At 40.6% G+C, this 72,089-nt stretch overlaps 1 protein-coding gene across 1 annotated transcript; it reads left to right on the top strand.

The window, feature by feature from the left end:
- The first annotated feature begins 37,348 nt into the window (after window positions 1-37,348).
- Window positions 37,349-59,126, top strand: LOC146519648 (neurexophilin-1). Its single transcript, XM_085157492.1, has 2 exons — window positions 37,349-38,157; window positions 50,712-59,126. The coding sequence occupies exons 1-2, from the start codon at window positions 38,101-38,103 to the stop codon at window positions 51,483-51,485; spliced, it is 831 nt and encodes a 276-aa protein (XP_085013618.1). The 5' UTR covers window positions 37,349-38,100; the 3' UTR covers window positions 51,486-59,126.
- Window positions 59,127-72,089: the final 12,963 nt, after the last annotated feature.

The raw sequence follows: 72,089 nt of genomic DNA, 5'->3' as shown, positions 1-72,089 counted from the left end.
GTGATGAATAGGTCCTGCGGTGCGTCGTGACTCACTCCGCCTCAGGCGGGCACTGTGCCCACCCCCTCTCCTCCACTCTTGGGTGCTTTTCCTCCCATCCCTCCTCTACTGCAGCAGATGAGTCAGAGAGGCTGTTACAGTATGAGATGGAGGCAAGGAGCAAGGAGAGGGAATTAATAAAATAAAAGAATGAGAAGCCTGCCATTAGGAGCCCTCCCCAGCACACAGTGATGGCACACTTGATTTAATTTAAGGTTTTTAATCTAAGAAAGGGAGCTGTGCTTTTATATCTCTTTCTCTTCTTGGCAGGCAGTGTTTTCAGCTTTCCAGGGAGTTCTAATTGTTTTAAGCGCTTCCTGGGCAGGTGTCAGCCGTGACGGCCCCGCGTTATAAGCAGAAGGAAGGGTAGCGGGCACTAGTTTATCTTCTGTACTTTGGAGACTCAGCTGAACGTGTCAGAAAGTGTTATAAACCTTGTGAGATGTAGAATAGAGGGGGAGTGTAATATCTAACACCTGACAAGAATTCAGACCAGTCCAGTATTATCCAAGCTGTTGTTACAGTCGTGACACTCTGCACATGGGCACATGTCCACCCACCTCACACACACATCAAAGAGAATCACCGGGTTTTGGTTTATTTCGTGACCTTCATCTTCGTTGTAACCTTCATTGCTCAAAAGGTGTTAGAGTGGAGGCTTTGCAGGCTTTTGAGGTCAAGATAAGGAATTTCTCATTTTGCTGGTGTCAACTGAATGACACATTTGTGCTCTCTGTTACACTGGGCATCTGCCCGTAAAGAAGGTAGGGTAGTTCAGCTGATTCGAATTATATCCACTGTTATTACTGGTGAGATCTGTTAGTGACAACACTGGAAGTGATTACATTCATATACCTCCCAATTACCAGGACCATTCTGAATAAACAAAGTTTGTTAAATAAAAGGACTAAAGGATAAAAGGCTCTGCAGAACCAAACACTGAAACTAGGTTGGCTATTATTAGACTGCAAGCAAATCTCTCTGTAAACTGTCTTTAAACTTCATATACACAGTGATTCATCACTTTATTAAGCACAGCTGTACAGTGTAACAAATTCCAGCACAATACTGAAAGATGTCTCTGATGTTTTACTTTTTAACTGTTATGATAAACTCATACATCAGCACGTTGTTTGTCCTGCCCCTGTTAGTTAGCATCAAACTAAGCAAGTTTGCTGTTCTGATTTTCAAGTTTGCTTCACATAGAAATTCACTGCATTTTACATGTTACGGCTATATGTTTTTATAAATAGTTTTACCTATTTAATTTCATTTTCATTCATTAAATTTTGCTCTTAATACTAATTGCAGAAGCGTTTTAAATACTGGCATGTGCTCTCACATATCTCGTGTCTTTGATTTCACCTTTAATGTTCTCCTCTGCCTCATATCATATCTCACCTAATAGATCTCTGTCTGATTTCATCTCATTTCTTATCAGTCAGATCTTGACCCTAGTTTCTCCTCATCCGGGGCATGAATATAAAGTCTGCAACTCAGGATACAAAAATAAACAATGTAACAATATATGACTTACATTAGGCTGATCTCCCCTTCAGCGTTATTTCTTTTTGAACCCTTGGACTACCTGCCGGTTTGCGTGTCTGCTCTTTCGTCACTGACTTCAAACCTCCACAGAAATCAAATATCAACTTCAAACTAGCCAAACTTTTATTTAAACAATCACCACTAGTAATAAAATCCAAAAAAATGACACCAAATCCAGCAGTTTCCAGTGGAAGAGCTCACAGCGTGCAAGCACAGAGATGGGCCATTGCGTCAACACAGTTATTGCAATGTATATAGATATTTTTGGTAAAGGATTAAGGATTATCATTCAGTTTCATCCTTTGTTTTTTTATTTGATAAAATAAAGATAGGCAAAGGCTGTGTGGCGTAGTATTTGACTGGCCCTTTCCATCACTGGAATGATCTTTTCTGGGGTTTCAATGTTTTCTTCGTCTTTCCTTTTCTTCTCACTTAATTATTATCAGCAAAGAAGCATGTAGAGAGTATACGCCTGGCTGTGGATGAAGCTGCATGTTCACATTTATGTGTGCTTGTGATAGGTTTGTTCCTGATTGTCCAAGTTGACCGTACATGGGAGGCCAAAACCATCTCCCAGTGGGCAGTCTTGCTTCCAGCCTTGGAAAGATATGACCCTGGAGGTTAGCTCAGTCAGATTTCAACCAAATATGGTTTGAGTTTCATGGAACTTTATAGCAGTACCTTTATTATTTACGGTATCTTAAAAGTCACCTTTTTTAAATTTAATTTCAATCTCTTTAAGTGTTATATTTTATCTTCATCGTTTATGTCTTCTCTCACACAACATGTCTACGAATTATAACAAAAATCAGACACCATACAGATATAAATAAAGTGAACTTTCTCCTTTTTAAAATAATCCAGTACTTACTGAAGTTGCACTCATTAGCAACCCATTACCTCTGGTCAGCTCATTAGAGCAGGTCTAAGTCTGACGAAGACCTGAGCTTTCATCTGGCTGTTTATTTAGAGTACAGTCAGTGTCAGAGGAACTGAAGTGTTACTGCACGGTGAGCAATGGTGGTAATTGAATGTGTGTTCCTGTGTGTGTCCTTGCTCACATGTGCACAACTGATGGAGTGAATTAGTCTGAGCATACAGAGAATGACAAAGTGCGACTTTCTGGGAGTGTGTGTTTATTTTCCAAGATGTTTGATCCATCATGTTCAATTGAAACCTGCAAACGAGCGACCCTGCAGCCTCCGACTAGTAGAAAAATAAACCTTGAAAAACCATGAAATCTTTCCACTTCCTCCACAGCCTTCACATTCTCCACTGACCCGTGTCAAAGCGAACTGGGCTCGATTCGAATCTTTTCCTCTCTTCGCAGCGCCCTCGGATCCACATGCCCTAAATCACAACCCCTGCCCTTGACAGCGTGCGATGGTGCTGAAAACATCTTTCCCAGCTTTTGATTGTGATGGATTAGTCAGAGCATAAATCATATAACAAAAGAAAAAAAAAGCTGTCTGGAACTATAATAGTGGCACAAAATGGCTAGTTAAAGCAGAAGGTGTGTGCTTCAACAGCTGAACCAAGATCTCTGATGAAATGCAGCAGTTTTTAAGTTTTACATACAAAAAAAAAATAAATCACCAGAACACCATAAATGATCTGCAAAGGTTAAAGCTAATCTTTAAAATGACCACCTCCCCAACGATTTTTGCAGCTGCTAATTCTGGATGCTCATAATCATAAAAATGACATATAAAATCAGGCCAAAGGTCAGCATTACATCACCACAGTAATTCACGGATTCATTGGCTATTTGGCCTTCCTTTCCCCATAAATATTGCGCTGTCGCGCAAAAAAAAAAAGAAAAAAGAAAGAAAGAAATGGAAACATTATTTCCACATAACACATTTTTTCTTTCACTCTTGCAGTTGTTGAATCGTAATAAATAACAGTAGTAGGTTGCAAATGATCCTGCATCCAAGTTCATGCATGACCTTCTGCACATCAGTGCTGGAGAGATGAGGGAATAGTGTGTTGCGGATGTGTGTTTACAAGCATTCCTGAAGATATTGCCGAAACCCTTGTAATAATATCATTGGAGAGAGTGGGAGCAGCAGGGAGGCTGATTGGCTAAAGTGTTTGAGAGAATTGAAGTGAGCTGTTTCTATAGGGATCAATTCTTTCCCTCCTAGTCCCCAACCACACATGAAACACATGGAACTGATAAAAACCTGGTAGTCATACGGTAATGCTGAACCAAATACATGCACTACAAGCAGAGAGATGAGAGCGATCATGGGAAAAGGGAAAGAGACCCACTAGACTGTGCTCAGAATAGGGGGCTTTCCTTGATATCTCACTTTTCTTCATAAAACGAAGAAATTTGTGTGGGTCAGTGACAACGTGAGCTTCCAGTAAGTCGGGCAGTAATCTGTCACCATTTACACACATGCCAGGCAATGAAATGTGAAATGTAACCTGTTAGAAGAACATTGAATTTAAGAGGGGGAAAAAAAAGTAACCGATTAGATGGTGCCATAATAAAACTAAAAGCACCATGTACTTCAAGCGTTATATAGGATTTTGCAAGCAAAACACGCAACCAATAAAAGTTCTGTAGGGGAATTTGGCATATTACTTACAAAAAAGCTGCGATGCATTTCCCCTGGTGTCTCTCGCCCTTACAACTGTGGTGGAACGTATAAATATAAAAGCCTTTCATTGGTCCATATGGCAAATAGCTCAACCAAAGTGTGCTTGCTCACTTTCGTGGAGTCTAATCAGGCTGACGTATGGTTCAGCTTACTCTGCTTAGACAAATCTTGTTTGTCAAAAAACGTGTCCAAATGCTGCGAGACAAAGAACAGACACGAAGTTTATTTTATAAGGAGTGGTTTGCACCACCCGTCTGACAAGATGGGGCATCCATCAAATCCACCTCCTACACCAATTTGCAACACTGTTCTCAGCTTTTCTAGAATCTTACAGCTGTAATACTTATCCGTGACTGATGTAAACCTCCTCCGTGGTGCAGACAGAGCTACTGGCCGGAGCTGACAGATGGTAGTTAACACAGGTATCGTCTCTCAAACACCGAGCTAAGATCAAACACAACCAAACTGAAGAGTGAGCACGTCTCTGCATGAACATTGGACTGTATGGCTGTCGGAGGCCACATTTAAACTCACTCCTGAAATCTTTAAAGAAACAAAGGCCTCAAGGTCATAGCCATCACATTTTACTCAGCTGGTAAAACGACCAAAAGTAAAAGATGTATAGGTATATCTTTCACATTAAAAAGGGTCAGTTAATGTAATCGATGCTAAAACAAGAAGAAGAAATCATATATTTAGTGGTACCTAACCATCCACATATTTGGTTTAATGCAGCGGTCCCCAACCTTTTTTGAGCCACGGACCGGTTTATGCCCGACAATATTTTCACGGACCGGCCTTTAAGGTGTCGCGGATAAATACAACAAAATAAAACTAGTACCGGTACCGAAAAAAAGAAAAATTATTCATAACACACGTGAAAAGACCAGGGAAAACCGAGTAAACGATAAAAACGATAACAAAATAACGCTGAAAACCGATAAAAACCGCGGCCCGGTACCAAACGACTCACGGACCGGTACCGGTCCGAGGCCCGGGGGTTGGGGACCGCTGGTTTAATGTTCCAAAGCTTTGAGTTGTCTGATTCATAATACAGTAGAATTTTGTATACACGTACACATGACATATATGACACTGTGCTACACAAATGAAATTCCATTCACGCCCACTTTTGTGGGCGGGTGACAGAAGACTCAGAGATGGATATCTTAAAGTGGCCAAACAAAACCAAAAACCATCTGCATGGCTAGAAACCATTACTGCTAAGTAGAAAAATATGTTTTTTATGTGGGCTCACTGTTCCTTACATAAGTTGTTTTCACATATTAACTTCAGTCAAAGTTGGGAGAATAATGTCGGGATATTGTCCACAGTATGTACTGGCAGAGATAGCAGAGATAGTTCAGTTCAGTTCAGTTCTTTTTTATTTCAAACATATACATTCACCAACGTTTCATAAAATCATTCCATGCAGTTGTTTGAAAAGGAGTAGGCAGAAGTATATACTTATTTAGCCCTACCCCCTCAGGTTTACATCCTCATCATCTAAATTTGAACAACAAAAACATATACAACGCCTTCAACTTAGAACAAAACATCACAAAAAAAATATTTTCTCATGTTCAACTAAACTATATTTAGATTTGCTGATTTGCAGAAGAAAATAAACATCAGTTTGACTGCTGTCTTGGGTTAATTGCATTTTCTTCATTCTTATACTTATTTAAAATTTCTTTTTTGAGTTTTATTTTAAACTGGTTTATATCACTACTGACCTTTATTTCTTCTTCTAACTCATTCCAGAATTTAACCCCCGCTACTGAAATAGACATCCTTTTCAATGTTGTTCTTACTCTTTGTAATTTTAAATTTCACTTCCCTCTTTTCAGACACGCTCTCATGGAAGTACTTACTACTTGTTTTTGGCAGGGATGGTGCCTGGGTAGAGAGTGTAGGAGACAGGACATAAAATACAGACTTCTGCTATTCTTGCATAGGTACAATCAAATATCACACAGACTTTGTTCTAGGGAACTGGCAGGTTTAAGACCATTTAATGTCTGGCCTGACTGAGTCAGACACATGCATTCTCACATGTCTAGGAAGGAAGTACATATGCAAAAACAGCTGTTGTATATTCTGCAATATTTTGTTATAGAGCAATTGTACTTAGTAGCATCCTAGACTGATTTTTGCAATTTCTAAAATTATGTGTGCATTCAGTACATTATTTGCATGACAGATAGAACAAAAAAAACATGACAAAGCTCATTTACAATCCTATTTGTGAGGGCAAGATTACCGTGAGGACAAAAAGGTGGTACGTGCTTTAATCTACTGCCCAGCTGCAGGTTGACTGCTATTACAGAAGCTGATCTCAATCGATGGCAGCACTCTGGATTAAATTACAAATTAAGTTTAGCAGGGCTGCTTTTTCCCCTCTTTATTTCTACAGTGTCCCCCAATGAAACTCCACTGCAGGCTATTTCCAGTGCCCTCATCCCGGTTAAGTTAATAATGTGAGCCCGGCCTGGATGCAGCTTGACACACAGACCTACCGCTGAATCACCGGGCCTGGAATTGCTCAGACACACCCAATCAATCTTGAAGTGGAAAGGGGTCATCCCCAGATCACCCCACCCATGCACCTCATGGCCTCTCACACCAGTCAATACGGGGCATTATTTTGATAATAATTGCATTAGATTTTTCACAGAGCGCAGCAAAACAGCATCCCCTTGGACCCACTTACTGGCAAGAGCTCTAATACGCTATTGTTGATTCATGTATTTGGCTAAATTGCCTTATTGACCATGCTCATTGACTTTTTATTAATGGATTCAGTCTGTTGCACTTATAGTCAAAGGCACTGACTCCTCACAGTCAAGTGATTATGAAAATGAAGGATAGTGAACTTGCACGGGCTTTGAACAAAGCTGGTTTTCAATAAAACCTACCGACTCAGCCTGCAGGTCACATGGCACAAACTGCTCGAATCTTGAGTAAACAAGCCATGCATCAGCATCGCTAGGTGAACACAAGCATGGATTTTTGTAGTGCATCTCCATTGTTTTCTGTCAGTAGCATTTGTGGAAAATAGCATGTGCATATAGAAGCACAAATTCCTATGCGGTATTTTTACTGTTGGTAAAAACGATGCAGATTTTACTGATTTGAGACTGGACGTTGTGTTAGTCACTGGTGGGAAAGACAAAGTGCTTACTATCATGCTGTCAGGAGTATTAGATGCACATGATTCACTACCTACTAAAAATCTATCATTAAAGCATGATATGTTGTTTTTGCAAAACTGCCTTCATGACTGGATTTTAGTAGGTTTGGCTGATTGCTATGTGGTGTGTATTTAGGTTATGCGTGGGTGAGGTCCAGAGTGAATACTGTGGAACTCTGGGGGCTACATACTGCAGCTGTTTATAGGCTCCACCGCAGGAGTCTAATGAGGGAGATGCAGTCAGGGTAATTACACAAAAGTTATGTTTCCCCATCATTAGAGTTAAAGGTAGCGAGAGAGAGAGAGAGGGAGCACCAGGGAGAGTGGAGGTCAGGCATGAATTGGTGGTGTTTTGAGTACACGTGTGAAAAAAGATAGCTGAAGCAGCCAATTTAACAGCCTTTCTTCACAATGCCTAAACCACAGCTGACACACAGGTTGCATGCCTTAGCCTAGTTGGACCCTTTCCTCTGCCAACGCCCACATTGCCTCCAGACAGGCCAGGAAATCACATGACAAGAGAAGGCCTTCAGCTTCTGGGACTCTCAGGGGGCTGAAACCACATCGGCCTGCCACAGAGTGGTGGTGATCGCAAACACAAAGTGATGAAAAGGCGCCACGACAGCGTGAGAGAGAGGAGGAACAGCACGAAGAGATCGGTTTGTCTAAGAAAAACTGGACTGCGGCTCTTCTGTGCGGAAAACCGAAATGCAAAATTGTGCAGAGTGGCCTCTCTGAGTGTTGTGGTAATCCTTTATAGATAACAGAGATGTCACTGAGTTACTTTGTTGAAGACATAGAAATGTTTACAGACCTTTTTTCTCTTTTTTAACCACAGATGTAAAGAAGTGGCACTTTCAGACCGCATGTCTCAACTCATCAAATATATATAAACATAAATAGCATAGAGTACATTTCTATAATTATCTATCACATTCAAAGCACAGCCCAGTCTCATAACAAACTGTGAAAGAGTCACGAAGAAGCAATCTTTTTTATGTTCGTGGAAAAAAGGTTGCTTTTTTAGTGTCTGTGAGGACAAATTTGCAAGAAATGTATTTTAATAATATGTATATTTGATGTCCGAAGCAAGATTTTTGTTTAGAGAAAGTAAAGAGGTGCCTTCACTGGCAACCAAGAAAACAAAGATTTATGCAAAAGACATGGCAGTCATTGTATTTTAACTCAAAACATGACAGGATGTGATTCACTCCAACGTGGCGACCAGAGACCAAACAAACTCAGTGATATTCAATGACTTCAAGTGACTACTGAAGAAAAAATGCTGGCTACACGAAGCTGGCGTGTCTGTTACATGCTTTGATGTCTAGCTGATAAACTTTTCTCGGCTGTCATTGAAGAGACTGCCAGTGAGAACGCAGGACGCCGCTGATTGACATGCGACCTAGTATTCAATAGATTAGAGGATTACCTAGGCAACCGGGGCCTGGAACGTCTACTATCAGTGACGTCAGGCGTTGTTAATGCCTAAGCATAACCAAGCGATGGATTTTCGATTGAAAATGATTAAAAAAAGATAAAAATTGAGCGAGAAAATATGTGACATATTTAAGATGAGTAGAAGTTCTCTTAATGTGGACTTTTGATTTTATATACACAGACACATCATCAAAGAACTACTAAATAAAGATTAGGTACACGGACACAAAAATAATGTTTTTCATGTTGAAAAAATAATAATTTAAAATCTGTATCAAGAATGACAAATCACTGGATTAAAGGTCATGACTGACACACAAACAAACTACCATGAGTAGCACATGTCTGTGAAGGTTCTCAGTCATCCAGGTCATCGTAGTCAAAGGAGCTTGAAAAGAAAAGCGTCTGGACTTCTTTAAGTTACTTGAAGACGTTTCACCTCTCATCCGAGAAGCTTCTTCAGTTCTAAGGTCAAATGGTGGAGAGTCCCAGATATAAACCTAGTGGGAGTGTCCCCCCACAGAGGGACAAAAGGACCCCCTGATGATCCTCTAATCGCCTGAGCCAAGGTGTGGAACTGGGTGTGGGTCCCAATCAGCCAGAGTTTCGGGTGAGTTCATTGTGAAACCTGGCCCCACCTTATCATGCGAAAATTATCGCAAAGTCAGGCTTTGTCTGAAGGAGAAGAAGAAGAAGAAGAAGCTGTAATTTCCTGTCACACTGTGAGACAAGGTGGCGGCAGTTCTGGTGTTACTGGTTTGGTTGCAAGTAGGGATGCACCGATATCGGGGCCGATACTGTAAAATGTGTGTGTACTCATACTCGTAAAAGTTAACCGATACCATGAATCGATACCAACTTATTTCATTAATCAGAGGGTGGCTTGTCATTTCTGTTGTCGTTTTTTAGATTGGCCACTAGGGGGACATCCCGTGCTAAACAGGCACAGGGTTAGGCGAGTGAGACTGGCAGCTCCAGATAAAAAAAGAGAAACTGGAGGCTGCTGTAGCTAGGCTAAACAAAATGTCAGCAGTGTGGACCGGAACAGCCAACTTTAACTCAGGTTTTGGAAAAGCGATGAAAAATGTCAAGAGAAAATCCACGGGCAGTTTAAATAACAGAGGCTCTGACTCGTTTTATCGCTCTGGATGACCAGCCAATGCCGGTCGTGGAAAACATGGAATTGCACCGTCTTCTCAGCATACTCGAGCCGCGATATAAAATTGGACACTCTGCAATAATTTAAAAGTTTATTTTATTCTCAAACCTAATTTGTATTTATCTTATTCCAAACAGAAGTGTTTATTTATTATTCTGAAAGCTCGAGACAGTGCCAATAGTTCAGTGATATTTTGTTAAATTACAATGTGGAGACTGCAATAATTTAACAGAAGTGCTTATTTTTCACTTGAAATTTTTTTTGTGGTAATTTTTATTAAGATATTATTTATTATCGGCAGAGAATAAATAAAACCTGTCTTCCAATTCATTGAATTTGTGTGTGTGTGTGTGTGGTAGAAGTATCGGTTTTTGTATCCGTATCGGCAAGTACTCAGATCCAAGTATCGGTATCGTATCGGTTTGAAAAAATTGGTATCGTTGCATCCCTAGTTGCAAGTTATATGTAACATCTGACAGACTAGGCCAAGAGACCCTCACAGCGCCCTTGCTTAAGCGCTGTTAGGGTCTCTTCGAACTGTATGCAGAAGCAGAGCTGACAAATATCAACCACTAAACTTTCCCAGTATTTTAAATGTGTAAACATTGGTGAACAAAACAAAAATTCCAATGCTGGAACTTAAAGTATTTTCTGAACCTTTACAAATCTTACAAACCTTTAAAATGAGTGCGCAGAGCTTCTGAAATCATTCACGATTCAATCAAAATTGAAGGATTTTTAAATGAATTTTGTCAGCAGCAAAGCTGTTTGGAAATGTCGACAGCTTTGCAGTCCGCAGCTAGTCCTGTTTCGGTGTGTGCAACTTGTCAAACCCACAGCATCACCAGCTGGCTGAAAGACAAATGATGAATCATGGAGAATCTATTCTAGCCCTAACCATAGCATAGTCAGACTTGACTGATACGGTGTAATCAAACCTATTTGAACAAACGAACAGAATAAAATGAGGGTAAATAGTGAAATTGATCAGTTTCATTGTAAACGTTCATCTCAATTTACAGAGCAACTTCTTGATTTGACCCACTGTGGTTTCTGTAGTTTAAGTAAGTTTTCCTGTGCACTGACTGTGTTTATCAGCCAAATTTTAAGAGAGCTCACTTTCAAGCTGTATAAAGTGATCTAGATAAACTGTTTACAGCCACCCTGACATCTGACTACTCCTGTTTCTAGATCTGTCAAGATTTAAGCAATGCTGGCAAATATCTGCAGTTACTTTGATAAGTGTGCTGTAAGAAGTGACAGAACTTATAGGTAAATATTTAAAACCAGACCCCAGATGAAATAAATATGTTTTAATTGTGGAAAAAACATTATTTTTATGTTCTATCTAAATAAATAAAATTGTACACACATACAGTTAGTGATTAAAGCAAAATTGTTATGGACTCAGACCTGCGTTTGATTGGGCAATATATTCTGAATCAGCGAAATAAAGTATGAGTTGTGCTGTGATCATCTAACTATAAATCTTTCAACCTCCACTGTGAATTTTCAAACATTTCCTACAATCTACTCCTCGTGTGAAAAGAAATATGTATGTCATCACCACAAATGCGAACTGGAACTGCTTAAAAACCTGGACGTATTTCACGTCTGTGAGATTCGAGGCCGTGTGAGACCCGAGTGAAGTGAGGGGGTGGAAGGATGACAGGATCATCTGTGAGCAGTGGGGGAAGACCCAACGGAAATCTGCCGTGTTGTCAAAGAACATAAAGTCAAGTCAAAGGTCAAATGTGGACACATTATGAGAGCAACCCTGAAATCTCCTGAATCAATAAGCCACTCTCCTATCACATACTTTGATGTTTATCTTAGAGACTCACCATGGAAACCAATAACACACTGCTCTGCCTAATTGCATGAGAAAAACTCAGAGAAACTCTGCTGATGGCAGATTATTGAGAATAGGGGGAGTGTAGGTGATAGGGGAGGTGGAGGCAGACAAATTGAGCAGCAATTACAGTAATCATCATTAGAGATTTCTGTGTTTCATTTGACTATAAATGACAAGTCTGTGCTATTACACAGACTGGGACCAGGTGAAATGGACATGTTTGTCAGCCCCCGGGAAAAAAGATATATAAGAAATGATTGCATCATCACATTTTTTGTTTTCATTTTAATCTATCATAGAGCAACAGAAAAGCACAATCGAGACATGATCACAGCTGATTCACGGCTACGGTCGTCTCTGTGTGCGCTTCGTGAGTGGCGATCGTGGTCGAGGCAGGGATGACTCACAGCTTGCAGTCTCTTGCAGAATGAAAGTAACTGAAGAAAAAGCTGCAGAAGGGAGCTGGGCTTTTCATCTTTTATATTTTCACGTAAATTAAGGTGCACTGAATTTGCTGAGTAGAACCAGACAACTAAAAATAACCTTGTACGCACGGGAAAAAAAGTAGATGACGCAGAAGCCTTTTTTTTTACTTTTGAAAAAAATGTGTTAATAATGTATAATGAAGGTTTGGGAAAAGAATCGGCTTTGTCGATTGAAATCAGTTGAAAAATTGCCTGGCTTTGAACCAATAACAATTTTCATGCAATCTGTAAACTATCAGTATACAGTGACCTGCAGAAATTGAGTATGTGGTATTGCTGTAGTTAAAGTTATTCAGCCCATCAGAAGTACAAAACTTGCCTCACAGTATTGGATCATAACTGTAATTGCAGTACTAGAAAGTGGGGAAAGCATCAGTCATAGCCCGACAGCAACATCTAAATGTTGCACTCAATTGAGTGAGTTTAGGTTTTAAAACACACATAATGTTTCACACGTATAATCTAGCTGCGGTTATAGTCAATGATTTAAAGGACAAGATAACAAATTTACCCAATACAGATGTGTCTTTTTGAGCCCTAACACTATTTTTATTCATCGTCTTATTCATACATCTAAAAGACAGGACATTTTTTCAATGATGACGGGTACAAATAGTCCTTGTACAACGTGAAAATACATTCTAGCTTTCACAAACTCTGGGAACTGAGCAGAGTTCCTTTTTACCAGAGTTACCATCTTTATCAGAAAGAAATTCCCTGTTTATTAAAATGCAAAGGTGCAGTCAAACAGGAAGAGACTGGCAGCGGCTTTGCGATTAGAAACCATTCAGTGTTAATGAAACTGTAGCAATGACTGGCAAAATAACAGGTAACGTCACAAAGATTATAGGTTCTGAGTTAAACATACCTCGGCTTTGAAGCAAGCAACTTGACTGACTACTACAGAGTTTGATATACACAGTTAGGTAGGTAAATGAGGCAACTGAGTTGCTTTACGTTTAGAAAGGGCTTAAGCGTAGGGCCTTTTTACACAGTCATGTCAAAAAGAACATTTTCACATGACTCTGTGAAAACTAAGTACACCCCATGCTTCAAAGACCAATTTCTAAGGTTGTTGTGAATGCCTTTTGGCCCACGCTTCCTCATAGTCTTGTTTCATTGAGGTTGCTGGGCATTTATTTAAGCAGAGTTTATGCAGACCTCACATTTGACTCTAGAATACTTTGGTATATAAAATGGTCAACTCAATGACGGCAGAGTGCTTGGGTCTTCTGTCTGTAAAACAAGTCCAAGTCATCATACCTCCACCTCTCTACTAGTTATGATGTAACATCACCTCTTCTGCCTCATCTCATCTCTTCTGCTCATTATTCCAGAAGACTTGCTGCTCGGATGAAACTTTTCAGTTTCATGTAATTCATCTTATTCCATGCAATATTAGGAGATACAGCTGAGCTGGCTGTCCGGTAACTCAAGTCACTGATGCTGACTAAGCTTCTCAACTGTGTTTGCAGTGCTGCTGCCTTTTGGAACATTTGCAATTATCTAACAAAAGGGGGGGGGGGGGGGGGGGGGATTTAACTGGATTACTGGAGAACCATCCACGAAGTCTATGCTCCAGTTTTAGGATGCTGTAGTATTCTGCTATATTAGTATATTGCTTTACATGTATCTATGTCCGTGCAATGCACCAGTCCATGGCTGTGGCCTGCTACCCAAGCTGTTAGCCTGTTAGGCTTAGACCAACTAATGTGTGACGTTAAAGAGGAACTTCTTTCAGATACAGTCTTTTTTTTTTTTTTTTCTGATGTTCTGGTGTTTAGAGATAATACAATTAACTTTTTTTTTTTTACTTTAAAGCTCTGGTTTTGAAGGATATTCACTTGATTTGGCTGATTCATACAACTAACTCATCATACCAGATTTACATGAACTTTTAAATGGACTATTGCTCTGAATGATGGATATGGATTTTCACTCAACAAGTCACTTAAGAAAGCAGCCAGTACAAACTCAGGGAATGTTTATGCCGAGTAAAAGCAGGTTCAATGTTCATTTAGGTACCTGACTTTTGTTTTAAGATAGACTCCAAAAATGTTGAACTGCAATTTAAACGGACTGAGAGCACTGATGGAAGTCTACACAGGCATTAAAGTTAAGGCTGCCCTCAGTGTACTCAGTGGTTCCTCACATATTAGTGACTATGAGGTTGTAATTGGACCTCAGATGTTACAGTAAACACGCACTGAGCACACACCTTAATAAGGTCTTATGCACTTACTCACACTGACACACACACACACACACACACACACAAATGTAAGTGTACATTTTCACTGCAATACAGACGCACACACCTAAGAGCTAATTCTGCTGGGAATTAATACTGTATAATATTACAGTAATGCATTACATTGATATGTTAATATGATATATGATGGATGATGTTTACATTTTTTACATGATATGATCCAGGAGACTAGTGCTACACTGTCTAAATGGCTTTGGATTTCTGAATCGAGTCTCTTGAAATCAACATTTTTGGAGAAATTATTAACTGTGTAACAAATTCAAGTAAAAGAATCACTATCTTCAAGTGCTAAATTCTGCTGAATCTACCTGCATACACACAGCATAGAAACTAAAGTAATAGCGTAGTATGATCACGAAATTAATGCCACCCAACACCAGAAACTGCAGAAGTGTGTACACCTAATGTGATTTTAAAAGTACAGTGGCGCCCAGCAGTCAGTGAGCTAAGCATTCGATGTATGAACATGTGTACGTGTATCTCCACCGGGTTGCCCAGATGGATTTTTCTAGTCGCCATAGATTAACACACAGAGTTGAAATATCAGCCGAGCCTCAGGAGAACACCTCCCAGCACTGCCAACTGTGCAGAGCTGCTAGCTGCGGAGCTCCAGCCGAGGAGATCTGCAGGCTGCGATATAACATTTCACTCTCATGCAGCAGTGGTCTGGATTGCGGTCATACCCCTTAAACCCACCGGTGACAACCGTTTACATACCAGCCGAATCGACTGCATTATCAATCACACATGTTCAAACTGGATCGCCCGCTGTTGTGACAAGCAGCAGATGTATTGTATCTGCAAAATGGCTGCGGGTAACAATGCAAAACTCTGGAAGTTGAAATAGAATCCAGAGTTTAACTTTAGTGAACTGCCTTTGCATTTTTGACCTGATTTTTTTTTTTTTTTTTACATATGCAGACAAGGTCGAGCCATCCTACTGGTTGTTTTCCAACAACAGCTTATACTCACAAAGAGACACATTCAGAGCTGAGTGCTTCTCAGTGCAACTACGGACCTCAGTGAATCGTTTAGCTGCTCCGCTGGAGCTGTTTAGTTTGGAGGTGTTTTCACACTTGAACTGATTAGCATGTTGTGCACTTAAGATCACTTGAGAGGTGTTTTCACCCTCAGAAAATTGCTTCCATGCACAAGAAAATAACTGTAAATCACATCACGTTTGTGTGTATCTCTCCATGTCATCAAAAGCACTTTTTGTAATTTCACATCGTAATCACTGAAGAAAAAGATGATAGATGCTATTTTTTCACACGAGATTTTATTACAGTCAATTTAAAATCATGTTACAGTTATCGTATGTGCTTGGCTCTCTATGCATGAAGGTGTGCCTCCAGAGCCCAAACGTGAAGTCAACACAGACGTGCCAAACGTTAGGGTTCCCAGAATGATTAGTTGAGGCCTAAAAAGTAAGTCAGCCCTCCTGACCTCTCATGTTAAAGCTGACAGCTGAAACAAACAAGTTTATAGCTTGAAATAAAATAAGGATTTGGTTGTTGCAGCTAATTTCTTGCTTCATGACAAGAGTAGAGATGATGGGTTTTTTTATACTATTGAAATTTTTTAAGTTAGGGAAGTTGTTGCTCAGACTGACAGCTTAGCTTACATAGGCCATGTATTAGCTGACTGTCTGCAAGACTTAACATCTGCTAAATGATTGAATTGGATTTCTTATGTCTGTTTATCAACCTATCAACCTGCATTCAACTCCAGGCTGCAGCATTTCTGTGTTAACTTGGTCTCCCCATGCTTGTGTGGGTCTTCTCCAGGTACTCCAGCTTTCTCTCACAGTGAAAAACATACGGAGGTTAGGTGACTATAATCTGGCCATAAGTATGAATGTGAGAGTGAATGGTTGTCTGTCCCTCTGTATCAGCTTTGCAACCTTGCCTTTTGTCCCATGACAGCCAGAATGCGCTCCTGCAACCCTGAACTGGATAATAAGAGGAGATGTATCCAAGTTTATGTGTTAATGGCTTTCAGGGTGATTAATCGTACTAACAGCTGTCACATAAATCTGTACTCCACTTTTGGTGAATGAAATTAAAGTCTCATTTGAATGTTACTTAGAACTAATTACCTAGTATGTGTGTGTTAAGCAAGCTTGCTCATGACTTAGTCCACATAATCATCCTAATACAGTATGCCCACATCTGGTTCCAAAAGATCTAGGCTTCAAGATGGAAATCCACAATTCCACAAACAACATTGTGACTACATCCATAGTTTCAACACTGTAATCTTTTACAGTTTCATCCTCTAATGCGTACGCACACTGCAAAACTTTGCAGTACCTCAAAATATTACGCACAGCTGCTTTCATCCACGCATGTGGAAACGGCGTTAAAAAGACGCTGGCTACACCACAGCACCCTTTTATTATCAAGAGTTTTGAGACCAACACACACAGACTCATATGCAAAAAGCACCCTACAGAACTTTGCTCAAAGACACCGGAAGGACAATTCAATTAATTTCTCCCCACCTACCTTTAGTTCAGAGATTCAGACACAAAACCATCCAGTTACAAGCACTCAATTAAAATAAATCAAATTCTCTAATGCATAATGCAGCAAAGCACTCACTTGATTAGTATTACACTTCAGTAAGACCAGTGCTATGCATTAAAACTGTCCCTTTTGCATAATTAATGAGACACTTGGTTCCAAGTACCAATTACGAGGGGTACAACGGCAGAGTCCAACTGAACACTGCAGCCATCTGGTCCAGAGCTCGCCTGCCTAACCAGGAGAGAGGCATAAATAAAGCTGGAGCAGCCGGCCCACATGCAGACTCACACCAGCTGTGTCTTTGTCAATATGCAGCCATGAACATGATGTTTCCGGCTTGGATGCAGGGACAGGAGGGAAGATGAGAAAGAAGGGGAATGTTGAGACAAATAAATGGAGAGAGGATAGCAGACAAAAATTAGATAGAGTTACAGTGAGGACACAGGAAATGCAGTGGGGGGGAATTACTAAGAGAAAAGAGAAGTTTTACCCACTTTGAACAATTATCAAACAGAATGCAATAACACTGTGGTGTGCCGCCAGCATCAAACCGAGGATTTCTTTGACACTGCTGTTTAGACACAAAGAGAAAAATATGCATAAAGTGCCACACTTGTGCATTTAAAAATGATGAGTGTTCATGAAATGCAGGTCTTCTCAACATCCAATCAGAGCAGCAAACAAAAAAAATAAACAAAAGCACCGACATACAATCAGCCGAAGCATGTGGACAAACAAGCGACGGAAAAACAAATACTCCTGAGGGCCACAGAAAGGCCAGACCGTATAAAAGTACCCTTGATTACAGACACGCTGATGAAGAGCGGCTCACAAAACACAAAGGTCGACACTGGCAGAAGAAGAAAGAAGGTAAGAAAGAGGGGAAAATACAAATACGCGGCTCTGTTGGGATACATCAGTGTGTGTTTTGGGGGTGGGTGCTGGAATGTGTTTGACAGCAAATCACTTCCTGTGAAGGAAAAAATGAAAGCATTAGAGGATCGGAGGAGAGAGGAGACAGCTGGCAGGGAGTGCTGAGTAAATCAGGACCATCTTTTTTATCATGTCACTCAACAACTGTCTAAGGTACCTTGTTAAGCAAGCAGAACTGCAGTGTGTACATACACTGAAACACGGCAGTGGTGCTTTGTGTAAAGGGAGAGAATTAGATGAGTTTAAATTGAGATAATCAACTATAATCAGTGTTCAGCAGCAATCTTCTTTGTCCATCAAACAGCAACCCAAGTCATAACACTGCAAATCCAGCATGTTCCAATCAAAGAGGAGGCTTGGGAATTAAGCTACACAATAGTCATGAAACCCATTAATCTGTAATAAACTTCGACCACCTACAACTGAGATCCATGCTGAGGGCGACTGCAGTAAACAAACAATTACAACAATCACAAGCAGAGCTGTACTGTTGTGCAGCATCAGGTATTTAGATCAAAAGTAGTCTAATATATGGAGAACTAACTGGACTGGGTGATTTTTCACAAAACAAACAACTACAATAGATGTTGCTGCCAGCTAAGGGTTTTCTATCCTTTTTTTCTCCATCCTTTTTTCTTCTTGGATGGCCGCCTAGCTCGGTTTAAACAGAAACAGAAGCCTTTAATGAGAACTGACTGCCTTTTACTAAACAAAAGCATGAAATGAAAATAGTCTAATGTCCCTTTTTCACTTTGGTTTTTTATCATTTGAAATCTAACGCTGACAGAAAAATTTTACACTCAGCTGTGAAAAATCGCGCGTATGCATGTGCGCTTTCACGTGATTCTTTTCTTTTCTCCCAATTCCTGTGTGTGTTAGTTTCTATGGTGGTGTTTTGAGCATGACATTTAAATGTGTGTGGAAGATGGAGAGCACCATTAGGTGCTCTGATGCACATCCTAAACCTATTGTCTAAGCCTGATCATCGTTCACTCTGATCGCCCTCTACAGCAGAACCTTGTGAGCCTTTAAAAACAGATTAATAAAAATAATTTTCTCCTCCTTCTGACAGCAGCCTGGAAGGCATTACAGCAGGCAGACCCCGGACGATCTCCAGGAGCAGGATTAGCAGCATTAACCAGACAAATTAGGGTCTCAGTGCCTTCACAAAGACGAAAGAGAAACTCTCCCTGATGTTCATAAACAAATCTCCCCAAGTTGTTAATCTAACTGCTATTCCACTTTGAGGCCACCCGTGCTCAGCATGCCCTTGCCACCTCTGCATATTGACTAGCTGGCTGAGCGTGGCAGAGTCAAGGTTGTGTTAACCTATTGGAAGTGATGGAAAAACAAACAGGGGAGCACAAGTGTATAGAACAAAAATGGATGTGAAAATAAACAACAACAGTGCTTCAGTTTTAGCACTAATTGCACTTTCCTGGTCTTATTTGCTTTATGAGCCAACGTTTAAAAAACTCTCCAAAACACCACAGATGTGACACTGAAAGATTTTAAGCTCAGAGCCATTTACATTTGCAGTGAAAGGCCTGCACGAGTACCAAGAGGTTGTATTACGGCACGTATCAAAGAACATAGGTCATACCACATCTCCTGGTGTTGCTGCTGCAGATTATGTGGCTCCAAAAGAGCAGGAGGTTTGTTTCAGCAAGGTTGAGTTTCTGTGGATCACAGTCAGCGCACCTAAGCTCTATCCATCATGCCACAGGGCAACACTGCTGCTAGAGCAGGGCAGAGGCCTCGACCCAAATAACACCAGATAACAAAGTATAGGAAGCCTTGCTTGTGATGAATAACCCTGGTGAAAATCTTCCCCTCTACCAGTCGGTGGCTTGTAAATAAAACTTCACCCTTCGGCTTGTTTCGCTCCAACATACCTCCTTCATTCAGCTCATTTGTCACATTTTCACTCTTAGTGCTAACAGAGTAACTAAAGTTCAGTGAGTGGTTTATATAAGCGGAGAAACTTTGCTGATCCTTTAGATGCTATGAAGCATATTTTCTTTGCTTACTTTATACTTTAATGTAATCAAAATGTAAGCAAAAACAAAATGTAGATAAAAGTTGTCGTACATGTATATATACCTAAATTAAATCTTATGAAAGCAAAACTGTTGGCAGCGAAGATTTGAGTTGGTGTTTGGAAACTAAAATCTACAACAAGCAGGTACATAAACTGGAGTGACATTCACATGTTATAGGTCATGACCGCGTACTAGCAGGATTCTTACATGATGGGCTTAAAGCAACGCAAATTACAGCTCTCAATACCTGCTGTGATAAAAACATATATTTCATAAATGTTTTCCAGTTAATACTTCTCCCCATATATGCTGTTTTTCATTTCCTCCAACTCCCTCAAGCTGCTGCTTGTACACTGAAATCGGGACAATTGTCTGAAGACGAAAGTTGCGTTTTGCAAAATCTTATGACAGTTCTGACAAATTCCAATTTGAACGCTGACAAGCATGCAAGTGGGATGCAGACTTTGGGAACCAATCTTGTATCTTAATCCCCTATGGTCCAGATGAAAATATAAAATTAGCATATAATCTTGAATGTCACTTTTCTCCCATTAGAAAAGAAAAGCTCTGTCTCAGTTTGACAGACGTTAACAACTTCTCTACAGTGTGTCAGAAATAGGAAGTCGCTTCTTGTCTAACATTATGAAACTATCTCATTTGGCATTTTGGTACCAGTTTAGCCTTTTATACTAATAACCACAAGTTGTGTACTTTATACCGCTAGATGTTTAGGCATAACATATTTTTTTAGGGGGGAGGTAACAATGTTTAAAACAATAACGATAATAATATTTATATTTATAACAAGGTGCAATAATAATTAATGTGCAATAATAACAGTGTGCAATACACATACACTTCTTCTTCTTCTTTTATTACTAAGTTAATATACTGTGTTGTGTTTCTGTGTTGCGTTGTGATGTGTCATATCGTGTCGTGTGGTGTTATATGTAGTGCCGACGTAGGACAGTTTTCCAATTTCATTGTACTACTGTACTATGTATGACTGTGCAATGACAATAAAGAGTTATCTTATCTTATATTATCTTATCTTATTGCACCCCGTTATTATTTATTTAACAAAAACTAAGTGAAAATGCAGAAACATTTGCATTTTCAAAATGCAAAGGTCACCCCATGATTTAACAGTAGAAGCAACTATAGCAGTAATGACTTGAAGGTTTTCTGTATGACTTTATCAGTCTCTCACATCGTTGTGGAGGAATTTTGGCCTGCTTGTCTTTACAGCATTGTTTCATTTCACTAAGATTTTTGGGCATTTGTTTATGTACAGCTCTCATAAGGTCCACCCACAGCATTTCAAATGGGTTGAGGTCTGAAATGTGACTTGGCTGTTGCAGTGGCTTTCTGTCATTCTGTTGTAGATTTGCTGGTATACTTGGGATCATTTCCTTGTTGCATGACCCAATTTTGGTCATGCAGCAGGACAGGCATCCCAAACAGATGACCTCACATTTGACTCCAGAATACTTTGGTGTACAGAGGAGTTCTTGGTCAAATCACTGATTGCAAGGTCCTGTGAGTGCATATGTTCCTTTTTGAGAGAAGAGGTTTTCTCCTTGCAACTCTTCCAAACAAGCCACACTTGCGTAGTGCTTTTCTAATTGTACTGTCATGAACTTTAACATTTAGCGTGCTGAGAGTCTGGGGTGTTCTTTGAGTATTGCACAGGCTGACCTTGAAGTGAGTTTGCTGAAAAATTCCCTTCTGGGAAGGTTGGCATTTGTCTTGAATGCTTTTTTACTTGGAAAAAAACATTTTTACTGTAGAATAATAGATATCAAATTGTTCGGAAAGCTCTTATTAACGCTTCTCAGATTGACAGGGAGCAACATTTGCTCTGCTGATTTCCTCCTTGACGTTGTGTCAACAAACACATGAATGCTCCAGACCAGCGAACTACCAAAACTGCTGCATTTATAGAGGTGGTCATACTCACTGATGATCATTAAATCAAGTGGATTTGATTAATTGGCTGCTACTGATCCTTTTTATGGAAACAGTAGAGGTGCACTTGGTTTTTCACAAACTCTTTCTGCATTTTGATTTGTGTTAAATAAATAACTGTGTAATATGTCATGTTTTGCAGTTCAGCTGAGCTTGTATTTACCCAATTTTAGGACCTGCCAAGAACCAGATAACTTAATTTGTCCTGATAAAATCTTATAATTTAAAAAACCACGTCCTTTATTTTTATCATAGCAGCAAACAAGAGTGGGTTTAAAGGATGTGAACATGGAGCTGAATGAAGAAAGCAGAAATAACATTTAGTGGACAATAAATTTCACAAATTTGTTGGAGAGTAAGGAATAAACTGCAGACTTTAAGAAAGACTCTGTGATGAATAGAGAACAAAGTAACTGTGACAGGAAGAAGGTCATAGGAGAAGATGGTATACCAGGGTCTATGTGATGCATATCCTGCCAAAGCAGAAGAATTACATTGATAAGACTGGTCTGCAGCAATAACCCCCCCCCCCCCATGCCCTAAATGCAATCAAATGACTCTACAGCCACTTTGTATTCTTTAAACACAGCCACACTGCAGTTGATTTTTGCTGTAGGATTAATCAATCACACTTGTGAGTCACCGTCAGCATCATAAGCACCTAATGAGTCTCACAGTGACAAAGTGCCTAGATAACATAACTCCCATAAGACAGCAAGTCACGTACAACTTTTTCATTCATCACCACGTGGAAATTGTTCAAAAGCCACACCAGAGGCCTATGTTTAGCATCTGTATGCACACAAACAATATGTACACAAAGGTAGAAAGTCAAGGGCCAAAACTCCACTCCTCAGATTCTCTTCCATCACTGCTGCTCATGAAGAATCACTGTTTCTGAGCAATTTTATACTACGAGAGCGAAACATTTCACATCCTCTTATGTTGCTCACCAGGTAATCCACCTGTAATCTAGGCCTGAGAGCCATCAAGAGGGCATCTCTGCGGGATCTGGATGCTGTCGTCATGCTTGACTTTATCACTCGAGCCACTTTCATGCCTGACATAGTGTGGAATGCAGTGCAGATTGCTTTTGCTACCATGCAAGAGACAAACCCATCTTTGCTACCACAGAAAATAAGATATATATGATGATGTGATATAAATATAAAAAGCAAATTACATAAGAGGATAATAACTTTGCTGCACTGATTCTTTGTCCTTTGTTGGAGTAGCTGTGTTTACCCTGGAATCATCTATGTGCAGTTCAAGGGCAAAGGTTTGAAGTATAAAATAGCTGCCAGATATACACATGGTCAAGATTAGCACTCTGGGAGAAGTGTGTGTGTTAATGATAACAAGGATGTTGGGATAGAGTAAGACTTTTCTTCATTTGTTTTTTGATGTGGCTATATTGGCGAGGCACTTTGTGAAAAGAGTGAAAATATGTATATGCATAAACCCACTCGCAGGAGTGAAGAAAGGCTGGTGATCCAGTGTTGACAGTAAAATCAACAGCTTGGCATTTTAAATTGTACTGGGCAGCTTTTCAGATGAAACTTTCACAAAAACAGTTTCAGCTCCACTAAAAATTGTGTAACTCGTCACTAAACTGTAAATAACAAGTGGGTGTACGTAAATGAAGCATTTACTGCGGACAAACATCTGAGGAGACCAACTCTTTTGATATGGAAACTAAAATTTTGCAAACAGAGTATTCCCATTTTTTCACACATGCACTTGCAAAATAAGACTAAAGTGAGCAACAGGACATACAAACAGTCTCAAGGTTAGTATCTTAGCTGTTTACCTTCTTCAAAACCAATACAACATTTTAAAAATAAAGTAAGGACTGGCATAAGGGGGACCTATGTAGGTTAGTTTTGCAGCATGGCTTTTGGGAAGAGTATTTCTGCTTCTTGGCACTTTCAGCAAATTGTAAAACCGCTAATAACAACATTTATATTTTAATGTTCTCACTGCAGTCGGTCCAGAATCGTTTGCACCCAAGTGAAGAATCCAGTTAAATAAATGGTCGCTTAGACATAATCTTCAGTTGTTATATAAACCACTGTGACCTCACAAGCCTGTCACTTAACCACTTTTACACATATAAAAACAAAAAACAAAATAAGATTTTAAGAAGCAGCTTAGCTACATTTATTTATCCCGTAGTTTTCACTGATGCTATGATGAGCAATTTGCTGTTTATTTCACTTTATAGAAGGAAACAGTCTTTTCCTTTTACTGTTACCATTGCCAAAAATTCAGCTTTATAGATTTCGGTAGTTGTTTGTCTAAACAAATATTCTTTTATCTTGTTCTTTAGAAAGCCAAATTAAACTTCACAGTGTCGTGAGCATTTTTGATTAAGGCTGGAAATATGCAAAGTGTTCAGCCAGGCTGAGTGGTTGAAGAACGATCCAAATCAGACACAGCATGTGTATTTGTGGGTGCTTTGAACACAGTTCACAGCCTATACTATGCAGTCCTGTGAAAAACTAAGTGAACAAGCATGACCGAGACTATGAAGGCAGATGTTTTGACAGTTTGATGGTCTGGACCATTCAGGTTACCAGGAGAAAGCCTCTTTTCTCTAAAAAGAATATGACAGCATGGTTTAAGTTTGCAAAGTTGCAACTGAACAAACAGCAACACTTCATAGATTGGGATAAAAGTGGAGCTGATTGGCTAGAGTGCACAATACGACATCTGGAGAAAACCAAATACTCATACGCAGTACACACGATGTTTTTAACGTTGGGATCTGTAAAGAGAAACCAACTCTGAAGAGCTTTAAACCAAGAAAGTGAAACATTCATCTCAAGGACTCAAAACTGGACTTGAGAAACCAGTGGGTGACATTAGAGTAGCATTGTTCAACTTTTATAATGTCAATGATAATAATGTATGTTATTTACCAGAAAAAAAGGAAACCACAATAGCTCCACTTTTGATCCAAAAAGTCATTGCCAGCATGGTGAAAGAGAGCGAGGAATTAAGTTAATAATTCAATTTTATGACAGTCTTCCCCCGTTGAACATTTGAAAGGTCACTGGTTGTGATTGTGCATTGAACTAAAGACTAAACTCACAGAACTCATCTCAACATCGGTTAGATGCCAGCGTCGTGTTTTGGTCCAGGGAGCTGCACAGGCAGATGGAGGACATGTCCTCCCCACCGACCACAACTCCACAGGACTCAGTGCGCAGCATGCTGGGACAAAACACAAAGATCTGACCCTTTGAAAAACTTGGCAAACTATTTCTTTTTCTCCCCAGCCTTGTTCAGTAAGGCTGTTTTGTCTGCAGAATAAATAAATACACTTCAGTACTATCGGTTTTCCATACAGCACAACTCCCCTGGTCAACAGAAACATGTCAAACCAGGCAAATAAATAGCTCCCCTGTAACCCAAATAAGGTAATTGCTCGAATCCTGTACCCCTGCCTGCTCTTTTCCTGAACATGAGAACCAGTGTAAAAACTCCCAATCCCCCACCTGGGCCTGAGGACAGGAGACTCAGTCTGCCCTAAGCACTTTAACACCTCCACCTTCATCCACTCGCTTATCCTTTTCCCATTTATGGAGCAAGATAGGCTACTCCAGTCGCCCCACGAAATTCATGCCAAATACTGTGCAACATTAGTTTAAATGAATGCTTAATAGATATCCACAGGGAATTATGGTCATTCAAGGAGCAGATAATAAGACACAGTAAAAACAAACAAACAAAAAAAACATACACACACACACTCATAAAAAAACCTTTATAATAGCATTGCAGTAAGTAGGATTAAACATACAAAACCCGCAATTTAAAGTGAAGCAAATTACAGTATATAAAGGGCACAAATTAAAACTATGTGTGGTTTAAAATATGATGTGCTAATTGGCAGCTTGCAATGCTGCATGATTACACAAGCAATGAGGTCAAGACGTTTTTTAAACTTGAAATCTCAAGCGCAGACATAAAAAACACATTATTACATGCTGCATGCCAAAAAAAAAAAAAAATCCACATTTGTACTTTCAAACAAAAAAAAAGCAAACGTCAAAGCTCAGCTGCCCAAACAGCATAAAGCCTGACTGCATTCACAAGCTTGTCACTTGTAGTTGAATGTAAATAAAATGTTAGGATGGATAATGAGCGTGGAGGTAGAGGTTGTCCAATGTGCACACCTTTAACCTCAACCTTTCTTTAACATTGACCCTTGCCTGAACCCAAAGCTCACACCTTCTCCCCCCTAAGTCGCTGCAGCAACCACTAAGCAGATGATTCCCCCACCCCCCACTTCTCCCTGGCGGATATTCAATAGGTTCAGTGGAGATAAACTGTGGTGCACAGTAGTTGTACACACCGGGCTCAGAGCTGTTTGACTCTCTGACCTCCTCTATATGACCCTAGAGGCCACAATAACGTAGGTCTGCTCCACTGGACTGCTGCGAAAGAGTGGAATCATTTACCTTCATACAGGGACAAGTGTGAGAGAGTGACGACTGGGGTGCTCTTCATTTCGGGGCCTGAGGAAATGAAAAGTGTTTTCAAATGTTTTCACAACCTAGGAGGAGGGGAATGTGGTGATGCTGGGTGGGGAGGATGGGCACGGTGGCGGTGGTGGTAGCGAGGGGTCAGCAACACACTCAATTACAGTATAGTCTCAGCTGTACGTATGCCAGTGCCAAACTCTTAAACACAAATCTGTTTTTGATCAAATAACAAAAATCAGCTAACTTTAATTTTGTGCACTGGAGCCACTGTGTAATATAATCCAATCTTTTGTTTTGCAAGTCCAAAATCTAATTTATACTATGCTCTAATTCAGCCTCTCCCCTGGCTCTAATGAATATTTATGCGTTCTAGTGTGTTTAGATTCGAATTTTACACGGTTATCACTTGGGGCATGTCCGAGTCTTGTAATTGTTTCCATCCACATACAAGTGTTTACGTTACAGAGCTTTCCCAGCAAAGTAAATGTTTTCTATGCACATAAACAGAGCCTCTAATGGCATCAAGGATGGTTCAGTAGCGTTATGGTCAGGCCAGGTATACAGTAGTGTGCCACTTTAGATAATTAGTGCAAAATTGTGAAAACTGTTGTAAAGTTTTGTCTGAATCATGGACATGCTGGTGAGCAGTGACGTACAAGCTACAAATCTTCTAAATACACTTTTTCCTCTTTCTTCTTCTATTCCACTATATACAAAACCTGATTATAAAATAAGATATTTTGGTTTTGTTTGTATCTGTGGTTCGCATAACCCCCTAGGAAACCAAGTTTAATGCCCCTTCATATACTGAGCCATTTACTCTTATTTATTTACTCTTATTTTTTGAGTATAGTAATTTAATTTTTGCTCAATAACAATTCCTGTTTTTTTCTTCTCTCCAGAAGCCTATACATCCTGGACTTTTTGTTGTCTGAAGAAATTTTGTTAAGGCTTTTCACAGCCTTGCTACCATCTAAGAATTCAGATTTCTGTGACTTTAAAGTACAACCCTGTTCACTGTTAAGGATTGGCTGTAGCGATAAATGGTTGTTCTACAGAACTTTCTAATTCTGACCATTTCAGCTGCCTGTTACAAAATTTTACTGTATTTTTTGTTCACTCTCGCAAGTCTAACAGCATTATTTTTGACTGCAGCAAATGGCTGTTTTCGGGGAAAAACCACACTGCACGCTATCTGCTCACCACCGAAAAAGCATTCAGACACAGTTAAGAACTTTCAGTTCATCACAGTAACTCATTAAACAGCTAAAGTGATGTTTTTTCCAAGAGAAATAGATAGAGACCAGTAATGGAGGTTAAAAAAATAACCGTTGGACTCGCTTTATCGGATACCCAGAAATTATAATTTTGTTCTGCAACAGCCAGCTGAGAAACACAGTCGGCGTACACAGCTTTCACTGCCCTAATGTGACCTAAAAAGGTTTATAGCATACATCACTTTCAGTTTAGTCTTGATATTTTAATATGCATTTTCAGAATAACAAGCTATTCAGCAAGGAGAGGCTCATCATGTTCCAAATAACTGTTTAAAAAGTAGACATGCAGTCAGAGGGCATCACATTTTCTGTCATTTTTCCAGCATGCCCATGCAAGATGAGCTCTTTTTTTCAGCAATCAGTAGCACTGATTAGTCTGCTACTCGCACCAGCCCAGCATCGCCCCCACTGTGGTCCCTTCAGTGGCACGCCCTTCTTTAAAAGCTTTTTTAATTATGGCAGCCATTAAAGCAGGCTGGCTCTGGGCTCTAACTGATGGTAGTGCATGCACCACTGCTCCTCTGAGCCAGCCACATGCTTACTAGCACTTACACGACCATACACACATACATGTATAGCGCACACAATGACTTGCACACATGCATACAAAATGCACTTATGGGGACAAAATGGTTTGACCAGACAACCGAACTGGCTCCAATGTCATTAAATCTGTCAAGTCATCTTTTTTTTTAAGGCTGCAAGAGTGATGGTGGCATGGCCTTATCTACTCAAGAGACGTGGAAAGGAAAGCAAGAAAAGAGCTGCTCCCTTGAGCCAGACACATGCTTACAAGCACTTATATGGTCATACACACAGACATGTATCGTGCATACATCAGACTTGCAAATGCACTTATGGGCACGAAATGCTTCGACTGGACAATCAAACTGAATTATGACAAACCGATAAGGTAACTAAAAAGCAGCAAGGAGCAGTGACATAAAGCACTGATGTCGAAGTGCGTGTCCGCTACTATTCTAGCGGTTTCACATCAGAAAGTATAAAAAATAAATATAGCACTAAGATAGAAAGGGTAGCCAGGTGTACTGGATGTCTCATCCACAATAAACACAGCACACTTTCAATTATTGATCTCCTATCATGAAATAAAATTGAAGAGCCTGACATCATGTTGTTGATGAGTTGTAGTGCTATGGGAACCCCAAAGTAAGCTTGGGTGCCTCAGAGCCAAGCAAATAAAAAAACATGAGCAGTTCTTGCTTGACCATGTAGAAGTGCAAGTCTAAGTGCTCCCAGGCCAGTTCAACCTATGTAAATGCGTCTGAATGTGTCTGGGTTTATAGGATCCCATGACTGTCTGGTCTACATAAGTAACTAATCCAATTGTCACTGTTCTAAGAGACATATTTGACCCTGGGGCTTCAAGGGGTCACGCTTGCTTCCTGTTTGGACCAATGGGAAGTCTCTAACAGTGGTCTGACAGGCTGCTACAACCACTCTCAGGTTACGCCGCCACGGTCTGTGAGCCACGGTGCTCCCAAAGGGTAGTTTTTCGGAGGCGTCCATATGTGATGTGCAGAAGAAGGGTGTCATTCACGTCCCTGAGGGCATCCTGCTGTTCTCTCTCTGTCGCTGCTCTACCGATCTGCCAAATGCATAAAGGCGTTTACGCAGGTCCAGCACAAAGGCCTTGAAGTTGGACACCTTCCCACTATTCCCTCTTGATGGCCTTCCCTCTGTTTCCCTGATTCTCAGAGCATTTCAGCTGATGGTGGCTCCACTTTGATCAACCCTAAAAAAGCGGTGTAACTTGAGGACACCACATTAAGATCTATGTTAGCCCTTCAGATAAAGCTACATAGAACATATGGAGCAACCTGCAGGGGCTATACTCTGTGTAAAAGTGCACTCATTTTATATATAGGTTGAGACATATTGCAGGCTTGTCTGCAATAAGGGTGGATAAAAGAAAAGAAGACGGTCACGACAAAGCCTCTCTTGTTCGTGGTATTATAGTTTAGCACGTGAAAGAGCATGCTGACTGATAAGACTTTAAGAGCTTAGACTGACGATTTACATGCAGACAACATTCAGAATTTAACACTTTAGGTCAACTGTGTGACTTCAGATGGAACTGTAACCTTGACAGAAAATGATATTGATTCAATGGAAAATAGAATCCTGATTTTACCACTTAAAGGTTTGATTTATTGCTGTTTCAGTGTGTCAGTGACAGCACCATAGGATGTAACATAGAACAGACGTACGAGTTAATTGGCCATAACTCTTAATCCTGCTTATATGCTCTTTTAATCTCACGGTTTCCAGGTGATGGATGTGTTAAGCAAGACAAACCACTTAAAGACGCCTTCGTTTGGAACGCTGGGGGATGACCTTGTGACACAGCTTCCATTTTTCTCTGTTGGTTAACCGATTCTGATGGCCATCACTCGTGCTGATTAAGTAAACCTCAGTGTTAATAGAAGCAGTTCTGACAAAGGCTCAAATGTATTCAAGCTGGGCCCTGGAGGCACTCTGGCATAATACATTGCTCTAGTAATGATCCAGGAAATGTTTGTGAGTGGACCAACTGGCTTGTTTAAGGTCAAGGGTTATATAAAAGTTGGATTGGTTTAAAATTTGTAATATGATGGACACAGGAGAGTTTCAGTGAATGTCATGCATCTCAGTGGGTAATCCTAAGCCGGCCCTCTGGGCTCCCTGAGATGTTTATTTTTAGTATTCAAGGGAGGTTTATCATTATAACTAAAGGGAAAGTGCCAGAACTGAAAACCAGCGGTGTTAAAGTTTAGCCACTCTCACCTCCCATGTTGTGAAAACCCAAGCAAACCGCTACACAACCCTGAGCCACTAACATCTTTAGACATGCTTGCCCCCAAACACATGCTGCGAACGGGTCAGGTGGCGCTCTGTCACCAGTGATCAGGAGCATATGAGCAGATCACAACGTATCCTGACTAAAACCATGAAAATGGTTCATGGATTATTCCAGAGATCAGGTGTCATCCAGTCCAAACATAACACTGTACCTGCTTTCATTTAAACTACATCCCTGACAGTTTGGTTTTATGTTGTAACACTTTAAGAGTTGCCACGAAATATTTGTAAGTTGTCATGTAGTTATGGTGCTGCTGTTTGGTGTGTAACAGCTTGGTTTTAATCTTGATGACAAGGCATTTTTGACAATTTCCAGAGGATTTCAAGAGAGTTTTATGGAATAGAAAATTTAAGGAGTTTCCACAGCCATTAGAGAAAAAAATATAGCTCTTAACACTTTCTTGGCGGTCATAGAAAAAGCCACTTATAATTCACCCTAACAATCTGAAAACATTGTAGGAAATAAAGAGTAATGACAAGAAAATTAATGTAACGCCTTAATAAACTCTGACAAAACAGTGAAGTAAACCATACAAAATGACACAATCTAAAAATCGCTATGGACCTATGAAACTGGTAAGTGAGGCAAAAAATAAAAAGCTCTACCAGCTGGTGGTGACAGACCACGCCATGCTGTCTGCTTTGTATCCATTTTAAGAAATTTCAGTCTCGCCTTGTTAGCATCAGCTCTGTGATGCTTTAGCAGATGTTACATCAGTAATTTTTTCTTCTGTCTTTTTTGGTATTTAATCCTCTCAGTCAGTTCTCCTTCTTACATGCCTTGTATTTAAAAAAAATTAAATATTAATGTATCTGACTGATGATGTTCCTTTCTTTGAGTCTTAAGACTATTTTAATGGCTTTGCTGAGAGTTTCCCCTGTTGCTTTACCTTTCTACCAACAGCAACATCATTTGTACTGAATTCAAGCATTGATGTGTAGCGTAAAAATGGCCTCATAATCTTTTAAACAGTCAAACTTCAGTGCGCTGTATACAGCTGCACAACTTTTAAAGTAAACTGTTATTTAACCACAAAACTGCAGCAAACATTACACACTGCTTTTATTCTGAGTGTATCATTTCAGTATCAAAAGGCATAAATTAGTCTCTATGTGGTTTTTTCACACGAAGATTTAAAATAATGAAACAGAAAATGTAATCAGATTTCTTCCTGTTAAAAGGGAGTTTTTCTTTCCCACTGTTGCACAGTTCTTGCTCATAGGGGGCTGATTGTTGGACTTCTCCAATACTTTAGGTTTGATTTTAAAATATTTATTTATACAGCACCAACAGAAAACCCCAACAATCATATGACCTTCTATGAACAAGCGCTTTGGCGACAATAGGAAAGAAAAACTCCCTTTAACAGGAAGAAACCTTCAGCAGAACCAGGCTCAGGGAGGGGCGGGGCCATCTGCCGTGACCGACTCGGGTGAGTTACAAGGTCTTCACCTTATAATATAAAGCGCCATGATCTGACTGTTGTTGTGAATTGGCACCATATAAATAAACTCGAACTGAACTGAATTGAATGATGGATTCCTAACTCCTTTCCTTTTATATCTTCAGATGTTGTAAAAACATGAAAGCGTGCTACATGATATTATTTAAAGATTGGTGTGGTCTAACAACTCATTGACTTCACAGTTAATGTGATCCCACTATAACAAGGTTCCTAGTTTTCATTCATGGTAGAAGCCTTTACATAATATGATCATAATCACTAATAGATTTTGGGGTTTTGTTTTTTTATTTAAAACATATTTTAATAAACTGAAGTTCTCAACAAGTGGAAACGTTGGCATGTTTGTAAGACTAAATGAAGGGAAAAAAAATACTTCTCTGGGGATCATGTGTTGTACCAAAGTTCATTAACATACTGTATCAGTGTGGACTGAAATGCTGCACCGAAACACCGGCCAACAAACCGCACCGCAGTGTGGCTAAAAGATTTGAAACATTTGTACTGAACCAGCCTCTGTGTCTGGGCCTCCTTGTCATCATCTGGAAACAATCAAGAAATCCTCTTCAATAAGGAGAAAAAAATGAAAGAAAATTATAAATCTGACAAGTCCCAAATGTGTCTCACTTCCCTTCAGCAACTCAATTAACCCTCTGTGGTGCATTTAAAGTTTACGTCGGATCTCAAGACAATCCTGGAAGGAAAAAGGTCATCTTGTGAAAATATTTTGGTGAAAATGAGAAAGAGAATTCAGAAGCATATTTAATACTGTACGATCAAATGGGGGATAAAAGATTGGTATATGGGGAAATATCCAATAAATGTAAGAATGGAAAGGAGGAAATGAAACATAAAGAACGAGGGATTTATGTGGGATTAATGGGTCCTGAGAGTGTAGACCTCCCCAGAGGTAAGAATTTAATTCCTTTTCATCAATCCAGACCTCTTTTCTTCTCTCAATCCACATCTAAAACTCTCTTTATCTGGCAATTTCATATTTTTCTACTACCAGCATCTGTCATCACTCTTACTCTGACCAGTTCTCTTATTGTGACCTAGCTTCTTCTCAGTAAAGACAATGATTAGCATGAGACGGAAATACTTACTGCACTGTCACAGAGCAGATCACGAGGTTCAATCAGCCTGCTGTTAGCTTGAAGTCCCCCATATATTTATGTATCCAAAGATTTAAGATTAACCCTGGAGAAGAGAGTGGTGATGTTGATGGGAGGGGCTGAGAGTAAGAAGATAAACAGAAAAATAAATCTTTGTGTTCGCCTGCCATTTCCTTATAGGACATTTTGCTCCTCCTAATGATACCACTGTGTTATCTTCTTTCAACGAACGGAACATCCAGTTGAGTCAGACTGAAACAAGATAGAGACTCAAATATGCGTCAGACTTGAAGCCTGATGTTATCGGTTTCCTCTAAACCCCCAACAGCAGCCAGAAAAAGACTCCCGGCAAAAGTGTTTCACACAATAGAGCAAACTGTCACAGTGAACAAACACTGACACGGCACCGTGTTCATGATGCCTCCACTGGTGGATTGATGGATACTGATATCAATGCAAGTGGAGTCCGGACAGAGCCTTAAAGTGTAACCTTTGGTAACAGCACCCCATAGTGGCAGCTGGTGTTGCTCATTCCTAAATCACAGCTGGGCCATTGTAATATGTGCATTTTATCAAGCACATCTGTATTAAATCAGAGAGAGGGCAATTAACAAATATAAATATGTTAATGCGACCCGTGTAGTTTGGGTTATATTTAAGCAGTTTCTGCCATACTAACATAAAGACCTAAATGTGAGTGACATGAAAATTCAAGTCCCCAAACGTTATGATAGTGCTTTTTTTTAAAAAAAATCCATGTTTATTATTATTATTTTTTTTTAGATTTTGATGCCCACAATTCAAAAAGGTGTTTTCACAGTCATTTTGTGAACCTTTACAGAGAGCTCAGTTCTTTTTTTTGGACCCTAGTCTCTATAACATCTCTGTTAGAAATGTGAAATGTGTTAGAAATGTGGTCAGAAGACTCGGATAGTAATTCATGCATCCTTTGCTTTCTTAAAAATCTCTTATTCATCATTGGCACCAAACAGACACAGAGATGAGCAAAAACAACAAAGAGATCCAAAGAAGATGAGGACAGGGGTGGGAAGCCATATATGTTAGCACAGCCATGTCTCTCCATATTCATGATTTGAGTTTAAGATAAGATAAGATAAGATAAAACTTTATTAATCCCTCGGGTGGGTTCCTCTGGGAAATTCGGTTTCCAAAAAAGCACAGCACAGACAGAAGTTACAGAGTTACAGAATATTTTATATGTATATATATATATATATATATATATATATATATATATATATATATATACACACACATATATAAGTAAAATATACAAAGGGGATAAATAGAATAAATAGGAATAAAATAAAAATAAAAATACAAGTGAATTGCACATTTCAAGTATGGAGTCTATTGCACCGTTGACTATTAACAAAAGTATTGCACAAAAGGTAACTGCACAGTGAAGTGGAGAGGCACTACAGCTTGCTTGTTCCCCCCTCCTTTGTCCTCCTGTTTCCCCTCCCTCTCCCCTTCAGAGAGGAGTTAAACAGTCTGATGGCGTGTGGGACAAAGGAGTTTTTAAGTCTGTTAGTTCTTGTCTTGGGGAGAAGCAACCTGTCACTGAACAGACTCTTCTGGTTGTTTATGGCCGTGTGCAGAGGATGCCCAGCATTGTTCATGATGTCCATCAGTTTATTTTAGTGTCCTTTTCTCTGCCACTGTCACCAGAGTGTCCAGCTTCATGCCGACCACAGAGCCAGCCTTCCTGATCAGTTTTTCCAGCCTGGTTAAGGCCAGCCTGCCCAGTTTTGCCCAAATTACATTATTTTTGTTATTCATAAAACTTGCATTTAAAGTTGAATCATGCATGACAGCTCAGCTGTCAGCCTTGTTCAGAACTAGATATAAGTGACCTTTGAGGATAAATGTGACCTACCTACACAAAAACTGATCAAATTAAAAATCTTAATTGATCATTACAGTCTGTAATAGGAAGACGCGTTACGATCACCATGTCTCCATGTGTGAATGAACAGGACAGAGTGCTGGGCTGCTCTGACAGCTGATTTCTGCTTATGTCTTCTTGTTTAAAAAACAACAACAAAACAGACTTAGATCAGGTTTTGTGTAGGTGTTTCATATTTATCAGAACACACGGAATGTGAATATTTGCAATGCCTTTAAATTTTCTTTACATGTGGGGTTACATTCTCTTCTTATCACCGGCATCAGTAGCAGTAGTATAACCTCAACTGTGTGGGAACCTCATGAACTAAGAAAATATGACTCCACTCATTAAAGAAAAAAAAACAAAACAGAAAATGGGAAAAAAGGAAAAATGTTTAAATATGCATTTAGGTGAACTGACCCTTTAATGACCTCTCCTGCTTAATGAAGCTTTGTCTCCATTCTGAAGGTCCAGAACTGATGAAAGACACTAGAGGGCAGCCAATACTCATCTATAAACCTTTCAGCCTGGGTCTGGACTGTCTGTTGCCTGCAGCTCCACATTCAAGCTGAATTATACTGTGAAATAGGATTACGTGTCAAGCAATGCAATGATTGAGCACAATTGTTGGAGTTTGCCAGGAGAGAGGAATAAAAAGGGAAATACACAAACACAAATTCCTATTTGTCATGCTGATGTGAGTCATGTGTGAAACAACATTAAGATAAGTCGATCCTGGGTGTCAAATGATGGGTATCTTAGCATCCACAATGCTTCTTCTTTTTTTTTCATATGAGTAAAAAATAGCAGCAGCTCTCCCGAGAGAGTATACAGGCTGAGTTATGGCTCCATAATTATGTGCAGGAGTGAAAGTGTGCGTATAAATGAACGTGCTGCATTTTAAAAAGGAGTTTTATTATGGTTGCTGTTTCTTCAGATTGTGGGCTGGGGAGCAGATCTCCCTTTATAGGTTATGTTTCCTCTCCCAAAGACCCCGCTCATGCCTAGGGTAACTGAAGAGGCTTGCTTGAATTATACAAAGGCACGTTTAGTGTTTGAAATAATCCAATAAAAAAGGGAGACAGATCAAGAAACCTCCTCAGTTGATGAGCTCATTCCCACCTTCCATCAGCATTTCCTGCATCATAATGAGCAGCAAATCTGTATGTGTGCACACAGGCAGATGGCTGGACTAGAGCGGCTGTCTTAAAGAATTTATTTTTGCCCTAACTCTTTGAAGTTTCAGTCACACTAGATTGACAGGGCTTCCTCTCCTCCAGTGACCCCCTCAGGTATTACCTAGCTCCTTTAGGGGTCAGGTCCCACAGAATGCATCCAGTTGAGCCAATTAACCCCATGAACTGAGATCAATAAACCCTTTTATTGTTGCACACAACACCATATGCATTATTAGCAGGTAGTAAAATAACATTAACAAAGGGTTTAAATGACTAAATCCGAGATAAAACAACACAGATATAAAAAGTTCTGACCTAGTGACAAAAAGATATAGAGCAGGTCTTCCTCTGGTGCTGCAGTGTGTGTAAAGATACAGGGAGGACAGCTCACGTAAAGCTCATCTATAAGTGCAATTAAGCAGAAATCGAGCCGCTGGGAGCCAGGGGACCTGTGTAGTGATATCACGCATTTCAGTCCATTAACCTGCTTCTAATGAACTGAGTGTTATTGGGGAAAACTCTTTATTAATCACACCGGACTGAGGTGACGGTCACTGGTTCATCTGTGCTTGCCGTGTACGTCAATACCCTTCAGCGGGGCTCCAGTTCGGTGTCCTTTGGGGAGGACAAACAATCTGACGATACCGTGTATGATGTGACAACAATGTGTGAGGATCAAATGCATTCTAGGAGATCCACAGCTCAGCATTAACCTCCTCAGTTACCATATGACAAGAGTTGTTTTTGTTGTGACAAGTGCAGTGTGAAAAAAAGATCCAGTCTTTCCCAATCAATGATTTTCACCCACCCACAGTGATGATTATATTTAATGACAGGGTTGCTGGTGAGAAATACCCACAGAGTTGTCAGTGGATTAGTAATGCCGGCTGCTGTAGGCTAAAAAAACTCATGTCAGAAATACTCGCAAGGGAATGGAAAACACTCAAGCCCTCACACAAGTGGGACAGATGTTTATTGTTGTGTAACTACTGGATATTTAGGTTTATTGTAACTTGTTTAATTATATGTTGGATCAACTGAGTAAAGAGAAGGTAACTGAAAGAGGGAGATGCTAGAGAGGTGGGAAGAAAGTGAGATAAGGGAGGGGGTAAGAGAGGGAAACAGAGATTGGAGACTGGAGAAAGAGGGGGACAGGCACAAACACATGGGTAGGGGAAGGGAGTGAGGTAGAGGCAGAGTGAGAGAGAGAGAGAGAGAGAGAACTGTTAAAACGTCTGTTTGCTCTTGCCAGTCTCAGCATCGCTCAGTTTCTGCAGGAGGCTGCAGCTCCATCCCTCCAGGATCTCCACTGGCACCAGTGACCAGATATGATCTACCCACCACCCTGTGTGCCCGTTTAACTCTGAGCCGGAATCGCTTCATTTTTGCATGGATGATAACAGCCTTCCGCATGTTCATGGATTTCTCACACTATATGTAATCTGACTCAAACACGGGATTGGTGAGAAAAAAAGAAAAGACAGTAGAGAATCACTCCAAGTGGTTTCCTACGTTTTTTAGGTCTGTGGAAACAGCACTTTAGTCAGGCATGGGCATGGGACCGTGCGCCAGCCGAATGGGACCGGGTGCAGTAGGAAGAGCATCTTCCTGAAGGAGGAAAAGCCCGTCTTCGGGAGTTTGTTGTTCTTACCATTAACAATTTATATTCTTTTTTTTCTTTTTCTTTTTTTTTTCCTGCCGGGGCAGGGGACTGTGGGTTTTACGCGCCGGAATGATGCGTCCCAACCGAGGCTTCATCCTGCTCCTCCTCAACGGAACCGCTTGTTTGGTAAGAAAAGAGTGGGAGTGTGCAAAAAGAAAAAAAAGTCACACTGGGGTCTTTATGCATCTTTCTCCGAATTACCTCAAAATACCTTCTGCGTCAGAATATACCGTAGAGTACAAACTTCCAAACTCCGTGATATACGCTAATCAAAGGTGGAATGTTTGCGCAGACGTGCGTGGATAGCAACTGACAGCTTAGATTAATTTGATGGAAATGATAAATTACGAGACGTGCAGGTCATTTGCGCTTCTTACAAAGATGCAGAGATAATCCTCGACTGCTGCACGACAGCACTGTGTTGACCGCCAACCAAATTCTGCTGATGTCTGGTTTGTTTGTTTGTTTTTGTTTTTTTGTATCACTAGTAATTGTTAAGACAATAACATTCACTCTGACCCCGCTCGTCTCGGGTTCGCCGGGCGCAGTGTCACTATTCTCGGGGGACACTCGTGCTGGCAGCGTGCGGAGCGCACCGTGCCATCGGTGTTTGTCACAAATCTGTTTTACTCTGTGCGTCTTTGGAGCCGCTTCAGTCCTCAGCTCTGTAACACTGTCAACGAACACTACATGGCCATTAAAAAGTTACAGTGTTACACATTTATGATTTACTCTATCAATTGAAGTCCAAAATATCAAACGCAAAACTATGAATCGACTGCGAAAAGTTTATTTAACCTTCCGTGAAAACCAGGCGTTATAAAAAGGCATTATACACAAGATATAAGCTACATTTCAGCACTCTTTAAATTGTGGCTTTGATTTGATATAAGCTGTAGCACCTTTACACTACAGGGCCATGCCCCAAGGTTCTTGTGTGTGAAACGGTACAGCAGAATCAGCAAGACAAAAGCTTGAATACTTTTTCATGTGAAAGATCCACAGAAAGATAAAAGGGCTGGTTTGTTTTTGTAGTCTTTGCTGTGAGAGCTCTTACCTTATTGAACAATGTGATTAAAGACTGAATTTATACAGTAGGTGAGGAGAAATTTATGAGATCTAATTCAGCAAATTAATGCTAAATGGATTCATACACAACACCCCTGCCATCCCATAATGGATATGTAAACACTGAAGTTTCTGCAGCTTAAATAATACTTCCAGCATTGCATAACCTTACAATTTAATTTGGATCACCCACTCCTCTTTCATGTGCGCTTCTAGATTTATTAAAAAGCAGCCTTTAATGAGAAGTCAGCTCTTAAATCGCATGAGAAAACTTGAAAACATCCTTCTGTTCGGAAACCCCTAGGCTAAGGGGAGCTCAGTCATCTCAGGGCCCAGGGAATGAGCCAGATCCAAAAAAAAAAAAAGAAAACATGAGTGACTGAAATACTGAAGTGAGGTTGAGTGGCTGTTCAACCCGTCTGTGACGGCATTCCTTCAAGGATGACCTTGTGGTTTTCATATTAAGGTATTATTCAGATACTCAGAATAAAGTGATAGCTCTTTTGAGGATCTGAGGTCTAACAGACAGTGGTTTTAAGTGACTTAACAGACTCAGTGATATTCTTGGCTGAGACAGAGCTCTTTCAACGGATTCTTCTGTTCTCTGTGAAATATGAGACCACAGGCTGTCTTAAAATATGGGGGACGAGTGCCTTTTCAGCTGTTGTATAACTAGATACAAGAGTGGGGATAATAGGCTTAACACTCACTTGTTGTTTTGGTTCTGGAAGCGTTTTGTGAGCTGCAGGGCCGCAGCCTATTGTAACCCAGAAGGTCTGTGGCTAAATGATAATGACATTAATTAGAGCCTTTTTTTCCTCCCTCTCACCAGACCATGTATCTATGAAAAACGTACACGGCATCCCTCAGCAGGGAATCTTGGGTAATTCATTAGCCCTGTGACATTGATAAATTATGGAGCAATTAATAAATTAAGTAACTTTTTATTAAGTAATGGAGCAGTGATTAATAATTAAATGAGCCTGCTATGCATTAAAAATTTGATTTGGATGATTTCTGTTGTAATAGCGCTGCAATTTTCAGAGAGGGTTCAGTCTCGAGGGATCTTTTGCAAATGGCTACTAATACAGACGACTATTAACACAAGGTGCCACTCTGGTTGTTGTTTATGTGATGAATGATGTGTCTCAAATGTTAATTATTCCCTGAATTTGAATGAAGGGTTATGAATAATAAAAGCCATCTCAGTTGTATAATTGACTGCTTGAGAAATTATGTTTATTTTTGGCAGCAGTTGGAGTTATTTTTCATCAGTGAAGCTCAGCAATCTGACTGCATTTGTTTCACTAAACTAAATCGCTAGCGTGAATTTTCTCAAGATAGTCTATTGAATACTTAGGATGAAAGTGAGTCAGCTCTAATGTGAAAATGTTTAGTTTTGGAAGGGCAAATAGACAGGTGTAGGCAGATGTAAGAATGAAAGAAAGTAGATGGAATGAACCAAGATATTGGTGCTAAAAAAGGAGTCAGCTAAACATCTGCCTCAGAGGTTTATACCCCTAATTGACAGTCATCACAGATTCTGTGTGATTTTCGCAGAATTACACATGTTAATCCACGTGTAATTACAAACGCAGCCGTGTGGATGAACCAGGGTTGATGGGATGAAATCTCAGACCAGCCAGTGAAACCTGGGAGGAGTGAGGTCAACGAGATGTGCAGCTCTCTCTTTCAACAATCTCAGGAACTATCAATAAAAGAATGAAGTGTCCTCGAAAAGGGCATTGAACTCTGACACTCTGGTGAGCTGCAGAATTTCTTCTCTGCAATTGTTTGAAGAACCTTGTGCTTTTAAATGCATTACTCGTATTCAACATGGCACATTTGTGTTATTTTAGACTTGAAAATGCAAACCCAACTATAATTTTACTGGCAAGGAGAATTGCGTCTCTACAGTTCAGTAAATGGAGATATTCAAAAAGAGCTTTTTGTTAAGTCATTTTGTGCTGTAACCTTCGTGTATTAAAAATCTCTGGGGGAACGTAGGCTTGACTATTTGTGAATCACAGATGCTCTTTCTCACCAGATTTTTCTGGAAACGGTAGCCCCAGGTAGCCTTTCTGTGGCCGTGAGAGACAGAACCGCTTTATGCTCACACTGATTGCTTTCTGCACAGATGAAGACACTGGCCATCATGCTTGATAACTGAATTTCACTTCTGTAGCTGAGCACCGAATGTCACTTTTTACAAATTGAATTTCTGTGGAGACATTCACACATATTTCAAGGTCTACATGCCACACCGTTCACTCTGCGTGTAAGTAATTTTAAAAAAAAAAGAAAAGAAAAGAAAAGAAAATGTGACACTTTGAAGAATTCACACTGGGAAATTGGGAAGTAGTGCTGTTCTGTTTTCTCTTTCTTAACTTTTACTCACACCCTCAATTTGACTTTGCCATCAGCAAGGAAACACTCACTCAAGACGGCGCATCAATTAATAACAAATTGCGCTGTTACATTTAAAGCTGGAGAGCCAAAATCACTTCTGTGACAAAGACGAGATTTTACATCACAGAAGCATAACAGCACAAAAACTGAGACAACAAAAGACATTAAATCCAGGCAGCATTTGCTGTGTCTCAAACAGCAGAAGACAGCGTGGTGCGACAAACGCACTCTGTGCAAACCTGAAGATTTGTGCGTGTAGTTAAAGAGCAGAGGCTGCCTGACGCTAATTCTAACCACATCAGACTCCTCTCTCCATTCTGGCCTGTCACAAACTCTTAGATTCATGTTTCTTAGATACCTGTCCTCCTAGCAGGGTCACTGACCTTGTCCACCCAGATACATACCACCTCATCTTGCGAAACAAATAGAAGAAAACTCAGTCCGATGCTGCACACATTGCATGTAGTCACAAACGTGCACAGCCGCACCAGACCGAGCACAGTTTTTTTCTTCAGCCTTCCCGCTCTCGTCCTCTTTGCCATCGGTGTTGCAATCGGCACGTCAGAGCTTATAAACTTTCACTCTGCGCCTCACATCCCACGCAGATGCTGGAAACACAAAAACTCATTCATAATTGTCAAATTGCTATCATAGGGGAAGGTCGGCTCTGTATCCATGCAAGCCGAGCAGTCTACTGTGCTGAGCGTATGTGCCGTATAGTTGTGAATGTCATAACTGGGTGACGTGAAGAGGAAAATGATCATCTCATTGCATCTTTATCATCAGCAGCAGAAAATGCGCCTCATGTTTTATCCATCAACGTAGAGGAAAATGACAATTCAGGTCATACCCTTCAAGCAAGCAGTAATTAAATAACCAGAAAAGTTTACTCAAATATCTCAACTTCAGTATCAATAGGAGTCTTTTTTTATTCAGGAAACTAAAAATCTAATGGACTTGTAGATAATAGTGTTTTTAGGCTTAACCACGTCCACATAATTCTTAATTCTGGGGTAATGATAGGAAGATAAGTCAAACAATATCCCCTTGTTACTGATGAAAACAACATTTCGAGTTTATTGTTATTACAGCATCAATCAGCTTCAGCGTTTATTTACATGAGCTTCTGGATCTAGCACCATTTTTTCCAGATCATTTTGTAAAAAATATGCAGAGTACTTTATCATTGCTAAGATTAGTGTCTTTTTATTAATAATGCATTTAGAAAAGTAATTGGTTTTCTCAGATAATTCAGGCATCCTTGAATATGGCTTAAATTTGATGTCTTTTCTTTTTGATTCTTATTCTCTTCTCGTCACCTTACTTTGTGTGGCTCTGGCGCTATTTCCCTCTTTGTTTCATTCAACAAATTAAACAGCTAGGAGCAGTCGCAGGACATATAAACAACATATGACGCAGCAGCGGATGAGCAGTGCTGGACAATCTTTGTAGCCTATTGCCTGCAGGGTAAAACGGCTTGAGTTATGAACATGCACAGCATGTAGGACCCCAGAGGTGCACCTCCTCCACCACCCCCGACCACCCAGTGAGCCCCTCCCACAGGCTCCAGGCAGCCCCACAGCAGAGACCCAGACAGACAGAGAAAGCACACACCCTGACACACTGACAGCCCTTCATATTGAAGCGCCAAGCTGTCCTCAGACAGAATACGTTGTCTCCTCAATACCAGCACAATTTACTGTGGCATTGCTTTCTAGGAGACTGCAGGGAAGACAGAGCAGACCCTGAAAGAATATCTGTAGGTTTGTCTACTGGTTCAGATAGTGAAGTGTGGATTACAGTGCACAGCTTAAAGAAAAATGACTCGTTGCCTCGGGTATAATGAGTGGGTGTAACTCCCCGGGGATCCAGATAAAGATGCGCATGACTTTCGCACAAAGGAATAACTAAGGATGGGAAAATCCATAACCGACATTTTAATTTCACAGAGCTTCTGCGGGAGCTAACAATAGTCAAAGTTGTTTGAATGTTTTCTGAAAATACAAACTGTTATAGGAAGTATCAATATAAAGTGAAGCTTTCATTGTTTTAAAATCTGTAGGCATCTCAGCAATAGTGGAAAAGGCAATATGGGACCAGGGGATTTGGGTTTATTTGAAAAGGGAACACTAGGCTGTCAGTGTAGTTTAACACTGAAGAAAACCAAAGCTTTCATGCTGACCTCATCATGGTGTTGCTTGAGCTGCCAGACCAGACTGAAACCAGTGTGCAGAAGCCCATTAATATTCTCATTTCTCTCAAAATCTGTAAACAGTCTGTTCTGCATGACTGACCATCTAGTATGCAGTTTACCAGCGTGCCGACCAGTGACGGTACAGTGATTTTCAGGGTCAGAGTGGTGCACATCTCCAGACAAGGCCTGCTGAGAGTCTATACAGGGGTTTCCAATTATAGGGAATGCACAGCCACGGGAATGCAGGAATAAATAGATAATGGGAATGTTTTTGCAAAGCACATTGATTTCTGATTTTTTTTATTACATTGCTACATAAAACATCAATTTGAGGAGTTACACAGATCACACAAGCCATCTCAAAAGTGACACCTAAATGTCTATTAACTGCTTAAGCTAAGCTAACTTAATTAATATATCCATTTTTTCAATAAAAGAAACCAAAATTGATTTTTAGAGAGCTTTATCATGGTCATATTATTTATATTTTCCATTTTATAGTTGCAGGACACGACATTAATGTTAACAACTGTCATTTGAGCAAGATATTATGTAAGAACGGTTAAAAAAATGATAAAAATGATGGTTAAATGTTCAAATATGCAAATCATATTGAAGTAATGCACATACTTTTCCAAAACAGACATTTAAACATTGAACAAAGCCAGGTTCCCAATTCTTCTTGGCACATTAGAGTCAAAGGGTTTTCATAGAGGTGCCTTTGGCAATTTCCTTTCATCACTTCATGAATCTAAAAATGCTCTCAGTTATCACTATGGTTGTAGGAGTAAAATGTACCATGAAGCAGGCTCTTAATGATAAAAAAAAATGAACAAAACAAGAAAATTATCTTCATAGACAGATAGAATAAAGCTCTATCTACAGGGCTACTTTACCTATAGCATCTCTCCTTTAGAAACTGAATCGTGTTTCTGTTCCTCTGGTGACATTTCCAGATTGTGTCCAGTCCAGCTGAGATGGACTGCAGAGTGTCAAATGTCTTACAAGCAAGCACTTGTGATCACGTTTCCCCTTCCTGCTTACATTTGGTTTAATCGGTTAAAACACCGAAAAGTCTAAATTCAGCTAGAAGACTGCTGAGACGGCCGGAACTTCAGACATCTAAGTGTCTGACCTGTTTGTCATATGTAAATGAGGTTTACATATTCACTTTAGCAGCTTTATGTGTGTGCCACTCGTAATGCCAGACAGAACCTCAAAGCAGTCGGCTAGGCGTGCGCATTTACCATGCTAATGTGAACACATCTAGCCCACGTATAAATTAAATGACAGTGACCCAACATATTCTCAGTTCAACCACAGCTGTCCGCTAATGAGAGAATCCCAAGATTCAGTACCTTTTTAGAGCTACTATAAGTGTAAAAGGAGCCCATTCACACAGTTACACACTTTCTCAGCTGGGAGTTGCACAGCTAAACCATTGTCTGATTTGGCCACTCAGCACCTCTCCACTGAAGCAATTTAACAGCCTCCCTCGGGAGCATATTAATGGTGGTTGTGCAGGAATGACAAAATTATTTTCATTTATATGGGTTCAAAAATTAACAGAAACTCTGTCGCACTGTATCAGACAACAGCCCTTAATAAAAAGAGCATTTAACTGAGGGTTTTATGCCTCCATGAGACAATCCTGCCGTCCTCCCAGCCTTTACCAGACAGGTATGACTACTGTAGCCGTGGCTTTAATCAGCTGAGTCTCCCAGCCCTTACTTTGGTCCCCACTCTGTGGGGAATAACTGGGGACAAATCATCCCCTGCTGCCACTTTCCATCCTCCCTCGCACTGCCAACTTGTCGATATCTTATAATGTAAAAATTTGATAGCCAATTCAGAGTCGAGCTTCAGTCTGAGCATACAAAATGAGCCCAAGTCCTCTGGGACCGCACAAGTGAACATGTCCAAAATGGGCTGGAAAAAAGAAGGGTGGAAGATGCAGAAAGACAGAGTATGGGCGAATAAAAACTATTCAGCGTATTGAGTTTGTTCACGTACCGCAAATCTTAGTTCCAGTGACCCCAGAGAAGCTGGAGTAAATTATTCATTAAGAGTCAAATGGCTTGTTTCTTGTGAAATTACCTTTCTCTCGCTCACCTTTTCTTGGATCTACACTAGCTAGAAGAATAATTAGTTATAAGGGCACAGCCATTTTCAGACTTTAATCATGTAACAGAGAAATCTCCTGCAGTGAGCATATTACATCTGGAGATGGGGAAAGGAGGCGCGGGTGGGGCGTGGGTAAGGTGGTAGTGTGGATGAAGCATTGACTAACACTTAAGAAATCTGAGCTGCCTCGGTCTTTAATTAAAAATTGATGTCATATTAGAGATGAATATTTCAACGCAACAGCCAGAGGAAAGTGGAGTGCTTATTGAACTTGTCAGCTCTGCAGGACAAGCACATGCTTAAGCCCCATCGGGTGGCCCCCACTGAAGGATTCAGTCAATAAGTTTACTCTTTTCCAGCTCATGCATTCATATAATACGCAAAGATACATATGCAAGCTACATTCAGCTCAGGTGTCCCAACAAAAGCTTCACATAAACCCTATGATGAACACTACCATGGCAATGCCACTTTAGCTAATAAGGCAATCCATTGCAATATTATCATTCATTTTGACTGTTTGTTTCCCACTGATTGCATTTTTATTACATTTTGGTCCCTCCATTATAAAACATCTAATTCTTGAGCTGCAGAATGTGCCACTGTGTTCATGAGATCTGATGCTCAGCAGCAAGTGTACAGTCAATGGGATTTGAAGTGTTTTCAATGGGAACAAGTAATGCTGTGACCGAAAACAAAGCCTGAAGATCAGTGAGAGAAAATTGGAGGAGTACTGAAAACGCAACAAATTCTCATCTCAAAACGTAACATACGACGCCATATGACAAACTGTCGGTATGTTACGCGGTCGGAAACACGAGGAACGAATCTACACATGTGCATTCATTTTAGTTTCTCATCATTAATCGCTTTGGAAAACACTATCTAATATAATTAGGGATAAGATTAGGATTAGGATTAAGGTTAGGCGTGGAATACACGGCTGGAACTTGTGTTACCACCGGGAGCGTCATTCTATTGGATTCCATCCGCAATCCGGCGCGTATCATGGCGACATGGAAGATTACCTTTCGCGTTCCCACGGGATGTCTCGGGACGTGACAAATCGTCGGTATGTTACACGCTGGGAATGAGAAGGGTCTCGAAAACCAAGACAGTCTGCTGAAAGACAAGACGGGCGCAGTTAATGTCGTTTTGTTGCTACAACTCCTTTTTACAACAGTAGTTGATTTAATTATTTAATTTTTTGTTTTGAAAAAAATATCAGCAAAGGTACAAAACAGAAGAAAGTGCCAAATCCTCATTGAGAAGGAAAAAAAATCTGAAGTTGATTACCTAATCTGTTCACAATAGAGATGTGAAATCCATGTATCTCTTCATCTGTGAAGTATATTTTGCAGGATATCTCCAACAGTCACACGTTACGTCAGAATGAGTAGACTACTTCTTAGAAACAGTGGTCTATCACCAGTCCCTTACTTCTGTGAGTTATGGTGGAGATTTTACTTAAGTCACCCCATGATCTCTGTGCTATATTATGGCAACAGAGTGTTTCTGTTACCAGGGGAAAGGGGTTAAAACGGTGTACCTGTCACAGTAACAGGCTGATTATTGCCTGTGGAGCAGCCAGGCTTCTGAGGATCGCTCCCCTACCATACGTCCTGCTGCTAGAGAGGCTTGGGGCCTGTGCTCACTGAGGCTGAATGACTCACAATTACCACAGCGACAGAGCCCGCAGCCACCTCCCATCCTCTCCAGCCGTTTCACTGACTCACTTAGTGCACATGACAAATGACAAAATCACCCCGAACCTCCACCCCCTCACTAAGACCCGATTGCCCATCGCCCACACTTTGCATACAGTATTAAAGCTGGGATACATCTTGCCAAGCTTCATGAAACAAAACAAACTTACTCTGAGAGAAACTTCTTCTGGTTTTTCAAAGCAACATTACACTATGTTGCAATATATGGCTGGTTTATGTTGTATATTTTAGGATGACCTAGTGAACAATAAGACTTTGGTATAGTGGCTAACAGCCCTGGAACAAGTGCGCATTTTCTAACTCTTTAAAACACTTCTTAAAATTTTAGGAAACTGATCATTAAAAAAGGCAAGGTACTCACAGTACATCATCATCTGTCAGATTAGATTATAAATCTGATTATTTAAATACCCAAAGCAGATGGCATTTAGTGCTGGATTGTTAACAAAACAATGTTTTTGTTTCCCAAATATAAAAACATTCTCCTAAATTGAAGGAAAACGAAACTAATTTCAGTTATTCTACAATATCTTAAATCACAAGCTTCCTGTACTTTCATAGTTAAATGCAAAGGGGATTAGAATTGTAGCACTGCAATGTCATGTGCTACCATATAATGTGTGACTTCATTTACCTTTAAGATGCATCATTCAACAGTGAAACCACAAACAGTAGTATCCATTTACTGCCAAAAACACAATTCCAGTTAAAGGCATTGTGTTTGGACTGGTGCACAGAGTGTGTTCTGTTACTCTAGTAATCCTTGTCGCTCTAACTCAGGTTTTCTTCAGAGCCAAATTAAGCTTACTCTTCCATTTGCCTTTGACAATGATGCTGTACACTGGATCTGACACTTCCAGCAGTGCCAGACATTTAAATCTTCTGTTTAACAATAGCACAGCGTTTACTTCATCTCTACTCCTGCAGCCCAGCCTCTCTGACTCCCTAATGAAGACTGTGCAAAAGAGGGGAAGGAGGAGGGATACTTTGCTTAATGTGTAAGCTACAACAAAGCATGTTGCAATATGTTTCTGCTCAGATACGAGCACTGGCACCATCTGAGAATTGCTGGCAAAGTGATGAGGATCTTAAAACAAATGGGCAGTTTCATAGAAACTGTAGGACACCGCAGGGGCTCTTGAGTGCTATCTGGGGAGGCAGGCAGATTGCTACCCTCTGTGCCCAGCAGCCATGGGCTCACTGAAGAAGAGAAATCAAACACAAACTAGTCCTTCAATAGGAGCCATGGGTAATGGTATGTCATCAAAGTCATCCTGTCTAGCCTCAACTTTCTGGTCTAAAAAGATAAAATGAGAGAAAAAGAAAAAAAACAAAAAACAAAGATATGTTTGAAAAGATTAAAATCAATAAGTCTAAGCGCTTTTAAATTTTGGTTCATTATTAATGAGTTTGGGATTCTCAAAGAAGCTATCTGTTTCAAGAGGAAGGAGTCTTTGTCAGGACTGTTATCGCCCCCCGTGGGGAGGCTGAAGGATCTAAGCGGCAGTGTAGCGTAGCAGCAGACAGGTAACTAGACCAGAGGGCATCTGGCCTGTAACAGCCCCATGGGAATAAAGCCAGATTAAGGGAAAAATGGTGTCCTCTCATCTGAGTCCACACACCAGACCACAACCACATCAGTGGGAATCCTTTCAAGACAGTTGAAATGCGATACACGTTGTTATGAAAGGAAATACATGTTTTTAGAGAGACAGAAAAATCAATATCACTGACTAACTGCAGAGCAAGTGAACAAATCTGAGTGAGCTTGAAAAACCTGCATAAAATGGAATAAAAATGAGTCAGACTTAATAATCCTGACTAAGCCTGTATAAGGAAGCCCTGGCAGTCAAGACAGTAGATGGATCAGAGCACAGACAGAGATCCATGCATTATGCATCATTGTAAAATCTCTCTGGGTAGAGCGCACTCACACACATACACAAACTTACCCCAGCGCTCGCATTTGCATCACTTATTGTTTGCATTTACCACAACTCAAAATTCACAGACGATGTGAGCGTGTGTTCCTTACTGTCAGATCCAAAGGACACAACAATTCTGGATACCTCCATGGCACATTAGACAGAAGCTACCTGTTAATAGATCATTACCATTGAATAATTACCCATTACTTTGCAAGCACATTGACACACTCATCACAAAGCTACTGCTGAGCACAGCAGCACTATGTTATCTCCCTCCTTCCTCTTCCCCTCCCTTCAGTTGATGTTAACATCTGACAGCTTTGTGTGTCTGCCGATACAGATTTTTTCTTTAATTAAAACACTGAAAGTCTTAATTGGACATTACACTTTATTCTCAGGCCCTCCCGTTTGCCCACCTCCCCACCCTCAAACACTTTGATCCTCCAACCAAATGTTTCGAGGCCATAACAGCTTCCCCATGCACTCATACCGAAGTGCTTAAAAAGCAAAAAGCTCACTTTAAAAAAAGAAACAGTCTCTACTTTCCACTGACATTTCTCCTTTAGGATTTTAATACAAGGAAGAAAAAAATCTTTCCAGATGGATTACCTTGCAGTTTAGTTCTGGCGAAAATTAATTAATTAATTCTCCACTTGGAAAAAATACTTTATAACAGTTAGTATGAAGGCAAATACTTGTGCGAAAACTCCACTGATTGTTGTAAGAAACAACTTCGGGACACATTTCCTGATTGCAGCTCTTCATTGTTTCAAATCCTTTGCAGAAAAATATCCACTTTCACAAATATTGATTAAACTGTTCAAGAACACAGGAGTCACACGTGCCACGTGAATTCATTTATGATGTGGATTTTGTGTTTGAATCTGTTCTTTGATCCCTCTGGCCTCCCAAGTAGCTGATGGAGCCTAGTGAGCTTAGGGAATTACACTGCCTCTGTGAAAACGTGACATAAGGGAGTAATTCTTTCTCAGCCAAGGTAAACAAAAGATTTTAATAATAGCACTACGTGTAAAGTTATATAAATGTATCTAAATAAAACATTGATAGAATGTCAGTTTAAATCTCTCGAGGTATGAACAGTAAATTAAGTATTGATCAAACTTAATTTGGTTTCTGTTTACATTTTTTTCTACCTTGCTAATAATTGCTTATACCTTTTTTTCTTCTCCGTTTACCTTCTCTGATCCCCTCCTCCACAATACTCTCCAGGTGGCACTGAGTCAAGAAGATGACTCCTCAAACTCCAAGAGCTCCTCAGATGACTCCTCCCAGACAGTGGGCCTCCTGGGCGGGCAGGCTTCGCTCTCACCCCTGAGCCGCTGGATGCTACACAGTAAAAGCAGAGCTGCTAACGCCACCTCTCTGGAGCTGCCCTACCACTCTCCGGTCCCTTTCTCGAAGCAGGAGTTTTCAAAACAGGAGTTCTGGGAGATGTTGGGCAGTGATCTGCTCAAACCCGACGCCTCGAACCCCAGGGTCAAACGCCGACCAATTGTTAAAACCGGCAAGTTCAAGAAGATGTTTGGCTGGGGAGACTTCTATTCCAATATCAAGACAGTAAGGCTTAACCTGCTAATCACCGGCAAGATTGTGGATCACGGTAACGGCACATTCAGCGTCTACTTTCGACACAACTCCACAGGCCAGGGCAACATCTCAGTCAGCCTGGTACCACCTGTCAAGGCAGTAGAGTTTGACCTGGAGCGCCAGAGTGTGGTCTACCCCAAGGACTCCAAGATCTTCAACTGCCGCGTAGACTATGAGAAGGTGGATCGCCAAAAACGCACCTCGTTGTGCAACTATGACCCATCCAAGACCTGTTTCCAGGAGCAGATCCAGAGCCACGTGTCCTGGATTTGCTCCAAGCCTTTCAAGGTCATCTGTATCTATATTTCCTTCTACAGTACGGACTACCGCCTGGTGCAGAAGGTCTGCCCGGACTACAACTACCATAACGAGATGCCCTACCTGCCTTCGGGCTAGAGGACCTGTAGGCGGGGAGGAGAGGCAGGAGGAGAGAGGAAAAGGGGGATGAGTGGGAGTGACTGCAACTCGTGAGGAGGAAACCAAGGCTGTGAATGTCATAGCGGCAGCGAGACACTTTAAAAAAAAAACTCTCTGTAGCCTGACTGTTGTAAGATGTATAAACATATATGCAAAACATAAAGTACAGTATGCAGATAATGAGGCATTCGGAATGCTTAACTGCAGTATTCATTAACTGGACTGGTAGGGAAAAATCAAATACCGCCAACTTGCACATTCTTACTTGCACATTCTTACCTCAGACCAGTTTCTATATGCCAACTTCTCGCCAGCTATTTCTCTCTTCCATCAAGTCATTTGTTAATGTTGTCTTAATGTCCTTTTAAACACCCTTTACAAAATTCTTCTTTTTCAAAGTCACAACGCAGTATTGTATCTTTGATATGATCCACTGGGGAGCTGAAGCAAAATCCAACTTTATAAATATGGTAAAGTTCCACACTGACTGAAACATACCACAGGGAACATAAATCATTTTTTTTCTCATAAAGAGAAGATGAATGTAAAGTGTAACCAACCATAGGACCATTCAGGTTACACTCTCAGTCTTTTTAAAGGGCATATATTTAATGCGAGGGAACGTCCAACCCCCAGAACAATGTTTAAAGTCCCTCCTCACACTCGGTTTCTCTTTTCCCATCTGCATTCTCTGATGCAGCCACCCTACCGTATCACTGATGTGTAGTCTTTACCTGCGAAATCTAATCATAATATATCCTTCAGTTACATTACCCCAGTTCAATAAAAGAGAAATAGGAGGCGGAGAGAGGAAAAATAATAAAATTTACCAAAAAAAAAAAAAAAAAAAAAAAAAAAAGAAAAGAAATTGCTCATTAAAGATTCAGGGCCGGGGCTTAAGACAAGTTCAGTGTGAGGAAAATAACTAGATTCTGCATAGTGATAAAATTGGCCCTTCACTCTTAAGAGAGAAGGTAGGGGAGTGAAAGACGGGGAGATTCGGTGTGCTCTTTTAATTAAAGTGGAGAAGGAGACGTAGAGTATGCAGCGCCTTCTATTGTCCCCTCTGTATGAAAAAGATTACATTTTGTTGCCGTCAGGATTCCTGATTTCACGCCTTGATAACTTTGACTGTGTGAGGGAGATTGCTCTCTCACGACAAATACTGTGTTCACTAAAGTCAGCCCGTTATCTTGAATAAATGAAAATATTATCATAATAATTACATGTAATTTAATCTCCTTTAGAACTAATTATGGTTTCAATGAGAGGGCAAAATGTATTCCTGAAAATCAAGTCAGCGGGTAGGAGGATAAGAGGACGTTCACAGGGATTGCTGTGTTTTTGTATGGCGGCGGCAGCCAAAGCTCAGCCCAGAATTAACTGCTCTCATTAAGATAAATGGCCACTGGCTGGCCCATCTCATGTTACTCTCACAAACAATATCAGTGGAGAGCAGCCACAATGGAGCTATGAATTAAATAGGGTGACATGTTGTGTGCTGAGAGGTTACCACTGTCCTGTTTATGAGGACACAATGCCTTCTTGGTTCATTAACGGCGAACAGTCACAAGACAGGTGTGAAGAGTCATTAAACACTGATGTAAGATAACCAGTTTGATGCTAATGTACTGTGACATCAGTGATGTAGCCAGATCTGTGCACACACGTGTGACTGCAACTGCACAGCAATCTCGCAAGTGGACCCAAGCAGCAGTAAAGTCACCGTGAAGCCGTCCTCCTGTGGGGGGTAGCATAAGGCCAGACATAAACGCAACGCTCTGGCTGCGCTTTATGAGCTTGGAGAGCAAGAGTAGGAGGTTAAAAAAAAAGAAAAAAAAAAGACCATCGTCAGCTAAAGATAGTAACAACGAGCTGTACATCTGCACGTCAGAGCTGGATTTTTAGTTTAGAGTGGGGTGATTCTTCTCTATATGCAACACACAACCTGTGGCCCGGAGCAAATGTCAGCTGTGCACAAGCATGTCTGCAGGTGACAGATAGCTACACCACCCGCAGCCATTATAAATGGTGTTCATCTGTCTGAGTCAAACCTCTGTCTCCTTCTGCATGTTATTGTTTTATCTAAGCACATATTTCATAAATGCTTGGATGCCCTGCTTGTTGACAGCACACTTATCTGTCTGCTGTGCCTCTTATACCATACGTTTCACAATCAACAATCACTGAAGGGATTTCCCTAAAGAGGCTCAATCAATCAGAGTTCCAACTATGTGGAAGCAAGCAGAGGCAGATTTTGATTCAGCCACATCACAGTTACAGTCTGAGCTTCTTCTTCTTCTTCTTTTTTTTTTTTTGGAAAGCATTCCCAGTGGAACATTCAAAACAGGTTTGACAACAACTCAAACTATAGACCTGATACTTGTCTGAAAGTATACTTGTTGTCTTAAAGTCCTTTTCCTTGACTGGAGGAAGTTTCACCTGTTTAAAGTACATCCAGCAGCATGAAAGAACCACTGCCCTCTGCTCTGTTCATCCATTTCCTCACCCACCAGCTCTCTCTGCCCCTCTCCTCTCCAGACACCCGCATGTTACTCAGCCATGAGCCCCGCCGTCTTCATGCTGTTGTCTCCTCCCCACGTGTGACCTGGCTGACTGGCTTCAGCCTCTGTGCCCTCCCTTATCCTGAAGTTGAACCCTGCTGCGGGTAGTTCCTCACTACTGCCCCGCCTGCCCTCCAGCACACTGTGCTGAGCTGAGCTGGCTAATCTCTGCGAGCTTAGTGTCGAGCCAAGTGAACATCGGCGGCGAGAACTCCTGTCTCCCCTCTATCTGTTTCTCTCTATAGTTATATCCCATCAAACAAATGCGTGCGCACACACAGTGTTAAGATGTGCTGGTTTAAGTATTTTCTTCTCTGCTGTTCAAAGCAGAGTTCTTACATAAACCCCTGGATTGTGAGGACGTGAAATCTCTTGGAGAGCACGCCATTGTAGTGCCCATCACAGATACGGCCCAGTAACCTTGATATTCCTCTCCTCGTGTCCCGCAGGGCATCTGGAGAGAAGTTGGATACTCATATGTGAAGGAATCAAACTGGTCAACATGAGCCCTCAACACTGTACCATTATAGAAAATATCAAGGACACATGTTGGGCTACCCACTGAGAAGAAGCTCCTCACTCTGCTCCTTACCGATCCTCTGACATCTACAGCAATACTCTCACAGAGACTCCACCCTCTCCGCCTCTCCGGGGCGAGATAAAGAAAGGCTGCTTGGCAAAGCTGAAGAGAAAGTCATGTCGCTATGGGACGGTGTTGTTGGTGGCAGCAGCCTTATTGTTGACCCACCTGGTGCCAACAGATGTGGATTTTTTTGGCCTTAGAGACTGCAAGACAACACTGATCCACACGACAAACATTAGTAACAAATTCAGACTGTCAAAAAAATAAATATACATATAAATAAATAAATAAATAACTAAATAAATAAATATATATATATACATATATATATATATAAAGAACAAGAGTCCTCAGATCTGAATAAAGTTGTATTTAAATGTGGGTCATGAAGTGAAGGTTGTCTGTTTTACCTTTTTGTTGCTCATGGTTTTGTCATGTGGATGATATACTGTATGGATGAAATGATGGAATTTAATGTGGTTTTCAACATTTTAAAAATCAATAAAGTACACAGAAGTACTTGAGCCACTTCAGTTGTAGAGAAACAGGCTCCGGCATTAATATCTGGTTGTACTCTATGTGTAGGAAGAGTGTGTCAACAATGCTGAAGTCTCTATTTTCTTGTATTTGCATACCCATACTGTGTGCCAAAGGCAAAGAAAAGATGTGACAAAAATTTTTTGCCAAGGGCTCTTGCAGATTTATATGCAGAGAGAGAAAGAGGAAGAGGAAAAGAGAGTAAGGAGGAAAATGGGGTTGAGAGAGACCAAGGAAATATTTCAACTGGAGTGATGCATGAACATAACTTCATCCCCTAATTAGCCTCCTCTCTTTTTTTCGTTTTCCCCCCTCTCGTCTCTTTCACTCTCAATTTCTTTGTTGTGCGTCTTCGCACTCCTCTTTCATTTAAAAATACAACTGACGTTACATTCATTCGACTTCTTAATTAAATCCCAGAGAACTGTTAATGAGGAGACAGGTTCAAATATTCGGCTCACAACATCCCTTTAAACACAATCGATTAAGGCATGGCTAGCGGCAAAGCCAGGCCCTCCACCCCATTCCCTCCTCACCTCTATGTTCCCATAAAAGAGCTGTGTGCCTCAGGATAACCTTGCCAGAAAGAATGAAAGGGAAGCAAATAAGTCAATGTGGATAGAAAAGAATAGCAATCTTATTATAGAAGAAAGCAATTGAGGTTAATTTTAAAACTTTGAGCAAAATACCGGGCCAAACAAGCACATGGACACATATGCTGCAAGATGTGCACGGACATATACGGGATGGAAAATTCAGGCAACAGTCACTGATAATACATTTCAAAATTTTAAAACAAGTACAGAAAATTTTAGCTGTCCAAAGAGAAAAAAAAACATCAAGAGTATTGCTTCTCAAAGAGGAAAGGGCATTTGAGCATGAGTAATGAGAAACTGGACGATAGTCAATTGAGAAAATAACTAGTTGCGGCACAGGGAGGTGGGAGAAGGCGTGCAAATCTTAAAATGATAAATAGACATCCAGAAAATAACCTTGAGTTATGAAAACGTGTGTCTGGGGGGAAAAGAAAAAACCCAGACAAAATATGAAACAAGAGACCAGGAGCGAAGACAACGGGGAACAGCACACTTTGTTTTGAATAACAAGACTATCAGGTCTGCAATTTTATCCTGTGGAGTAACAATTATGAGTCATTTTACTTCATGACAGGTTACATCACAAAGTGTAGTATAAGTGTAGTAATATCCACTCTGCTAGTGGATATTGCACCTTACGACATCATCCCTTACTAATAGTGTTGACAGAGTCGAAGCTCAGGCAGCACGCGCTCATTTCTTCACACTTTGAAATTATCAACAGGGATTAGATTAGTATACACGCATGCTGATACACAAAACCAGAGTACTACTGATGGTTCTGATTTTATCAGTCGTCTGTTACTAATGTGTTCCTGGTTTCTCCTTGGCAACACTCACATCAGTCTGTAAATGGTAGAATGAGACTAATTTTCTCAGAATATCGCATTGGTTGTTTTTTAATATTTTTTTAAAATAATTTTAAAGTCTTTATTCCCCCCAGGATCTCTGTTATATCAAATGGACTTGATGGTTTTTTCACCCTAAGAAAAAATGAATCTGATGAAAAAAAACATGCGAGGGTTGTAAATATGTAAATATGTTTCAAAAGACCACGTCTTAAAATCTGTATGAACACCCTCGCCCACCATTTAAGTGCCTGTAATCTTGTCCTACATCATGTTGGAGACCACAACTGCAGATCTTATAGAAACTGATTAGAGCTTTTGTTACCTGGATACCAACTCCATCCAGATGCAATTTATCATCATGCATTACCTCGCTGCACTTGCTGAATTTAAATGCACTTGATGTTCTTTGATATTCTGGACTGCATGCTGGGGTGGTCATGGTCATGCTTTTACTACGGGCACAAATGTAAAATGCAAATGTACACACGCACTCCTTTTATGCTAAGGAACACACACACACGCATTCACATAAAGCAGTTTCATGCACCAGCATCCTAATAGTCTCTGTGCACTGCTATGCCAATCATGTAACCCCAGGTAGAGTGGACAAGCAGGTAGACCAAGTCTGAGCATCGTGGGAGACAGGGTACATCAGACAAGGACAGATACAGGATCAGCCACTCAACACCCCAAGCTCCTTTCATGAGGGAGAACTACAGCTCCCCATCTGCAATTCAGTGTAAGTCTACACAGGACTGGACATACAATGCAGGGCAAACACGCTCAACAGAGGCCAGAGAAGAGGCTGGAAAATTATAGTGTAGTGAAGGGGTTGAGGAAACAGCGGGGGGGTAGTTGAGAATGTGAAAGCTTGTTGCGAAAAAAGCACAGATGGCCTAAGGCTACAACATGGTGGGAGGAGGAAAGAATAACTGAATAAACTAATTAGAAGGGCAAGATTTCACACACACCTCCATCGAGTCAGCACTCCTTATTTTCCCTTGAAAAATATTTTTTATCTATAAATCATTATTATGCAAAGAAAATAAGGCTTTAAGCTGGAAACGCAATAATCAAAGCTCAGGTTTTTACACTTGATTGCATTGTGTAACACAATAACACGGAAGTTTGGGTTGCGGCGGGCGACGGCAGATAGCTTCACGCGTCGATGTCAACACGGAAATGCAAGCTGTGCATCTGTGTCATGCAATGTGGCGGTATTAGCTGAAGGCCACGAGGAAGACATCAGGGCCATGATCTCTGTATTAGCCAGAGAAGAGGACACTTCCACTTAACTGAAGGAAGCGTTAGAGAGGAGGGATGATTTAAATTCAGCGACAATGCTTTAAATACCAGCCAGGGATCACAGTTGTGCCCTTTGGCAAAGTAATTATTCACTCCCTTAGAAGACGATCAGGTGTGGATGTGCGGTCGTGCATGCGCACGTGCTTTTGACGGGGAGTGCGCCAGCATCTGTCTGTGTGCGTGTGTGTGTTCGAGTGAACTGTGAGGCGGCGAAGGAGGTGTGAAATGCTACAGTTTCTCCTCTTTTCATGTAACTGAGAAGTGTTTATGCCAAAGTCTTCAGAGGAGAGAAAAGGGGTGTTCAACTACCGGCTCGATATCAGGTGAAAAACGTGAGAAGGAAAAAGGAGGGAGACATAAAACAAGAGTTATTAAAGGTTAGCTTTCCACCTCTCCATCACTGTCTCTTGCCAGCCTGCTGTCCTCCCGTCCATTATTTTTCTTCCTTCATAACCTTCAACCACAGGCATCCGGATCTCAGAGGGAGGAGCTCTTTCCTGCTGAAGCAAGACAGAGACCCAGCCCAGGGGCTGAAGTGATGAGACTCATTCAGAAACTGTCCTTCAAAAACTGTAGTCTGATGGATTTTTTTTTTCGTCTTTTTGTGTTTCTGCTTCTAGATTTCCTAACACATCTTCAGTCCTTTCCTCCTGGCAATGCTTCATCTCCCTAGAGCTCCATCCACTGCTCCTAAGTTATCAAGTAGCCTCAACACACACACACAGCCACACTCAGATATCTGCGGGTGTGTTTCTGCTGACAGTCTAGCCCTTTGTACTGCAGGGCTGTTGTTTGATAAGTCAAACACATAGTTAGGGGCCATGAAGCTTCTCGTTATCTACCCACCCCCCCTCCCCCCGCGCACACACGTATACACATGCAGACACACATACAAAGTAATTTCCCTTCTCAGGCTTGTCATGGTAACAGTGTAAAAAAACCCCAGTAAAAATACAGTACAATGTATAAATGTGAAGGAATTTTCCGTATTAGTTATTAATTAACTACTGCAACGCTTTGTGTGAGCAAGGAGGGAAAAGTACCAGCGAGGGCAGCCATCACACTGACAGGGTTCATTTGGATTTTACTCTGGAGCTCGAGAAACCGCCTTCATATTTCTGTGGTAAATTAAAGCTTATAGTTTATTTTATTAAAAGAATGTTTTCAAAAAAAGTCAAGAGGAGGTACTGGTCCGTGTGTGTGGGCTTCCGGTAAACTTCGATGTTTTGCACTTTGAAGAGAATGGCAACCTCAACATTGAAGTTTACCGGAAGCCCACACACACGGACCAGTACCTCCTCTTTCACTCCCATCACCCTCTGGAACACAAACTTGGAGTAATTAGGATCCTACACCACCGGGCAGAACATGAACCCTCTAAGCCTGAAGGGAAAAAGAAGGAACACACACATGTAAAGGAAGCACTCAAAACATGCGGTTATCCTAATTGGGCGTTCATAAAGTCAGCAAAGAGGCACAGAAAAGAAGATCAGACACCAGCGAGGGAGGATAAGAAAGACAGACGCAACAACATTGTCATCCCCTATGTAGCCGGTGTATAAGAAAAACTCAGGAGAGTTTTCTCCAAGCATGACATCCCGGTGCATTTCAGACCCAGCAACACGCTCAGACAAAAACTGGTTCACCCGAAAGACAAAACTCCAAAACACAGACTTAACAATGTGGTGTATGCTGTACAGTGCAGCAAGGAATGCCCAGACCTCTACATTGGAGAGACCAAACAGCCACTTCACAAGCACATAGCACAACATAGAAGAGCCACCTCCACAGGACAAGACTCAGCTGTCCATCTGCATCTTAAGGATAAAGGACACTCTTTCGAGGATGCCAATGTTCACATTTTGGACAGAGAGGACAGATGGTTTGAAAGAGGAGTGAAAGAAGCCATTTATGTCCACTGTGAGCGACCATCTTTGAACAGAGGCGGTGGTTTACGACACCAACTGTCTGCCATCTATAATCCAGTTTTGAGTTCCCTCCCCAGACGCCTTAACGCCCACTCACATCCTGGGCCATCTGACCTCAGGAAATTGCATGATAAAGTGGGGCCAGGTTTCACAATGAGCTCACCCGAAACCCTGGCTGATTGGGACCCACACCCATTTTCACACCTTGGCTCAGGTGATTAGAAGATCATCAGGGGGTCCTTTTGTCCCTCTTTGGGGGGACACTCCCACTAGGTTTAAATCTGGGACTCTCCACCATTTGACCTTAGAACTGAAGAAGCTTCTCGGATGAGAGGTGAAACGTCTTCAAGCAACTTAAAGAAGTCCAGACGCTTTTCTTTGCAAGCTCCTTTGATTACTTAGAAAGAAATGTTAATTTATTTGTTAACTGGTGTCTCCTCTAAGCACAAAAGTCAGGAATATTATGCAAAATCATTTGGAAAATAATCGTTATTTAGGTTTAATATGACTTACTTTTTACTGAATACCAAAATTATTTTTCGCTATGATATGATATTTTGTAATCCAGTAGACAGGCCAGTATTCACAAATCCAAAATGTAGCTTTCTGCTTCTCTCTGGGTTTTACACAGCTGTAACTGCTAGCTAGCAAATGAGCTAAAGTCAGTGAAAACCTCATGGTTCTACCGATATATAGATGGGAATTTTAAAACTCTAACAGCACTTATGTTTTAGTTACCTCTACTTTGGACTTTAAAAGGGTTTCAGGCAAAGTTACACTAACTCCAGTATCACTGCGCAAAGTGACATCAGAGTAGGGATGGGTACCGGTATCCGGTGCCATGATGGCACCGGTTCTGACATAAACGGTAGTAACCAGACCGAAAAGCTGCGCACATTTCGGTGCTTTATTTCGGTGCTTTTTTTCCTGAGCTGTGATACACTTTCTTCTTCCTTACATTTGTATTGGCGGTTGGCAAACAACTGAAAGGTGCATTACCGCCACCAACTGGTATGGAATGATACACTTTAGATTCTAGCCAATCATTTTAAGTTTCCGAGAATAGTAGGCGGGTCCAGGTACGTACGTTCTTTTAGAGCAGAGCTACAGATTAAAAATGTCCAAGGCGAAGCGGTCAAAAGTCTGGCTGTACTTCACAGCAAAAGATGCAAACTCAGCAGCTGCAACAAGTGCTTTAAGCTGATACTGTGATACTGTCAAAGAAGGTAACACCTCAAATCTGATGAAACACCTGGCGACGCATAGTGTTTTTTTTTTAAAGCCGAGAAATGCGCCGTATTTGATAGCTTGCTGCGAGACCTCACACCGAGCACATCTACTGCTTGTGGGTTGCCTGTTATCGGACCCGGAATTAGCAACATCCCCCAAAAACCCGAAGAGAGTCCTGGCCCCTAGCCCTGCCAGTGTAGCAGAAATGATGACGGATGATGATGGCAGCAGCAGCCGTTCTTCTCTGCGTGAGTAGCTTAATGTTGTTCGTGTGTAATTTACGTTGAGTAGGCTAACCACGTTATTACATTAATGCATGTAAGGTGAACAGCAAACACCATCATAGCTACATGCAGCTGTCTTCTTGTTTGATGGCAGATACTCCCTTCACCCTGGCCAAAAAGGCTAAAATGACCAAAGAAAAAGTGGAAAACAGTTAAACATGAGAGGTTTTTGGACAAAGTTTGTGTTTTTTTCCATTGTTTAAGCACTGCTTCCAGCCAAGAATGATACCATATATGCCCCATAGCTGCAGAAAAGGCTAACATTGTTATCTTTTTACAAAAAAACAGACCCCCTAGCTTTTCAGCTAGGGGGTCTGAAAACTCGCTAAATATAGCGACAAAGTCGCTAAGTTGGCAACTCTGGTTGCAACTTCTCTCAGTCCTGCTACCAGTCACAACCGCATTCACTTCCTCTTACAAAACTCTTTACAATAAAACAGGAAACTTGTAAAAATGAACAGTATATAATGCAAATGCTCATTTAAGCTTATTAAACACTTTTTTTTTTCAAAATACTTATTAGTTTTCATTTTAACATGGATTTTTATTATTTCAACACAGTTTAATAAATGGCAGTTTTAATCTGGTCACAAACAAATAAGTTAATTCACTGAAATTAATAAACCTGTTAAAGAAAACAGGAACATGTTAAAGAAAACAGGAACATGTAAAATAACGAGAAAAAACAACCCAAAACCAAACCCACATTTACTGAATAAATCAATAACTTAACACATGATGTCTGCTCTGCATGACGTCCAAATAGTTTGGACATCATATAGATGTTTAGAATTGGTCGTGGACCGGCGGACCCAATATAGACATGATCTGCACGTCTATCCAACGTCCACTCCTGGCTGATGCTAACAATTGCTAACTTTAGCCTCTGATTTGGGTTGCTAAAGTGCACTAGCTAGCTTACCAGCATAGACTAATCTGCTGGTTAACAGACCACAGTGGTGAGGTTATTGAAAGTTTAGTTTCACCTCTGCATATTTATCATTATGTCCATGTTTTTGCAAGTACACATTTTTGAGTCAATGTTTGCAGACAGACACATTTTCCATGTAACCGTGTCTTCGCTCTAGCATTTGTTGAAAATGTAATTTATGTAATGCTGAGCAGGTTATTTCAAGTATGTGGCATATTTTTGTGAAACTGTTGAACTAATGTGATTAAATCATAACCATATCTTCATTAAAGTATAATATAAGCTTTTTTCAACATTCACGCCATTAGAGATTATTTGAAAAGTGTATCACTAGCTATCACCAAAATAAGCACTCTACACCCTGCACTGGAAAAATATCCCTTACTTCACCTGTGATCACACAATTTGGTTTTCTAGACTGCAGTGAGTGAAAAAGGATAAAAATACAAGCTGGTGATGATCCAGTGCAGCTGGTCTCAGGAGATGAAGCATGATCACCTTCTCTTCAAAAACAAGGTGAGTTTAATGTTGTTATTGATTGAAGTTTTTCAAGGTAGGTGTGGTACTTTAATAAGAAAACTGCTTATATTGCAACTGAATGCTGTTATGTGTATGTAACTCAATGTATTATAGGAAAATGAATAATGATAATCCACAGCTGATCTGATCAAAAGCAAAACTGTTCTTTCTTGCTAGCTTTGAATGCTAGCGTTAAATTCGTATATTTTATTTTTTTATTTTTTAGCTTCAAAGTAAACAACAGCAACAAAAAACATTAAAATTTCATTTTGTTCTTCTTTTTTCCTCTGAATAAATCCTGACCGGGTTCAACAGTTGAGATGGAGGAGCAAAACAGCTTCAAGTTCACCCAGACTGCTGAAGTTCCTGTATGAAGGAAAAGTTTTTCTTTAAACTTGATGCACTGAACATTCAGACTGCAGGCTGCATTCAGGACTTCATCACACTGGTACATGAAGAAAGGTACCAAGAACACGTGTGCACACATGTACAAACACACAGTGTCTCACTTTGTGCTTGCTCTTCCCCTATCCCCAGGTGTCACTTAGTCTTGTCTTATCACTGTCTTATTCGTTGTGATTTAGAGTTTGTTACACATGTCGAGGTTTTTGCTTGGGAATAACCGTGACCTTGTTTTCAGAGACTTCTCAAACATTTTATGGTCGTGAAATATGTCAAACCTTTCTCCCCTCCCTACAGTTTAACAGCTGAGAGCATCTTGAGCACAGCGGAGAAAAGATGTGCACTGAGAATTTTGAACTAGAACGTTTAAGCGTGGTCACCGCTGAGGATTTTTGGACACAGGTGCGATTCATATAGAACCACTTAACAGTCAATAAATCTTGTCTCGAGGCACTTTATATGGTAAGGTAAAGACACTACAGCGTTAATGTAGAACAACTGTTCGCTCGGATCCATTGATGAAGTGAGTTTAGTAATCAAAGGTGAGTTTTTGGCCATAACTGACTACATGTGAATACAATATCATGGGTGAACAGACGATCTGGGTGAGACAAAACAACCACACCTCTAGCTTAAAGATACTCTGGATATTGTTAAATGTGCAAATATTGTTACATTTCTTTGTTAGGTATCCTGTTTGAAGAAAACACTCTGGAGCCACTTGAATGCATGTATATGAACACATTTACATGAGGACAAACTGACTTCGAGGAAAACAAAAATGCTCAAATTTTAAAGTTTTTGAGTTATGTTGGTCATGTATTAGCTGTGTAGTCATTTCATGATGAGATGGATGCTGTCATTATATTTTAGTGTAGTTTCTGAGTTGAAGAGGATAGAATAAAAGGATATTTAACATAACTAAGCACAGATTATTTTAAATTTAAGAATTTTTGAGCAAAGGGTGTATTAGGTTTTAATTGCATTGAAATGTAAAGGTAATTGCATTTTACCATTTATGAAAAAGTCTGTGAATTTACGTAAAAAACAATGTCCTAGCAGAAAATTAACAGGAGATTTTCTGTTTTTCTACAGATTTGTTTTTAAATAATGATAATTCATTATCAGCTCAGTTCATCACAAACCCAATGACATGCATATTCAGCTGCAGACAACACACAGCTCTTAATCAGTCTTCATTTGCCTCCTTTTCTGTTTAATATATGACCATGTGTCCTCTTATTTAGAAAAGAGGAACTCTGTTTAAACAGTTTAATTTTGCCTATCACCACTTCCAAACAACAGCATGTCCTCCTGCAAAAAGCCATTTAAACTGGCATATACAGGTATGTTAAAACAATGAGGCTCCTCACCAGAAACAAGATGTACTAACAGTAGTTTCACCAAGAGTTTTCCTTACAGAAATAGCAAGAAATCCTATAACTGCATTTTTTCCCCCTAAAAAACCAAAAAGTCTGGTCCTAAACCCTCTGTAAAGTATCCGGAAAAAAACTTTTTTTGCTGCAAAGACCTCATTTTATTACACTGAATGGAGTGAAATTGGTGACTGGGCTTTGCCATTTACTACTCAGTAAAAAGAGAAAGCTGCAAGAGCAGGATCATTGCAGGAAGGTAATTGGAAGACTAGACTTTAACGTGACCTCTCAATGACAATGGACGGTCATGCAGTAAGTCGCAGTCTGACATTTTAACAAATTATAAGGGGATCAAAGCACACAGTTGATTAATTATTTCATATATAGTGCTAGAACATCTGAAATGCTGGTCAAAAAGAGCAACAATTAGACGGCACCTTTACAACTTCTCTGGTGGGTATCATCTAAAAGTGGTGGGAGAATAATTTATATTCTTTACTTAAGTAAAAGCGGCTAAATTAAAATGAGAAAGAAAGAAATAAGACTTTCATGTTCCAAGCCTTACTTAAACCTCCATTAATCAAACCTTGTCCACTTAGGGCCATTGCAATATGTTGCAAACAAATTATTACCTTAACCTCACGGGCCAGAAACTAGCAAACACTGGCTGAATCCAGTTACAAACAAGCAGAGGCCTATTTTTGCCCTCTGGATGAAATAAACAAGGCATTCATTATTATTTTATTTCTATTTGTGCTCTGCTGCTTCCTGGGTAAATTTTTGACTAACTTCCTTGTTCTTTTTAATGCTACTAAGGGGGTGAGATTGTGTAGTTGAGCAGCCTTGAATGGTTATCTGGATAACCTTTAGCTGTTGCCACAGACTGTATATAAAGGATGGACTTAGGCTAAAAAACTGCATTCTATTAAATGGCCAGCAGGGGGAGAGTGCTCTTGATCCATAAATATTTATCTGTTGTGTTTAAAGTCTTGTTTGCTAGTCTTATTAAATACATACATTTTGTAAATTATGATTTTCTTTACTGTAATCAATATATTATACCATTCAGGACCGCTAACATGGGTCACTTCAGACTGTAGAAATAGTGAAATAGACTGTGGACTTCTTCTTAAACTACAGTTCTTTGGAGCAGTTTTGGAGCTCCTGTGTTTATAAATCATACAGATTTCACCTGTGACAGTTAATCAGAACAGTAAACAGCTGTAATAAAAGTCAATACACTAAGCTGAAAGACTGTAACGTCTTACCCTGCGCTATATAAATAAAATTGAATTGAACAGAATTAATTCTCTGTGGGTTCAATCTTAGGCCTCAGTCTGATATTAAATAAAATTAGCCACATCCTAAATTGTTAATATAACAATGTTAATTAAATTGGTAAGAAAAGGTTTAAAAGTACTCTTTAAGCAGACTAGCTTGGTTCAGTTCAGCAGTTTTGATTTCCTTCTTATTAAGCTGTTAATTAACAACGCAGCTTTAAAAGACGAAAATAGCTAAAAGTATAATTTTGCCTCTAAAACATAGTGAAAGAGTGGAAAAAATACAACTGTTGTATTCTAGTAATTATTAGGTGACCTTCACCAAACTGTGTTCCAGAAGAGTCAGTCGTATACAAATGATTCATCGCACAAATTTCTAATGCGCACAAACACACTGTAATCAATATGCATGGTCTATCTTCCACTTAAACGTATTTACAGCTGAAGTAGCATTGCCATTGTCTCTGTTCTCAAAGGGTGCTCTCTATAATGTGCTGACATGCTCATTTCAGTGATAGATATCTCTATTCAGCAAATATTTTTTGCTCATTACCTGTAGAACAATGTCTCCTGTACCTTCTCAGACCCCTACTTAAAACAAAATTATGTTTTGACACCAAGTCAGTGCACAAGTCCTAAAATCTTCTGAGTAGCTCACGATTTTATGACGCACCTTTTATCATCCTGTCGTGTGTGCAAAGTATGACCTCATCAAGAGATTGCTGTGCAATTGTTGACGTTAGCTAGAAAACACTGCCATCGGGGAACAACAGTACACCAGGGAGATGATGTCTTTTGCCTTATATTCCTGTAATATGATGACCTTCACCTTAAAGACTGTAGTATACAACTGAAACTTTTTAAAAAAACAATTAAATTATTGAGGCTGTATAGGCAAAGGGATTCTAATTCATGGCTGGATGCCTCCTGCATTATGGTGTCTTTTGAGACACACACACAATATTTTCTACTGTGAGATTTTATAGATAGAAAGGTGGATACATGGATAGATGGATGTGCACACTAGCACATGATAGAGATGTAAGGGTAAGACAATTCCTTTCACGCAGTGGGATTTTTTTATTTTTTTGCTGGATCAAACAAGTCAGACGATTGGAATTATGAGCGGGGTCAGTGCTCCAGATGAAACAGCAAGCCTCTTCTCTCTCTCACTAAATTCACTTTCCACCTATCCTTACCCTGCCTCTGTCCTTGACTCCTCTTGACCCTTCAAATTCGTGGGGAATTGAGTTATTTGGTGGTTCAGCTATCACCCTGCAGCCATACCTTTAAAAGTCGACCTTCGCCTCCTGCAAACATGATAACCTGAGCACCGGCTTATTGATGAAGGCTCTTTAACATGGTTCTTTTGTCTCTGCCTGGGGCGTAAGGAAATAAATCAACCTTACCAGTGTCTTTTTAATCCTCTTCCTATATCTCTAGAACACAGAAAGAGCTGACAGTTACCTGGGTTCAGGGGCAAAGGGCTTCCATGGTCATTGTGTATACACATTGTGACATGTCACTGCAGAAAACTGACACATAATCTGATGTACGGCTCGCAGAAATGTCCAATTGGGGCTGAAGGTGTGCTGCTCTCTCGCGAGTCCCTCTATCATTATTTGTATTCCACAGAAGGAAATAATCAGGTCACTTTTGAGGCAGATGAATACAATTGCGAGCACACATACACAAATCCAAATGTCTATCCATCTAAACACACAGGCATCCGAGTCCTAAGACTGTTAACATTTGCCAGGGACTGATAAGGCAGCAGTGGACTGTGGGTGGAGATTTACGGAGGAAGGGGAGGGTGATTGTGGGAGGGAGGTGTTTGGGTGATGTGGGGGAGGGCAGCACAGGACGAGGGCGGGAAAGTGGATGTTTTATGAGGCCCTTAACATTTACTTCCCCAGCGTTTCAATCCGCCGTGTCTATTAAGGAAGGCTGCTCCTCCTACGTGTTCCCCATCCATCAAAGACCGAGAGACACGAGGCCCCACACTGACGGACAGCTCGATATGATGGAGCGAGAGAAAGTCGACATAAGGCAATGGAGGGAGAGAAAGTGAAAATACTGAGAAATGAGGGAGGAAGAAAATGAGAAAAAGGGGTCAGAAAAGTGGAAAGTAACTGAAAACAGCAGAGAGAATGGAGATGGAGTAAATGGTCGAAGATGAGTTCCATGCAAACAGCTGAAGCAGCATTTTGTCCGGGAATATGCTTTGTTCAAGGTGGGCCGCTGTCTCTACACAAGAGCGGGAATATTGTGACTCTGCATAATAAACAAAATGCATGCTACCTGCCGAACAATATTTTGCAAGAAGCAGTGAAGTCAAACGAGTGTAAATATAAAGGAACCCCGAGAAAATAGATGAGGTCTCTATTCCCAGTGACAGAGTGTTAGAGGTGTGTGCGGGTCAGGGGGGGTGTCCAGCTCTGTTCAGACTTTAGTAATACGTATAGCCCCTGCAGGTCGCTGCTATTAATTGCAAACTTACCCAGCTACACTTCCATTAATCTAAATTTAGGGTCTAGACTAAGTTCTTGCTTGACGTTGTCACTGCAAGACCACTGTGCCAACCAACCAATCACATGATAGATTTTCTGCCCTCTAGCTAACCGAAGACAAGGCCCACTATCTGCAAACTAATCATACCCCCAGTCTGACACATTCAACCTGCTGGCAGCCAAGGTCAGCCAACCGCTGACCAGCGCAACGCAAACTTCAGACGAAAATTGCTACAAATCACAGAGGGAGACGGTGTGCAGCTGAGCAATCCGACCATATGAAATGCGTAAAATCAGACTTGTTAATGAATGCATGCCATTAATGATGATTCCAGTGATGAACAGCTGGTTTACGGTGCTGTTCATCTGTCTTTGGCCTTTTTATCTTAATTAACAGCACACATATGTGCAGCAATGTTCCCACTTTGAGGCAGCCCTGACCGGTACTCACTGACAACATACGCAGGTCAGAGAGAGAAATGTGGGGATTTTGTTTTACAACAGATATACAAGGAGTCAGGGGAAAATGAGAGGGTAAATGAGACAGAGATGAAGAGAGGAGAAAAAGAGAGGAGTTGCTGAGACAGAGAGATAAAGGTAGAGAGGGTAGAAAAGAATGGGATGGAGAGTGGAGTGGGGTTACACCATCGCGTAACCTTGTGTTCCCCCAGCCATACTGCCCCTGGGCTGCTGTACCCCCCTCTAGCAATTAATCATCTGATACTGAGCTTACTCAACCGACAACCAGCTCGCCCACATCCTAATTAAGCGAAGGGAGGAGGAGAGGAGAGAAGAGGGGACGAGTGAAAATGGATGGCCGCTGTTAAAAGAGAAAAAGAGAAGAACAGGTAAAGTGCAGTACGGGAGAATCAAGGAGTAATTTTGAAAGAAATAAAAGGGAAGAAATCCCAAACTCACGGCCAGTTCCTATGGAATGGTGATGAACTTAATGAAAAGCCCGTGCCAGCCTGTGCTGAAAACCATCTATCTACCAGACTGCCTGAGCAGGAACCATGCTGGTGCCAAGGTTATTCTACGAAGCTCAAAGACTGTGCTTGTGTATGTGTGTGCTGAAAAAGCAAAGAGAGGGAGTGTGCATGCATACAACTAAAATATATTAGATCAGTGTGTTCAGAGCAAATGCTGCAAGACGTTTAACTTTATGGATGCGCACGTGTATGTGTTACAGCTTGCGCTGTTTCTTGGAGTGTGTGTGCATGTGTGGCTGTGTGTGCATGACTTATTTTCATGCCGCAGAAGCCTTTTCATCTTTGATCCAGGATACAGGGAGACTTGATGTACACACTCTTCTTCTTCCTGGCTGAGAAACACTTGCGTTGTCCCGGCCACCTGCCAGCCTATTAGCTGAGCGGGTAGGAGCAGCTGCCCAGTAGCAGGTGGAAGTCCATCCCAACATCCCTTCCACATGCTAATGCTAATGGATATGATCTCAGGGACCACAGGACTAGACTGCCAAGGGAGGTAGGTCAATTGTGGATAGAAATCAGGCTTAAGTGAAATCTTATGGAGACACTGTGGAACAATAGGCATGTTAGGAATCCAGCATGTGCTTTATCTTGTGTAGTTCAACTGCATAGTGCCAAGTCCAGCAAACTTGTATCACCCTCTTATGTCCCTTACAGCAAGCAAAATGTTTTCTAAGTTTATTTTTGATTTATTGTTTAAAAACAAAAGGAGGCTTATGTATTTAATTAAATGAAAGGACCAAATCAACACACACTTTCTTTCTACTAAGACTGAAAGTTCAGAAATATAAACTGCACATATCTTTGATGAAAACTGCAGCTGTTACCCCGAGCACAATCCATATAAGTAATTATAACTTATATATTGTTCTTATAGGTTTGTAGAATAGAAGATAAACAATGAAACTGATCAAAAACATTCATAAAATTATAGAAAAATAAAGAAATAAAAAGAAATAAAGTATTTTATTTTTAACTTTAAACATCTTGCCTTATCTGTGTGTATGGTGGTCACCAGGAATATATACAAGGAACCAAAGACCTTAAACCATGGAACGGTGTCCTCTGGATCGCCTTTGAAAATTACACCTATGTCCAGAGTAATGCAGCTGATTGTTGTATGTAAAGATTACAAAAATTGTGCCTTTTAAAATGAAAACATAGTAATGCATACGTGGATAAATGTGTCACCAACTTGTCACCAATCGTCCGTGAACTGGGCATAAGGGACTTGTCATGGCAAGTTTTTGGATTATTATTTGTTCCTCAGTCTCGCTATCTGCATCGTAACCTTGTCCCCACTATTGATTCCCTCTTTGCTTTCCATCACTCTGCACGGAGAATAATTACTGTAGCTGAGTCCACAGGTGGGGGCAGTGATGCAGTAGCTTTTGAGCTCCAACCCAAAATAGGCCTGCTCCTCTCCTCCTCATAAAATGTCTCAGCCACAGTAATATATGGCGTTATTTACGAGGACAGGGCTTGACAGATTTAATATTTTAATTCGGTTTTACGACCTGAACATAGGGTCGCGCAGAACTCTTTATGAGCCACCGACATTAATGGACAAAGCGGCAGAGACCACCGGGTGGAGACAGGAGGGCAGAAAGTGACAGACGCAACCATTCCTCATGTATCTCTGTCTAAATGTCATGCATATCTCTTCCTGCTCTGCCCATACCGGTACTCCACTACGTTTCTCTATCATCCGTCCTCGGCATCCCAAACCCTCCCCTAACTGCAACAAGAAGACATGGCCATGGAGCAGATATTGCAAGTCTAATAAGGAAGAGATTGATGGTTGAAACGAGTCTGGGCTGATACTGCGAGAGGGGGGTGGGGGGGGGGATTCATGCTCAAAACAACTCGTAGCTATTGGTTTAGAGACTGATGAATCACGAGATACAGCTCAGAACTTTTCAGGCTTTTCATGGCTTCAGCAATACCCTGCCGATACTCTAAAAGTTCAGGGTTCAGACTATAACAGTTGGTATTAGAGCGAGACATAGGAGAGTTGATTGATGAATGCAATGATTCAAGCGCTTCTGTGTAGATTGGTGGTCATTTTAAAAGCACAAGTCAAATACTTTTTCACAATGAAAAAAAAAATTCCCACACCCATCTAGTACTATGAAAAGTTTGATTACTTTTAATGGAAATCAATAGGGTTTCAGCACTCGCTCACAGAGAGAATTTTTTAATCAAGAGAAATTCATTATTTTACCGTGCCATGCACACACACATGCATGCACACACACACACACTGAATCAAGAATAAGAATAAAAACCAAGATGCCCTATGCCAAATGTTTTTTGTTTTTTTTTTTGGTTCACTTTTACCACCAATTAAAGCATCTATTAGTTGATACAAAATTAACTGCACCAGCGGTTGATTTAGTAAAACTTATAAAACTGAAACTTTAAGAAAAAAATCAAGGAGGTCTTTAAAGCAGCGTGTCCAGTGGGATTCAGAGTGGTTCCCATGGGAACTGGCAAATGAGCATCTACCCAGCCTCACCCCTCGAGCACAGCGCCTGGAGAACACAGTGATTATTGATCTGTCTGAGGGGGGAACAGCTCAACCAATCAATGGCTCTTTGAGTCCCCGAGGATTCTGGAATAGCCAAGGAGTAGTGTATGTGTGCGGAGAGGAAGGTGGGGTGCTAAAGTGGCAGTGTGAAAGTGATTTCTGTTCAACACG

This window comes from Neolamprologus multifasciatus, chromosome 4 (assembly GCF_963576455.1).
Source record: "Neolamprologus multifasciatus chromosome 4, fNeoMul1.2, whole genome shotgun sequence".
Classification (NCBI taxonomy): Eukaryota; Metazoa; Chordata; class Actinopteri; order Cichliformes; family Cichlidae; genus Neolamprologus; species Neolamprologus multifasciatus.
The sequence above is the reverse complement of the archived record's forward strand: the minus strand, read 5'-3'. Positions and strand labels throughout refer to the sequence as shown.

Excerpts from the sequence above, each read along its gene's own strand:
- LOC146519648 (XM_085157492.1), top strand. The coding sequence starts at position 38,101 with ATGATGCGTCCCAACCGAGGCTTCATCCTGCTCCTCCTCAACGGAACC. Across the intron at positions 38,158-50,711 it reads TCAACGGAACCGCTTGTTTG|GTGGCACTGAGTCAAGAAGA; the intron begins GTAAGAAAAGAG and ends AATACTCTCCAG.